This window comes from Nicotiana tabacum, chromosome 6 (genome assembly GCF_000715075.1).
Source record: "Nicotiana tabacum cultivar K326 chromosome 6, ASM71507v2, whole genome shotgun sequence".
Classification (NCBI taxonomy): domain Eukaryota; kingdom Viridiplantae; phylum Streptophyta; class Magnoliopsida; order Solanales; family Solanaceae; genus Nicotiana; species Nicotiana tabacum.
Genome location: NC_134085.1, coordinates 149,701,647 through 149,773,735, shown reverse-complemented (window position 1 = coordinate 149,773,735; position 72,089 = coordinate 149,701,647). Strand labels below are relative to the sequence as shown.

Genomic DNA, 72,089 nt, shown 5'->3' with positions numbered 1-72,089 from the left:
GAAACGTGCATCACTCAGTTTTCTGCAACAAATCTACAAAATAATTTATAAATGCTCAATTATTTTCCTTATGCATGCAGCAAAAAAGATGTTCTTTTGTTTTACTGGACCTTAGCTTGAATCCGATTCAACAATTCTTCCTTCAGTTCTTTGAACATAAAAAAACTAAACCTGATTACTTGTTTTTTACCCTATCAATATATAGTTTAACCTGCTATAATAAGTTGATTACCAATTAATGTTTATCATAAAATTTATATGGTCATCTTATAGGACTTGAATTCTTACAAAATAAGCAAAGACAAGATTAATGCACCTCAAGTGATTAGATAGTGAGAAGAATTTGAACCAACTGAAAATTTAAGGCAGTGCGCAAAGACTTATCGTCAAGGTGTTCATCTAATTAATGAGAAGTTTATCTATATTGATTTTGATTTTTCAAGGATATTAGTCATGCATTTAATTTCAAGTGGAACCTTAGCCCAAATTAAACCTCTATTCAAATAACCATTTTTTTTTAATCCAAATAACTATCTTAGCGTAAGCGATGACTTAGAGAGGAGACTATATATTCTCTGTACTTTTGCGCCTATGGGACCGCATATTCTTGTCTAGTTTCGTAATAAATTAAAAAAAATATCAAGTCAGTCACATTTTGCGTAGTATTTAAATGGGACAAGGCAAACTACATATAAATAAAGCTTGGTTATTTTATTCAATCGAATAATTGCTAGAAAGATGAGGTATGTTGGTGTCTAACCAAACACAAGGAAAGAATATTTCAATGTAAAGTGTGAAGAATGTGAACATTAAAGAAAAAAATAATATGGGAACAACCGGAATAGCTCAAAATGTTAAACAGTAAACTTTTTAAAAATTTATGCGTAAACGACGTGAGACATGTGGTCTAACATAAGGGAGTTGTTTAACCAATAAATAGAATTTCAGTCAAAACTAGAATTTAGAAGAACACGGATTACTGATAATCAAAAGAATATGCAAAATAAAGTAATTTGGGGCAATTAGAGTGTAATCAGGAGAAAAAACAAGTAAATCAAAGTATATTCCGATAATGTCTCTTGTCCCTACAATTGATCAGATACCTCCCTTTTATAGGTATCTTGAAGATATGCGTTTTCCCCAAATCATAATGAGACTATTATGAATAATTAAAGACATTGAATGCTATGTTACATAATCATTATAATCAATACAAATTCTCTAACGTATCCAGTATTTATTGCCTGTCAAATTCTGTATTTGCGCTCTTTACTATGGTCAGATCCATTCCTTTTGATTCTTGGATATAAATGACTTAAACAGGTATGGTCACCCGTGCCTCTTCCTTTGTCCTTGCTCGTTTCTATTGCTGCTCGTGCCTCTTGACTAATTGTAATTCTTTGACTATTTGACCAGTCCACGTGTCTCGACACGTCATCTTTATATAAATGTAATTTTTCTCAATACAGATAGTCCCCCCACTTTCCATTTATTCATTAGTTGAATATTTGGGAAGTGGATTTCATTAAAACAAAAAAATTTCTCACCATTAATGCTATGACAAAATTGACGCTTCAATTGTCACTTCCATTTAATACTCCGTACGCGTATTAATTTTTCATTGGTTCTGCAGTTTTGCAGCCTCTTTCAAGGTTTTTACGATTCCACTATTTACGAATTGCTAGTTATTATAATTGTGATCCTTCCTTCACTGCACTTTTACCTTTGGCGGTCGATTATCAATACAAATATAACTTCTTCCTTTGTCTTTTACCTCATAAAGTTTTATTGAACACTTAATTTCTCAATTCTCTATTTACTTCTTCTTTACATCATTCCTCTTCGCTATATCTTCACCAAACCCTCACTCTCGAGAAGTCTCCATTATTGATTCTTTCCCCAATGCTCCTGTTAGGCATAGAAGGGGAAGTAAGCTTCGTAGCTTAGGATCTACTCGAGGTGGTTCGTCTATGCCTTCTTCTAGTTCTGGTCCTTCTTCCAGAACCAGAGGTTCCCTTTCTCACAAATCTTCTTCTAGGAGTAAAGAACCTTCTGAACCATTACGCGAGCTTTTAGTAGAAGAGATAGTCCCTACAGAATTATCTTTTTACCACGATAGGGAATCTCTTAGAAACCAGATTGTCGCTTTAGATCGTGTCGATACTTACCCCACTCAAATTACAGAAGCTTTGACCCATGTGGTTCGTAAGGACTGTCATTGGAGTAACGATTTTCCCATTATTATCCCTAATCCGAATCAGAGAATAACTTCTTATTTAACTGGGTTTTCTTTTGTTTACACATACCCTTTTACTTTAGGGTTCAGACCAGCGATTGACCCAGTCATTCTCGAATTTTGTCATTTCTTCAACGTCTGTTTGGGCCAAATTGGTCCGATCATATGGAGGGCTGTTGCCTGTTTAAGGCATTTAGCCACTAAAGCCGAAGTTCATTTTACTTTCCCCCACTTGATTCATCTTTACTCACCTAAGCTTTTTCGCAATGGTTTTTTTACACTAGTAGCCAGGAGTAAGAGGGTTTTGGTGAGTCCCGAAGATGACAAAGACCGCGGCTGGTATGCCCGATTTGTTGTTGCCCCCACCGTTGGTTTAGTGGGTGAGGATAATGTTCCCTTCCCTGAGAAGTGGAATTTTGCACGTAAGTCTTTTAACCTTCTCGTACCTTTTTTTCCTTCAAGTTTGCCAACTTCTCTAATTTTGCTTTTGTTGTTTTTTTTAGCTACCATGGGAGTTGTGGGGGATGTTCCCAACTTCCGTGGTTGGGTAGATAAATTGCTGAAGATCGCACCGATGGACGGTAGGTCTTGGAAATACTTTCTAACCGTTTTGGTTGGAGGGTAAAGACTCATGGTAAGAATTTATATTTTGTGTCTTTCGTGTCTATATTCTCTTTTATTGCTCTAATTTCTATCCTTCTGTTTGTCACGATTTGCTATTCGATGAGTTACTACTGAAGCAGTTGCGGCTTCTCGTGTTTCCTCGGGAACCCGTACTCCTTCAGGAACCCGTATCTCTGTAGAAAGAGCCCGAAAAATAGTTTTAGGTTCTTCTTCTGCAAAAAGGAAAGCTGCAGAAGAGGAAGACTCTGAAGAAGAGGGAGATGAGGGCTCCCTGGTGACAAGGCCTCGAGTTAGGAGATGCATCGTCTCTGATGACGAAGTTGAAGTGTCGGTTTCTCTTACCGAACCTGTTGAAACTCTAATAACAATTCCTGACGATGACGTCACTCCCCACGATACTCGTGTGTCTATTGACCATCTTTTCATCAGTGGATTTGGCCGTGAAGATGTAGGACCTGTTTTAGACGAAGTACCCCTATCTTCTTTCCCAACTCCTGTGCTGTTGGTTCCTTCCTTACCGGCCCCAACTATTTCTATTCCTTTTTCTACTACTTTCACCTCTTCTCCGGCTCCTCCTTTGACTATTCCCCCTCCTATCGTTCATCATACAGAAGCGGGCTCTTCAAGTAGAAGTGCCGCTATGAGGCGGATAACTATTGAAGTTCCTGCTGAGAGCAGCCTTTTGAGAAAGTCAGGTCAGGCAGATGCATGGTTGGAGCCTTTAATCGGCCCAATTGAAAAAGCCAAGTTGGAGAGTCATAGTTCCCTGACTTTAATGAATGATATCGTACATGCTACTTTGAAGGTACTTCCCTTCTCTTCCTTTTTTGCTTTATAATTCGACTATCTTTGAGGATTCTTACTTCCTTTTCCCCTTTTCAGGCCGACCTTATTGGCACAGAAATGATGAAAAGAATCGCCCCCTTGGAGAAGATAGCACGTGACTCTCAGTCGGAAGAAATCAATTGGAAGGAGCAATTTGAGAGTGCACAGATTAATATAGAAGACTTACAAGAGAGCAAGAGTACCTTAGAGCAGCGAGTGCGGGCTTTAACTTCAGAATTGGTGGTTGCAAAAGCTTCTTCAAGCCAAGCAGAAAAAGATAAAGAACGTCTCGAGTCCTCCTTCTCAGAGCAACTATCTAAAGCTAGTGAAGATATCAGAGAGTTAAAAGCTCTTTTGGACCAAAAGGAATTTTACGTTGGGGAGCTCGTGCAAAACTTGACTCAAGCACAAGAGGACCTCAGAATCTCTGCTAATAAGGTGCATGCTTTAGAATGCTCCCATGCCTCTCTTCAAGCTTCCCACAACTCCGCCTTGGCTGAAAATAAAGAGCTAAAGAATGAGATCGCTGCTTGGGAAAAGGATTATGAGATCCTTGAAGAAAAATCTGTTGTCGAGACAAGTTGGGCATTTTTGAATTCTCGTCGTGATACCCTACTTGAAGCTGGTCAAGAAAACTTCAACCTGGAGTTGGAGTTAGCTAAGATCAACGAAACCATTGAAAAAGCTCAGCAAACTCAGGACTTCCTTTCTCCTGTGGCTGAAGCTCTCGTGAATGTTGAAGCTGATATGGGTATCCCAATTCTTTCAAGCCCAATCGAATATGTTGCTACCAACCAAATTGAAACCGCATCTATTGATATAGCTACCCAAATTGAACCCACTGTTGCCGATGCTCCTGCTTCGGTTCCTCAAACTTCTCACTGGCCGGTTTTGAACATTCTAGTGATTTTGCTTTTGTTTTGAAAAACTATAATCAGACCCTTAACTTTATTTGAGGGTTGATTTTTGAAGTCGTAAGTCCCCAAGTCTTTTATGGGGCAATCTATATAAACAATCTCGTAGTTTTATGACTAAGTTTGTCCTTAGTCTTAGATTTTTACATATTAAGAAGTTCTTCGTGTTATTATTATAAATTTCCGTTTTCTTTATTCTTGCCTTAATTTTTAAGGACTTACAGAATAATTTGCATTTTTATTCTTCAAAAATGCTTCTGTTATCCTCATGACTAATTAATTTGAATATGAGTTTTATAAAAGAGGGCCCTTTTATATTTCGACACTTAATGAAGTAGACGTCTCAACTTCATAATGGTGTTAACATACGATAAAAGAAATAGGAACACACATGTTTCTTTAAAATAACTTTGACAAGTTGTTATTGAAACTTATAATACTTTACATGTATTTGAAGTACATCTATAACTTTCTCGTAACTATTTTTCTTGTAACAGATTTTTACAAAAGAGGAGTAATAGGTACGGGGTTTTTCCTTATAACCCGTTTTAGTATATGGCCTTTTTCTCTTTAGCCTCAGCTCGTGGCTCCATCTCGTAACTTTTACTCTGCACTTGACTCTTTTAGACTTGATTTTCCCTCAATCCTCTTTGCCTTCTTTATACACATGTCTATGTATATTATGTAGTCCCCCAAGTGTTTGAGTGTTGAAGTATGAAGCCTCGAGCACTTGATAGTTCCTCTCATTTGGCCATTTTCCTGAAAAGGAAAAACATAAGGGACTCGGAGGTGCGATTATAGATGAAGACTGCATAACCCGTTTTCGTTTCTATCAGAATAATTGTAACCCTAGGCCAGGAATTTTAGGTTACTCTGTGTGCCTTACAGGTCGTGACTCATCATTTAGTACGGTCTAGCTTTTGGCCTATCATCTAAAATCGTTAGTAAAATTTTAACAATTCAAAAATGAAATATAAAATGGTTATACCTGACAGTGGGTTTCCCTTAGAAATAGTATCTCTTCAAATGAACAGCATTCCAAGGTGAAGGTAGTACCCTGCAATCCATCGTTTCCAGTTCATACGCTCTTTTTCCTGCAACATCACGAACTCTGTTAGGTCATTCCCATGTTGGACTTAATTTTCATGCGTTAGCTGCTTTTGTAGATTGAAAAACATTTTTAAGCACGAAGGCCCAAATTTTGAAGAACCTGAGGCGTGCTTTTCTATTGTAGTATCGTTCTATGACCTGCTTTTGTGCTGCCATTCTTATTAGTGCAGCTTCTCTCCTTGCTTCGAGTAAATCTAGATTGACCCGCATCTCCTCGTCATTAGATTCTTATGTCGCCTGCGTGAATGGGGTACTTGGTTCTCCTATCTCGACTGGAATTAAAGCTTCAGTTCCATAAACCAATGAAAACGATGTTTCTCCCGTACTAGTTTTTGCCGTTGTACGATATGCCCATAAAACACCAGGTAGCACTTCTGGGCAATTCCCGTTTGACTCTTCTAATCGTTTCTTTAAATTATTGATAATGACTTTATTTGTTGATTCTGCTTGCCCATTACCCACCAGATGATAAGGCATAGACGTTATCATTTTAATTTGCCAACTTTGAAGGAATTTCGTGATCTGAGCTCCTATAAATTGAGGGTCGTTATCACATACGATCTCCTTTGGTACGCCGAATCGACATATGATATTCCGCCAAATAAAATCTCTGACTTCCTTTTCTCACATCTGTTTGAATGCACCCGCCTCTACCTATTTAGTAAAATAATCAGTGAGAACAAGCAAAAACTTTACATGTCCTTTTGCTTGTGGTAATAGACCACAATATCCATTCCCCATTTCATAAATGGCCATGGCGCAATGACCGAACGTAATAATTCCGCAGGTCTATGCATATTGTTACCGTACCTTTGGCATTTATCACATTTGGCCACGAAACGTTCTGCCTCTTCTTCCATTTTAGGCCAGTAATAACCTACCCTAATTAAGTTTTTTACCAATGATCTTCCACCTGTGTGATTCCCGCAATGTCCCTCGTGTATTTCTCTCATTACATACTCTATTTGCGAAGGTCCAAGGCATCTTGCTAAGGGACAACCGAACATTTTACGATATAGATTGCCTTGTTTTAAGCAGTACCGAGCAGCCTTTCTTCGAAACGCATAAGCCTTTTTCTTGTCATCAGGGATGGTTCCATACTGCAAAAAGCAATAATTTCGTTCCTCCAATCCTATGTTAAGTTATTAAAATTTACCTCATTCACATCAGAATCAAGAACTAAATGAAATAAATGTATCATTGAGGCATTTGCATCATTTGCCACGTCGGCGGCAGATGCGAGATTAGCTAGGGAGTCTGCTTCAAGATTTTCGTCCCTGGGTATTTATCTAACTTTTCAATTTTGAAATTGTTTTATCAATTCCCGTACCTTTTCCAAGTACTGTTGCATCCTTGCTTCCCTGACTGTATAAGTCCCTAGCATCTGATTAACTACGAGTTATGAATCACTCTTGATTATAATCTGATTTATGCCAAGTTCTCGTGCCAGTTCTAAACCTGCAATCATAGCCTCATATTCTGCCTCATTGTTAGTTATGGAATGACATTTGATAGCTTGCTGAATGGTTTCACCCATAGGTGGTACCAATACGACTCCTAAACCTACGAGCCATCAGTGAATAAAGTCCAAGTTCCTGGGTTAGCTCCATTGAACACCTGCAATTCTTTTTCTGCTTCTAACTGCATTCCCTGGCTAAAATCAGCCATGAAATCAGCTAATACTTGCGATTTTATAGCAGTTATAGGTTGGTATGCAAATTTCGTATTCACTTAACTCTATTGCCCACTTAGCTAACCTACCTGATAACTCATGCTTATGTAATATGTTACGTAAAGGGAAGACAGTTACTACAACGATAGGATGACATTGAAAGTAAGGTCTTAGCTTTCTAGATGCCAGCATTAACGCAAGTGCAAGATTTTCTAACTGAGGATACCTTGTCTCCGCATCTAACAAAGATTACTTATGTAATAGATAGGGGATTGTTTACCTTGTTCTTCTTGGATCAAAACAGCGCTTACCGCCACTTCCAAAACAACAAGATGAGTAGTTTTTCCCCAGCCTTTGGTTTTGCCAGCAAAGGTGGATTTGATAAGTACGTTTTCAAATTCCTAAGTGTCTGTTGACATTCCTCATTCCATTTAAAATGATCTTACTTCTTAAGGGCTGAGAAGAATTTAAAACACTTCTCTGATGATCTAGAAATTAATCTTCCCAAGGCTGTAATTCTTCCTGTTAATCTTTGAACTTCTTTCTTGTTTGAAAGTATGTCAAGAATTTCCTCAATGGCTTTAATCTGTGTAGGATTCACTTCAATACCACGGTTAGAAACAAGAAAACCCAAAAACGTACCTGAAGCAACGCCAAATGCATATTTTTCGGGATTTAGTTTCATATTAAATTTGCGCAAAATCGAAAATGTGTCAGATAAATGTGATATGTGATCTTTTGAATACTGAGTTTTAACAAGCATATCATCTATATATACCTTCATGGTCTTTCCTAAATGCTCTTGATACATTTTGGTAACTAACCTCTGATACGTTGCACCTGCATTCTTTAGACCATAAGGCATTACTTTATAACAGTAAGTCCCCCTGTCTGTTATGAATGAAGTTTTTTCTTCATCTCCCGGATCCATTTTAATCTGATTATAACTTGAATATGCATCTAAAAAACTTAACAGCTCGTGACATGCAGTTGCATCAATCAATTGATCTATATGTGGTAGTGGAAAAGAATCTTTAGGGCAGACTTTGTTAAGATCTGTGTAATCTACATAAACCCGCCACTTACCGTTCTTCTTTGGAACCACAACAGTGTTAGCTAACCAGTTAGGATACTTTACCTCTCGAATGGAACCAATTTTTAGCAATTTTTGGACTTCTTCTTGAATCACCTGATTCTTGAAAGCTCCTTGCTTTCTTTTCTTTTGCTTCACAGGGGGGTATGATGGATCTTCATTTAGTTTATGAATCATCACCTCTGGTGGTATTCCTGTCATGTCAGAGTGGGACCAAGCAAAGCAGTCCATGTTAGTTTTCAAAAATTCAATTAACTTACCTTTCATTCCTTGGTCAAGATTGGCTCCTACATAGACTTTTTTATCAGGCCATTGAGCAAATAACACAACAGGCTCTAATTCCTCTATCGTTGTTTTGATATTTTCATTCTCTTCTGGTTCTTGAAGGGTATCAGGCCTTGAGTCTACATCTGTTTTCCCTTGTTCAGTCGAGGTTTGTGTTGTGAAGTCTTCAACTGCCTTCTGTGATTGCTATTTACCTTCACTTCTCATGCTTGTGTTTGCAAAGGAGTTCATAGCCCTGGATATATGTTGATCTCTACGAATTTGACAGATTCCCCATGGCGATGGAAATTTAATAACTTGATGCAAGGTCGAAGGAACAACATCCATTTCGTGGATCCAGGGTCTCCCAAGAATCATGTTGTAAGCCATCTCCATGTCTACTACCTGGAACTTTGTATCTTTGACGACCCCTTCAGCAAATGTGGTAAGCATTACCTCTCCTTTCGTGATAACACTGGAATTATCAAATCCAGATAGAGTATGCGCCTTTGGTATTACTCTATCTTCAACTTGCATCTCACGTAATACTCTTAGCAAAATAATGTTGACGGAACTACCTGGATCAATCAAAACTCGTTTCACATTAGTATCATGTACAATTAAAGGTATTATCAGTGCATCGTTATGAGGGGTTAATACGCCATCTGCATCTGCATCATTGAATGTAATTCTGTCTTCCTCTAAACTATGTCGCACCCGTTTTCCTTGGGTAATTGTTACTCTGGAAATTTTGTTAGCTGCAGTATATGATATACCATTGACGTCTTCACCCCCACTTATAACGTTAACAGTTCTTTTGGGAGAAGGTGATTTTGGAGGCTCCTACCTGTTCTTCATGTAAGCCTGCTTGCCTTTCTCACTGAACAACTCAGTAAGATATCCTTGTTTTAATAAATGATCAACTTCACTTTGTAAGAATCTGCAATCTGTTGTTTTATGCCAGTGGTCATTATGAAACTCGCACCAATGGTCAGGGTTGCGCCTGTTTGGATTTGATCTCATTTCCTTTGGCCACCGAACCTTATCTCCCATGCTTCTCAAAACAGCCACGAGCTCAGAGGTGCTGACATTGAAGTTATAACCACTGAATCTTGCTTTTTAATTTCTATCATCATCTCGTGACTCTCTGTTGTTTCGCTCGTTCCTGAATTTTGATGAAGAACCTAATTCTCTGTTTCTTGATCTATGATCGTACCTTTGATTATCCTGCTTTGACCGTGAGTCTTTTCCTGAAGGTCCTATATAAGGCTCGTACCTATTTTTACCGGACCTTTTTTTGGTCTCTGCCCGTCTCGAACTTATCTTTTCTTCTTTTTGGAATTGCGGAACAGTATCTTCCTCAATCCTCAACTTCGTGCTATACCTGTTATAAACATCATTCCACGTTGTAGCTGGGAATTCTCGAAGGTTTTCCTTAAGTCTCCTCGTAGCTTCCGAACTCTTTTCATTCAAATTACTTGTGAAAGCTATCGCTGCCCAGTTGTCAGGTACGCGTGGCAATGTCATTCTTTCACGTTGAAATCTGTCCACGAATTCTCTAAGCAGTTCAGAGTCCCCTTGCTTGATTTTAAAAATATCCTCCATTTTTTTCTCTACTTTTTGAGCTCCCGAGTGTGCTTTGATGAAAGAATCTGCAAGCTCAGCAAAAGAATTTATAAAATTTTCGGGTAAAAGAGAATACCATGTTAGCGCTCCTTTGGTGAGTGTTTCACCAAATTTTTTGACTAAAACTGATTCAATCTCCTGCTTAGTCAAATCATTGCCTTTTACACCCATTGTGAACGCAGTCACGTGATCTCGTGGGTCTGTTGTTCCATCATACTTTGAAATATCAGGCATTTTGAACTTTTTTGGTATTGGGAGTGGAGCAGCACTTGGCTTTCAGGGTTGTTGCGAATATCTATCCATATCTACCCTTTTGATTATGGGCGGCACCCCGGGTATCTGCTCTATGCGCTCACTTTGCTCATTGAGCTGTTTCTGCAAGGTTACTACTAAATTTTATAAATCAGAATTAATTACATTACCTGGTTCTTTCTCCTGTGATTTACTGGGAGTTCCACCGCTACCTGAATTAACAAGCCTAGAACGAGGGTTTTCCACAGTGTTATTATTTGGAGTAGGTGTGGGTGTTGCAACAGGTAACTGGTTAACAAGTGCCTCAACAGCTTTGTTGACCTGAGCAGCAATTAATTTCTGCAACGCTTCATCAATGGCTTCAACATTTTCAAATTGAGCATACTCGTTTATTTGAGACCTATTAGGAGAACCCTCACGAGATTGTCGTGGAGAGTCTTGCGGAGTAGGAACTTGAATGTTAATATTCTATGGACCTCCCTGACTTTGTTGGTTCTCTTGGTTTCCTTGGGTGTTGTCATTGTTATTCGACATAATTGATGCAACAAGGAAGGTTAAATGAAAAGAAAATAGATTATCAAATTCCCGGTAACGGAACCATTTGTTTAACCAAAAAATAGAATTTCAGTCAAAGCTAGAATTTAGAAGAACACGGGTTACTGATAATCAAAAGAATATGCAAAAGAAAGTAATTTGGGGCAATTAGAGTGTAATCAGGAGAAAAAATAAGTAAATTAAAGTATATTCCGATAATGTCTTTTGTCCCTACAATTGATCAGATACCTCCCTTTTATAGGTATCTTGAAGATATGCGTTTTCCCCAAATCATAATGAGGCTATTATGAATAATTAAAGACATTGAATGCTACGTTACATAATCATTATAATCAATACAAATTCTCTAACGTATCCAGTATTTAATGTCTGTCAAATTCTGTATCTGCGCTCTTTACTATGGTTAGATCTATTCCTTTTGATTCTTGGATATAAATGGCTTAAACAGGTATGGCCACCCGTGCCTCTTCCTTTGTCCTTGCCCGTTTCTATTACTGCTCGTGCCTCTTGACTAATTGTAATTCTTTGACTATTTGACCAGTCCACGTGTCTCGACACGTCATCTTTATATAAATATAATTTTTCTCAATACAGTGGCCTCCCTGTAATTTTGCCAACTGGGAACCAAGCAAGCCCTGCTATAAAAAGTTCTGGAGTTCGACTGAAGTAGCCTCAGCTTTTGGGAATTTAGATATTGAATACAACTAGAATTATAATGTAGATCTATCACTATGAAATACACTAACACTATATAGTATAGTAAACAGTCATGATTATTACACGATAATATTGAAATTCTTCAGTTTGTCTTAACATTTAGTAGAAGTAAATCTAGTAAATTAATTTTAGACATATATGGTTTAATTATTTTCTCTACCATTAGACAAGGGTAAAATCAATGTCATTAATTTGTCACCTCTGATAATTGCCAATTTACATTTGCAGTAATGTGACGATATTATATAAAAATTAACTTCTAATGCATTTCTGTTATGCATTTGACGTTGCCACACTTTTTTAAAGAAGAATTATATAAAGTATGACTAAACGTCTTAAACTCACTAAGTCTTAAACTCACTAAGTGTACATATCCATCAAACAGTAAACCACATCCATCAACTAAGACATAAAAACAAAATATCAACAATAAAATAATTTCAAATGAGCAAAACTTTCGGTACAAATGAAGCCTCAAGCGGAAACTGTGGTAAAGTTAATTGGTCGAATCAAATGTTATTACAACTTCGCGGTGGTAAAAGATTAACACAGTAGAATAAAGTAGTCAATAGTATGGTTATTCTTGCATGGAAAAAAAAAAAAAAGGTAATTGTCATTTTTGCGGAATATGTATTTTGTTTGTAAGCACATCTTCTCTCCCTCCCACTATATGTGTCGCTTTATCTTTTCAGGTTATCCTAAAATATTGACACTCTTCTTGTTCCATTGAACTAGTGTTAGAACCCGCGCGATGCGCGGATAATTTAACGGAATATTAATCTTAAAAAATTATAATCTAATATATCATATTATTTTAATGAATATTATTTACTATTTTATTATTTAATATAGTGTACATAAATATAATAAAATCTGTACAAAATCAAAGGATACAAAGCATTATAGTAATTGTATGGGTCAAAATCTGACCACACGTGTATTAGTGCCAAAAGGAATGGTAAGAGGTCGACTAAGTTGTGGTCATACCCACATGGTGTAATAACAACGGGCACCTCGGCCACTGCCGAGATCGAGCCGTCTCAAAGCTTGTATGGCAAATTAAATGTCGTGATACTTGAGGGAGGCGACATGAAGTACAATCAAGGGATGAAGGCGTTCTAATGAAGGACCGTTGGACAAAAGAAATATTGATAATATATATAAGAGGTAAGAAGACATGAGGGGGAAGGGGGGGGGCTTCTCTCCTAGAGAAGGAGGAGATAGAGAAAATCAAGACACTACTAGAAATTCGGCAAAAATCGACCAAGAAAAACTGACCAACTTTGGTCAGTCAAAACCGACCAAAGTTGGTCGGTTTTTTAAAATATTTTAATTTTTTAATTTTTTTTTTTTTACGAAACCGACCAACTTTGGTCGGTTTTCTTTGGCGCAAAAATGCGGAAAACTATTTTTGAGTCCCGCGAAATTTATTTTTCAAGAAATCGATCAACTTTGGTCGGTTTTGCAATTAAAATAAATAAAAATTAATATTAAAAAAACCGACCAACTTTGGTCGGTAAATTCGACCGGTCATTTTAAAAAACCGACCAACTTTGGTCAGTAATTTTATTTTTTAATAACCCGACCAACTTTGGTCGGTTATTTTCGTGCGAAAATACAATTAAAGAGTATAAATAAAAAATAAGAAAATCTTAAAACAAAATGAACCAATGGTTTAGTGGTAGAATAGTATCCTGCCACAGTACACAACCCGATTCGATTCCCAGATAGTGAATCTTTTGATTACATAATTAAAATACTGACTAACTTTGGTTGGTTTTTTTTTGCGACCAACTTTGGTCCTTTTACCTTTGCAACCAACCTTGGTCGGTAATTAGCGACCAACCTTGGTCGATATACTAAAACGACCACCAAAATAGCGACCAAGCACGTTTGGACGCGTTTTGATCGATAATTTGCTAAAATCGACCAACATTGATCGATTTTTGTGATCGCTAATTACCGAATTTCTAGTAGAGAGAAAAGGCTTAGATAGCAAATATAAATATCTGTAATCGTGATTATTGAATCAAGGAAGATGGATCTCATTATTGCTAATGACATTCCGTTTTTTCCGCCTTTGTCACCGCATTACGGGATAGTATGTCAAAAATGTAAGCTTTTCGTCTGTATATGATATCTTATATGATACCATCAAATTTATAAACTTGATTATTTCTTATTCTCTTATATGACGTGCTTAGATCCAGAGTTAATTATCTTTGGCTAAGATTTATCCTATATTTTCTTCATTAATTGGTTTAACTAAAAGTGTAATACTTTTTGGTCAAACAATTTGGCATCGTCTGTGGGGATTTCTTAGCCAAATTTTTAGTTTCCTCTAGATCTAGAACCAGTTACGTATCACTTCCAAGCATTTACAGCCTCACCATCTTGGTATAAATACCAATTCGAAAAAATAGTAGATAAGATTTTGAGAATACCGGACCAATCTAGGTCAGATCTCTACATAAAATAGAAATTGTGTCCGATGTCTATGCAAAACCCACGCCTCATATGTAGCGATGGGTTTGGCACGTCATATGTGCGTCTAAAGTAGGATCACGGTTACTATACACTTAGCATGACCGCAATCCTATCTGACGTATCCACCTTATGTACCGGCCTGTACTTCCACCTCTTAGGAATGGACGATAACCCACTGTGTGATTCTTTGAAATAACGGGCATATCCTGCCTTATTTTCATACCCACACACACTGCGTGATTTATGAACAAAGTATGACATGTTTCCCTTACTGGTTGCGCATATCGGAGGGGATCAGGCTAAGACTCGGTCTCAATATCCCAACGGACAAGGTAAGTCCAACCCCCGAGAAGCCTAGACACGAATAACGACGAAGCCGAACATGGCTGCCAAATCTGAAATCGTCATTCAAGCACAAGGTGAAGCGAGCGACCCTACAACGTCGTTCTCCCTTTCACCGATTTACCAGGCCAAGGTAACAGGCAATTTTATTTGGGCTTACTTATCACGCTCTCTTGTTGGTTCAGAACAGGAATACAAGCATTCTCACAAGTACGCGGACAAGGAACGAACGCCAACAAAACACACCAGGAAAATATTTTGTACCACACCATCTTGCAAGCAATGACAGAGCGAAGCCTTCTAAGGCGCGTCGTACTACAAATAACGAAAACGGCTCATAACGAGCGGACAATTTTAAGAAATAATCTTCGGAACCAGGGACTCAGAAATGGGCCTATGAAACGTACAGTATTCTCCAAGGAAAGCAAAATTAAGCAAACCGGGACTCACCCCAACGCACGGTGTTCTCCAATGAAAGCAAAAATAAGCAAATTGGGACTCGCCCATGAAACGCACAGTATTCTCCAATAAAAGCAATACAACGGGTTGCAATTTTGACCTCGCTCGAATTAACACCCTATTGCTATCGGCCATCGCCAAACAAAAGGAAAGTTCGACCTCACTCGAATTTACAACGGGTTACACTTTCGACCTCGCTCGAATTAACACTTTATGGCCATCGGCCATCGCCAAATGAGAGGAGAGTTCGACCTCGCTCGAATATACAACGGGTTACAATTTCGACCTCACTCAAATTAACACCCTAAAGTTATCGGTCATTGCCAAATGAAAGGAAAGTTCTACCTCGCTCGAATTTACAACAGGTTAAATTTCGACCTCGCTCGAATTAACACCCTACGATTATCAGCCATCGCCAAATGAGAGGAGAGTTCGAACTCGCTCGAATTTATATCGGGTTACAATTTCAACCTTGCTCGAATTAACACCCTACAGACATTGGCCATTGCCAAACGAAAGGAAAGTTCGACCTTGCTTGAATTTACAATGAGTTACAATTTCGACCTCGCTCGAATTAACACCTTACGTCCATCGACAAATGAAAAGAAAGTTCAACCCTGTTTGAACACATAAGTCAAGATTGACTTCGCTCAAGTTGGTAAGTCAATTCGACCTCATTCGAATATACAAATAAAGGTTGATTCCGCCCAAGTTGGCGAATCAGAAGACAATCTCATCTGAACTTGCAGTTCGGAAGTGACTTCATTCGAACTCACATAACGAAAATTCAACTTTGCTCAGATCAAACAAACTAGATCCGTCCTCATTCGAATTCTCAATTAAAGGATCATGGACTCGTTACGAAGAAATCCGAAGATCTTCTCCCCAATAAAAAACAAAGAAATGGGAGAGAAGGAAAAATAAAGTCAAAAGATACACTAGGGCGGAGCAACTATTTTATTCAAATGTACGTGCGCAACAACCGCACCTTACAAAAGGCCAAAACATGCCCTCAAGAAAAAGATGAAAATAAACAACAAAAGAAAAAAAAACTAAAACTAAGCACAAAAGCAGCAACAAAGTTTCACTCGGCGTCATCCTCACCGTTGTTCTCCCCAACGTCATCATCATTAGAAGGAAGCCCATCCTTAACATCAACGCCCTCACCAGCTTCCGGTGTCGCATGGTCGTAACCGCAGGCAATACGAGCTTTACGTGCCTTCGCCCGAGCATCTTTAAAGGCTGCCTCTGGAACACTTCCCGCTTCCCACAAACCCTTGTATATATCATGTTGGGCCTCAGCATGGACCCATAGCTCATACAGGCGGTGGGGAACAGTGGTCGAAGTAGACTCTTGAGGGGGAGCCTTCTCAGATTCAAGAGTCGCAACTCGATCTCCCAAGATCGAAGCATCTCGATCAAGTTCACCAATTCGCTCCTCGAGCTGTGCCTCCCTCAGCGTAGTCGTCGCCCTCTCAGACTCCTACTCGGACTTGAGGACGTGGATAGTATCTTCTAGTATCGTCGCCCTTGCTAAAGCCAACACTAGAGCACCCTCAGCTCTTTCCAACACGACCACTTTCTTTTCCAGCTCGGCCACCTTCTACGCCTATTCTGCACCAAGAGCGTCGACTCTAGCAGCATTTTGCTCAAGCTCAGATTTTAAAGACAGCACATTCGCCTGAAGGTCCTCGCACTCCGCGGCAACCCTTTTGCCCACCTCAAGTTCCTCGTCCTTGGCATGAAGTAGCTCCTTGAGCTCACTGCATCTGCGTATGGAACGCATCAGTTCCTCATCTCTTTTCTCCAACTTCTCCCTGGCAGACTGGGTACTAGCGCCCGCTCTAAGCTGCTCGTGCATCTCATGGAACCTGTTGTGACACCGCCGATACTTCTCGGCCATCTACAGGAAAATCTCGACTTGCGTCTCAGCCCTACGAGCACTCTCGATCTCCAACATGTAAGTCTTAAAAAAACAAAAAACAAAAAGAGGAAAGAAAGGAGTTAGTAAAGGCAAAGGTCACAACACAGAGAAAACAAAAGGGATCTCAACCTTAGGCCCATTGCGGCCACACCGCATGACAACTCGGAGTCGCTGACATCCTGAAGAGCTCCGCTTTCAGCAGCAGAGCATAGAAGATCGAATTGTGGCACCAAATCCATAGTACCTGCAGCAGGTTGAAATCTGGCGGAATTTCAAGTATGCGGGAAGGGCCTTCCGCTCTAACCTCAGTCCTGGTAAAGCCCTCCTCGAACATCCTTATGGCCTCAGGGTCAATGTCGGAGTCGGATTCATAATCCTCAGCCATGACGCCCTTCCCTATCTCATTGGCCGAAGAGGGGGCGTGGTTCTACCGAGATGTCGAAGGGCCGACCCAAACAACAACGACAACCTCGGAACTCCACCTCCCCGCCACATTAGCCCCTTGAACGCTCGCAACGGGTGTCGACTCCATGCCCGGGTTAGAACCACCGCCGATTTTGGGTACCGCCGAGGTAAGGTCGCCCCTCAAAGATGTTTCGGCTGGAGAAGCCTCTTCCAACACTACCCTTCGTCTCTTCGATGGGGCCTCTCTACTACCAATGCAGGAAGATTCGCCCATTGAACGGACTGCGGGAACCAGAGTCTCTGTTTGAGAAGTAACCTCCAAGAACACGACTTTGGCCACGGGTGCAGGTCGGGCAGTAGCTCTTGGTGCAGGCCGGGCAGCAGCCCTCGCCGTAGGCCAGGCAAAGGGCACCGGTTGACGGAATGCAAGCGGAGGAGCCCTCGTCCTTCTCACTCCTCTCCGACCTGTCAATAAGGAGGAATTCGATCATATAACGACAAAGTTGAAGAAACTACGAAACAAAGAACAAAGCAAAACCGCGACGAGCCAACTCACCAGTAAGAGGCTTGCGCCCAAACTTCTCATGGAAAGGCGCCCACTCATGAATCCCCATCGTGTGGGGAGAATTGCGCTCACCCATTCGCGAATATCGTCAACCAACGGGGGAGGTAGTCTTTCGACTGCAAAAAACAAAGGCAAATCCTCAGTGGTCGTGAATAGGAGACGACCGAGGACCATCTCAAGAAAAATTGCATAAACAGGAAAACTCATGAGTGAAGTTCGACGTCTAAAGAAACCCTGCTGGGTTCGACATAATATGCCCTGTTTGGACATAGAAATAGCTCTCCCAAAAGCGGCGGTTGGCCTTATCGTCCATGTTTACCACCAAATTCTTGGTCCCTCGATGACGCATATGGATCATCGTACCTTGAAGAAAATGTGGGGCGAAGAGGTGGAGTATGTGTCTTTGGGAGATTCCTCGGCCAGCCAACTCTGAGTACTTGATGAGCATGAGAAAGAGCTTGTATGCGTACGAAGAGAGTTGGGCAGGGCACACTTCATAGTAACGGCATAAATCCACTACCAAGTAAGTAAGGGGAAGCGTGTACCCAATAACAAAGGGATACGCGTAAAACGCATAGTAGCCTGGGCGGCTCAAATGCACTATATCCTTATCTGCCGGCACCATTTCAATATGATCAGGGATCCCCCATTTGGATTTAAATGCCTTGATCGCCTCAGCATCCATCGTGGAAGGAATGGGCTTCGGTTCATCTCTGGCGGGGCTGTTGAAATCAGTCCTCGTCTTCCTACTGGCAGGGGGGGAGGGAACCACCTCATCCACCGACGGAAATCCCTATCTTCCACCACTTCCACTCCCTCTTCTAGTAGGGATGTGTCATTCCTCGGCACCAGAGCACCCACAACTCTATCAAAATGGGAAGAAGAACTAGTCATTTGTTTTCTTTGATCAAAATAAATGAAGATGATGAAAGAAAAAGACAACGGTCACAGCAAATCCTAGCAGAAGCAGAAATATGAGAGATCAAAGAAAGAGGAAAAGACTTTTGAAGCTCTCTTAATCAATTGAAAGACGTAACATTCAAATGAGAGGCTCCCCTATTTATAAGAATAGAATGCCCTGAGCGGGAAAACCAAATGTCGCCAAGAAAATGGAAGGGCACGGAAAACGACACAATACCTAGGAAACGTGCACCATAATAACACATAGGGGATATTGATGACATCCTGAACTGACGTGACGGTCTAATTTTGAACTGACATAACAGTCCTACGCAATTCTCGAAGTGTCACGTCGCCACCTCGCCATGAGGTTCTCGGCCCCCGCATAAAGCATTCAGATTTCTCCCAACTTTTGAATCAACAGAGTGTGCCCATCGAGCTCGTCAAGAGGCGACCCCAATGGGCGGAGGGACTAATTGTATGGGTCAAAATCTGACCACATGTGTATTAGTGCCAAAAGGAATGGTAAGAGGTCGATTAAGCCATGGTCGTACCCACAGGGTGTAATAACAACAAGCACCTCGGCCACTGCCGAGATCGAGCCGTCTCAAAGCTTGTATGGCAAAGTAAATGTTGTGATACTTGAGAGAGGCGACGTGAAATACAATCAAGGGATGAAGGCATTCTGGTTAAGGACCGTTGGACAAAAGGGATACTGATAATATATATAGGAAGTAAGAAGACAGGAAGGGAGGGGGGCTTCTCTCCTAGAGAAGGGGGAGATAGAGAAAATCAAGAAAAGGCTTAGATAGCAAATATAAATTTCTGTAATCGTGATTATTGAATCAAGGAAGATGGATCTCATTATTGCTAATGGCATTCCGTCTTTTCCGCCTTTATCACCACATTACGGGATAGTATGCCAAAAATGTAAGCTTTTCGTCTGTATATGATATCTTATATGATACCATCAAATTTATAAATATGATTATTTCTTATTCTCTTATCTGACGTGCTTGGATCCAGAATTAATTATCCTTGGCTAAGATTTATCCTATATTTTCTTCATTAGTTGGTTTAACTAAAAGTTTAATACTTTTTGGTCAAACAGTAATCAAAGAAATTATTCATTCCTTGTTTATTCTTTACTAAATTATCAAGTACTTAGTACTATACATTTACTAATGTGATTTTTTATTAATTTGTCAATTGGCTTAATATTTTGATACTATTTCTCTTCTAGTAGAGCATATGTATTTTTTTTTATTCTGAAAATATATATTTTTACACTTATGTTATACTGTTTAAAATTCTTTAATTATCTAAATTTATCAATAATTTTTTTGAGTGTTATTTATTTATATTTTGTTTATTAATTAATTCAAAATATAAATATTATAAAATTATTTTTATCCACCTCTTTACATACATTCTTTTCTACTATAATATTTGATTAGTTTTCTCATTTTATATTTTACTGAAAATTTAAATAATATAATTTCTTTTACTAATTTATAATTTTGAATTCATCAAAAGTATAAAGAGATAAGCCTTTTATTATTTTTATAAAAAAACGTATTAATATTTTAATAATTAATAAAATGTGTTTTGAATATAATATATTATCTTATGTATAATATTCTAATAGTTTCTTTATATTTTTGTATTTTCATTATAAAATTATGAGTTCTATTTATTAACTAAATTCTCCTACATGAGAAATTTAATTAGTATTTTTATTTTTACGATATCATTTGATTTTTTTTTTTAGTATTCTTCATTTATGACTATTTGTTTATTGTGATTTTACTTATGTGTATATGTACAACTTTTCCCATAAATAATTCTCATTACTTTTATAATTCTTTTATAATAAAAACACATTATATATATATATATATATATATATATATATATATATATATATATATATATATATATATATATATATATATATATATATATTCCTTGGTTATCTAATTGTATTATCCAATACTTAATATTGTTAAATTGACATATGAATTATTAATAAATTATCAATTTAGTATAATAACTACTCTCATACACACACACACTCTCTACTACTACTACAACATTAGGAAGAAATTACTCTCCAATTTGAATTGTCAGTTTTTTATTTTTGTTATTTTTATTTTTTTTAGTGTAAAATAATTTTAAAACTCTAATTTGAATGAGTAGAATATTTTTTTGTATTTTTATTTTTTATTGATAATTATAAGATATTTATATTTATTAATTCAAGTAGTGTAACCAATTAATTTAAAATTTAAAATTCAAAAAAATAAAGTAGTTAAAAAAGTAATTTATTTTGTTTTAATAATGCCATTTGACTTTTTGTGGTTAAGACACTTGTGTTAATGTAGTGTTTTTGCTTCTCCTATTCTATATAGGAAGAATATAGATAGATTTACTATTTTATTAAATACTTATATAAAATTTAGAAGATAGGGTAAAACGTGTCAAGTTACATGAATTTTGGCATCTTCGCCGGGTGAAAGAAGAGAAGTTTAGGGCAACATGGTAATTTACAAAAATAAAACGAAATCAAAGAGAAGAGATAGAATACAGAAACGGAATAATCCAAAATTCCAGCACTGTTAGCTTTGGGAGGAGTAAAGAGCAAGACCGAGAGAAAAGACTCTCCGCTGCCTCTCTCACTCTCCTTCTGCCTCTTACTTTTACTGGGTATGTTCTCTTTTCTCTTTAATTAATCCTTGATTTTTCGATGTGTGAATAATTTTTTTCGTGTTTTTTGATATTGTTGTTTGTTTTTTAGAATTGTTAGACTAATTAAAGTTTTTTCTGGGTTTTGAATTTTGATCAGTGGATTGAAGTATTGTTTTTGAGATGATGGGTTTAGGGTCTTTGGGTAATGGAGGATCTTCATCCTCCTTCTCCAATTTATCACCTTTAGCCCCTCCTTTTACTGTTGATCGCTCCAATTCCAAGCCCACTTCAAACCCACTGTTGAATTCCTCATTTGGACAGTCTTGGCAATATGCTGCTGCTGATCCTTCACCATCTGGATACAATTTTTTCTCAAAGCATGAAATTGTAGCTCCTGATTCTGTGCCCACAACTTGCTTGCCTGAATTTTCCCCTTCTGATTCTGTTATTAACCCACCCAACAGTAACAACCTTTGGTCAACTTCAAACCCTACTGCTAATACTTCGACTGACCCGTATTCTTCGTTTGGCTGTGAGGGATATTATGCCCCTTATGTGCCTAATTCAGTAGTGACCAATGACACCCCCTCGGCGCCATTCAATGATCCTTCGTTCGATGTCTTGCCTAATTCTGGTGGTAATATTCCTGTTAATGTATCCTCTCAAGTTGATTATACCCAGAGCTTGTCTGGTTTGGAATACCCGGTACCCCATTGGAAATCTGTTTGGAGTCAAATGACTGATGGAAAGCAAGATGAGAGGAAAGTTAATGCTAGTGCTTCATTTGGTTACAGGAATTGCATTTCTCAAGGTAATTTCCTTTTGTTTCTTATCTGTACTCTCATTGTTCCACATTGCAATGTAATTCCTTATATGATTTAACAATGATGTGAATGTACAACCGAGGTGTATGAATTCGTCGTACATCTGTGTGAATTTGCTTTCTGAGTAGTTGGCTACTGTGATGATTGAACTTATGTGTATCCAACTTTTGTTTTATTTGCAATTAGGAAGTCAAAATTTACTTTTATGGGTTTAGCCCTATAACGTTTTATCCTTGTTGGCGATCAATAACTTCTTATTTGCTTTTCAGTACCGTAGTACTGTTGTACTTTTTCTTTTTGTAAAAGAAATCTAATGTTATTGATGAGTATTATGCTATTCCTGACTTGATAATTTTCCCTGATTATCAACTCCATTTCAACTCGTTATGTCAATGACAAAATATTCATATGGTGGAGTTAAACTCGTTATGTACTTCTACGTGTCTGATTTATGTGATTTACTAGTTCAAAATTGGAGCTTAAAAGAATCATCTATCATTTGTTCCATTGTCTGAACCCGTTGTGCTGATGCAATCAGATAGAAGCTTTTAATGTCTGTCATTTTGTAGGTAATTCATTTGAAGGTGTGAACATAGCTGGAGAAGATACTCGTGCTCTCTCTGGAAATTTTACTGATGGAATGTACATTGGGCCCCCAAGTATGGGACATATGGATGACAAATCATATCTTGCTCAAGAACCAGTCTACCCATCTTTTAACTCAAAAACAGCTTGTACGGGTTCAATTCCTTCTGCATCTTGCCAAGCGGGACTTTCTTTAGGATCATCTAACAACTACCTGAACTATGAAAACCCTTTTACTCCACATGAGAAATTCTTCCAACCCCTTGATTCTTTTCTCCGTGATACTACATCCACATCAAAATCTTCTCCAGTAGTGGTTATCAGACCAGCACCTTCTGCACCTTCTGGAAGCCGTTTCTTGGCACAGAAGACAGACTTGAACAGAACTGTTGATATTTGCAAAACTGGAGCTAGTAAGAGCGAGAAATCAGATGTCTATGACCTCTTAAAAGGTGAGGAAACTCGCCTACCAATAGGTTTTCCGGTCAAAGGGTTTTCCTCGGAAACAAGCCCGCTGAACTTTGGTAAGGATCTCAAGGATAGTATTGTTTTTGCATCGTCATCAATTAGCAATCTGCATCCTTGTGGTAGCAATACCGTAGAGATTACAGTTAAAGAAAGATCTGGATCTCAAGCTCCTTACGGTAGTGCACCACCTGTGACTTTTACTGAGAAATGTTCAGATGCTTTAGATCTTCATAACTCAAATGAAGATTCACCCTGCTGGAAAGGTGCTCCTGCTTTTCGTATTTCTCTCTGCGACTCTGTTGAAGCTCCAAGTCCATGCCACTTCAAAAGCAAACTAGAATGCTCTGATTTTGGTCAAAGCAATTCTTTGTTCCCTCCAGCGGAACATTCAGGGAGAACTGACGATCTACATAAACATAACGTATGTGCAGCAGGAATTGGTCTGTCAGTTCCTTCACAAGGCACTGGAACTAATAACTACATTACAGAAGAACACAGGAACAATGATGTCACAAAAGAAACATTTGAGCATATGAATCTGTCCAGCGGCAGTAGGGTACTTAAGTTTTCTGAAGACCTGAACAAGCCTAGCAAAGGATATGATCTACCTCAGTACTCTGAAAATGATTCTCAACTACAACCGCACCTTACTGTTGATGAACACAAATATGGACCCACAAATCATAGTTTGACGGAGGGTTTTATTTATTCTGGTCTGAACCTCAATGACGCATTAGAAGGTGGAGTAGTTGCACTTGATGCTGCAGAGAATGTTTTACGTTCACCAGCTTCTCAAGAAGATGCCAAGCAGGCCCAACCATATCAAATGGGGTCAAGTCCAAAATTGGATGTTCAAACACTTGTTCGTGCAATTCATAACCTTTCGGAGCTGCTTAAAACTCAATGTTTAACTAACGAATGTCTACTGGAGGAACAAGACCATGACGCCCTTAAGCATGCAATTACTAATCTTGGTGCATGTACCTCTAAGAAGATTGAAACAAAAGAAACAGTGTTTTCCCAGCATGACACTTTTGAAAAGTCTGGAGAATCTTGCCACTCTTATATGGTATGCCTTCTCAAACTAGCCAGTCTTGTTTTCTGGTGTGATCAATGTGTTCAAATTGTGGAAGCAGATGCAGTATTACCTTATTGGTTTGGAATTCAGACCTAAATTCTATTGTGGTCCTGGACCACCTCTTCTCTGCATTGTGGACAATTTGATATATAGTGGATTCCAAAGATCTAATGGTCCAGATATAATGGACCATAGAAGAGGAGCTAGCAGATGCTCTTTGTCTATGTGGCAATTATTGTATTAACAATGTTTACATAATTTGACTTATTTTGTTTGTTAATCAACCTACTTTACCATGTAAGTGTGCTTGAAATGGATATGCTTCCCTTGCTTGCTTTACTCTATAAGCCTAATAGAGGAAATAATCATAAAGTTGAGATGTGTAACAATGTTATTGTTGCTGTTATTTTAGTACTATTTTAATCTTTGTCGTCTCATTCTTCATATATACTTCAGAATGGATGTCTTATGTCCAAAAAATTTACAGTTGTTAAATAAGATAATATCAATCATTAATGTACCTTTTGGCCATTGACTGGGTCAGTCCAGTTTTTGTTTGACCTTTGAATATTTTTATTATCATGCATGTCTGTTTTGTGTGCAAGAATATGAAACTAAGTTTTAATATTCCTTTTTCTTATCGACTTAATAGGCTTGTTTTTGTCAGCTTGAGACTTTTGATTGTGTTCCTTTGGCCATTGACTGGGTCAGTCCTGTTTATCTTATGAACTTTGGGTATTTTCATGATTGTCATTCTGTTTTGTGTGTGAGCGTATGGATCTAAGTTTTAAGTTCTCCTTTTGCATATCAACTTGATAGGCCGTGTTTGTTAGCATAATTTTTGTAGATAACAGGAATTATCTCATTCAGGGCACTGGGACAGGCCATTCCCAGTTTATGGAAGAAGTTGCTTGGGATGCTTGTGGACTTGGTTATCCGCCTATGCATGAAGATAAGAGCAAGCATGATGGTAAGAAAGTTGTGAGTTCATCCCTTCTAACTCCTTCTGCGGATGAATTATGGGATTCAAAGGAAGAACAAGTAGCCCAGGTATGCTCTATGTGTACTTCGTGAAATTGCTATTTAAATTTTAGTCTTGAAACAAGTATTGAAAATGAATTTTTTAGGGAGTTGTATCCTTTTAGTGGCATGCTAATATGGCAGTCTTGCAGGCTATAAAGAAAGTCCTCAATGAGAACTTTCTCTGTGATGAAGCAATGCCGCCCCTAGCCCTTCTTTTCAAAAATCTATGGCTTGAAGCTGAAGCAAAATTATGTTCCCTAAGCTATAAATCTCGTTTTGACCGTATGAAGATTGAAATGGAGAAGCATAAAGTGAGCCAAGGAAAAGGTAAAAGTTGTTTGTTTTGATACCTGTGCTCCGACTCTGTTACAGTTGTGGTCTCTATTCTGTTTCAGTCATTTTAGTAGATGTGACTGCTGCGACTAAGATTTGTGCTTCAAATTTTCTTCAGACTTAAACCTCAATTCCTCAGTGGTACCTGAAGCTGGAAATGACTTAGCGCCAAAGACTTCCACCCAGAGTCCGTCTACTTCAAGCAAACGTGTCCATATTGACGATTCTGAGGATTCTGTAATGGAGAGATTCAATATCTTAAATAAAAGGGAAGAGGAATTGAGTTCATCATTCATGAAAGAGGAAAATGATTCTGCTGTGGTTGCTGGTGGTGCTGGGGATTCTGTTCCGATGAGACTAAATATCTTGAGGCAACAGGGAAACAACATCAGTTCATCTTTCTTGGAAGAGAATAAAGATCAGGATGTGGTTGCAAATGATGCTGAGGATTCTGTTATGGCGAGACTCAATATCCTAAGACAACGAGGAGACGACTTGAAATCATCTTTTGTGGAAGAGAAAAAAGATCAGGATGTGGTTGCCAATGATGATGAGGATTCTGTTTTGGCAAGACTCAATATTCTAAGACAGAGAGGAGACAACTTAAATTCATCTTTCATGGAAGAGAAAAAGTATCCAGATATGGTCGCCAATGATGCTGAAGATTCTGTTATGGCGAGGTTCAATGTATTAACACACCGGGGAGACAACCTGAATTTACCGTCTATGGAGGTTAAAAAAGATTCGGATATGGTTGCTGCTGGTTCTGCAGGTATGGAGAAGCTTGGGTTGTCAAAAGGAGAAGTATCAGAAGATCAGAGAGCAAATCTGGTCATAGAACCTTACTTTTACTATCACAATGTGAATGTGAGCGAAGGTAAATTTGGGTCTTATGTGGATGATTCTGGATATGACTCCATGAAACAATTTCTTCTCTCCGTTGCGGATGATCCAGTTGTCCATTCGAATTGGAAGGCCAGACCAGGAAATCCACACTCTTCTGCATTGTATGATAATTCTTCTTCGGATTGGGAGCATGTAGCGAAGGATGAGTTTGTGTGACAGAGCTGATGAAATGATGGTTCAAAGATACTTTGATGTTATGTTTAATTAACGCATGAAAACACTGTATATATTGTAAAGTGAACTTGGTGGAACTACTTATGCTTGTGTCTATTTTCTGATACTGCAATATGCGTGTTTGGTTGTGCACAAAGATCAATTTCTGGCTTAGTTATGTAGTCATTTGTCACGTCCTTAGTTGTTAACTAAGTATACGTACGACACTTGATAACTCGTTCACGATCTTGCACAACTTGCTCATGTTCTTGCTATGTCAAGTCAGCCTTACTACACTCAAGATCGCTAAGAGAATGGGAAGAAAGAACACAAGAGAATTGTTAAAGGAAGCTTTGTATTAGAGAGAACTTGAATTATTTGCTTGATGAATTATAAATGAATGACCCCCTTTATATACTAGTCTCCTAGGGGCTAGTGTGTAAATATTAATTATTACACAAGTCCTTGATATTTACAAAATAAGGGTTTTTTCTAGAATTCTCTACAAGCCTAGAAAATTCCAAGGACTTTCCTAGCAAATCCATAAGTATCTAGGTTCTTCCTAAGGAAATGTCCATATCTCTCTAGAATCTTTTCACAAATGCTAGCCTTCTTCTTATGTAAGCTTTCACATGGCATTAATATATGCCAAATGGCGCCTATCTGACATGATGACATGACGGGTCATCACATTCTCCCCCACCTAATATTGCGACGATCGCGGCGCAATGCTACTGCATAAACTCTCGGATCTTATCTTTGAATTGCCACAAATCTTCATACTGTTCCCACGTGGCCTCCTCAGGTGATTGCCCTTTCCAATGGACGAGGAACATAGCAGTGGCTTTTTGCCCTTGTTTTCGCCTGGCCTGGTAATCTATGATAGCCTCAATATCCCGATCATGTGAGGCGGTGATAGTCATTGGCGCCCGACTTGATTGGCCCCTACTCGGATCATCCTTATCTTCATGATATGGCTTAAGCATGCTAGCATGGAAGACAGGGTAGATCTTGAGATACGATGGCATGTCAAGCTTGTATGAGATCTTGCCTACCTTGGCGACGATCTTAAATGGACCCTCATACTTGCGAATCAGATTCTGATGCATGCCCCGTAGTGCATTGAACTGTCTTGGGTTAAACTTCACCATGATCATGTCCCCAACTCTATAGTATGTGGGACGCTGCTTACGGTCCGCAAACTTCTTCATCTTCTTAGTTGCCTAATCCAAGTAGGACTTAGCAGTATCGAGCTGCTCCTCCCATCCTTTGGCCATATGATAAGCCCCTAAACTCTTTCCCTCGAACGCGGCTGGTAAGGAATGTGGAGTTTGTGGTTGTTGGCCTGTGGCTAGTTCAAATGGTGTCTGTCCCGTGGACTCACTCCGCTGCAAGTTCTAAGAGAATTAGGCGATGTCTATGAGCCTTGCCCAATCTTTCTGATGCGCGCTTACATAATGCCTCAAGTAGCATTCTAGTAAGGCATTGACTCGTTCCGTTTGTCCATCCGTCTATGGGTGGAAACTAGTAGAAAAGTGTAGCTCCGTACCAAGTATGTCAAACAACTCTCTCCAAAAGTTTCCAGTAAAGCGGGGGTCTCGATCACTGATTATATGCCTTGGTAAGCCCCAATACTTCACCACGTTCTTAAATAACAGCTTGGCAGCTTCCTTGGCTGTGCAACCTGGTGAGACGGGCATGAAGGTGGCATATTTGAAAAATCTATCCACGACCACCATAATAGTACCATAACCGTCAGACTTCGGTAGACAAGTAATAAAGTTCATAGTTACGCTCTCCCATGGACGCTCTGCAACTGGTAGTGGCTCCAAAAGTCCTCCGAGTTGTTGTTGTTCAACCTTGTCCTGTTGACAGACAAGACAAGTCTCCACATAGCACTCTATGTCATCACGCATGTGTGGCCAATAGTAGACTGACTCAACCAGGGCCCTAGTGCGACGTTGACCTGGATGACCAGCCCATATTGTGTCATGACTCTCCCTTATGATCCGTCGTCTAGTGTCTCCAAATTTAGGCACGTAGACCGCCGACCTGTGGTAAGTAGTAGGCCGTCTTCTATCCAAAACCGTCTCGTCTTGCCTTTGTTGGCTAACTCGATAAGCTGTTTGGCTGCAAGATCATGCTGCATGCCTTCTTTTATAGCCTCCCTAATGTCCCATCTCGCTGAAGTAATTGCAGCAAGCTCGGCTTTCCAGCTCAAGGCATCGGCTACAACATTACCTTTTCCCGGCTTATACTCCAGCGCATAATCAAACTCGGCCAAGAAATCCTGCCACCTAGCCTGCTTTGGTGTGAGCTTCTTCTTTGTCTGAAAGTAGCTAGTAGCCACATTATCAGTCTTGACCACGAACCTCGACCCGAGCAGATAATGTCTCCATGTACGAAGGCAATGCACAATGGCAGTCATTTCCTTCTCTTGTACCGTGTAACGCCGCTCCGTCTCATTTAACTTGCGGCTCTCAAATGCTATGGGATGCTTATCCTGTATCAGACACCCCCAATGGCGAAGTCTGAGGCATCTGTGTGCACCTCAATTGTCTTGGCAAAGTCAGGTAATGCCAAGACTGGCTCCTCTGTTACAGCTGTCTTAAGGCATTCAAATGCCTTTTGACAAAGCTCTGTCCAAACCCATGGCTTGTTCTTCTTTAACAACTCAGTCAATGGTGCGGCCTTTGCTGAGTATCCACTGATGAACCGACGATAGTAGTTAATAAGGCCAAGGAAGGATCTCAACTCAGTTACATTTATAGGTGCCTCCCACTCCTGGATAGCACGTACCTTAGCCTCGTCCATGCGTAGCTCTCCATTGCTAATGATATGGCCCAAGAAGTGCACATTTGATTGTGCGAACTCACATTTCTCCCTCTTGATGTATAGCTCGTTCTCTCGCAAGACTTGGAAAACCTTCCTTAAGTGCTCCATGTGCTCCTCCAAGGTGTTGTTGTAGATAACTATGTCGTCTAGGTAAACTACCATGAACTGATCAAGGTAGGGATGGAAGATCTTGTTCATAAGGGTGCAAAATGTGGTCGGTGCATTGGTTAAGCCGAAAGGCATCACCAACCATTCAAAGGCTCCATATCTCGTCACACATGATGTCTTTGGCTCATCCCCTTCTGCAATGCAAACCTGGTAGTAGCCCTTTCGAAGATCCACCTTGGTAAAGTACTTGGCTTGCCCAAGTCTATCAAACAAGTCAGCAATGAGCGGGATCGGGTGCTTATTCTTCACAGTGACCTTATTAAGTGCTCAGTAGTCTATGCACAAACGCAACGATCCATCCTTCTTCTTCTAGAACAATACTGGTGCGCCAAAAGGTGCCTTTGATGGGTGAATGTGACCAGCATCTAGCAGCTCCTTCAATTGTTTCCTGAGCTCTTCTAGCTCGACAGGTGCCATAAGATATGGGGCAAATGCGGGTGGCTTAGCCCCTGGCTCCAACTCAATCTTGTGATCTACCTCTCGCCTGGGCGGCAAGTGCTTAGGCAACTCCTCGGGCACACAACTTCTCTATGCAAAGCGGCACTGTCTCTTGAAAATTTTTGTCTTCCTCTAGACTTGCAATGGTTGCCACGAACGTCGGCTCCCCCTTCTTGATCCCCTTGACAACCTGCATAGCTGAGAGTTGTGCTTGGATCTGTCTGTATGGCATAGTCATTGTAGGTACCATGCAAGCTCCTTCTCGCTCCATAACCAAGAGACGTTGGAGGTAGGGGTCGATTAAAGTATGACAATGTCTAAAGAACTCTTGCTCCAGTATGATGTCAAAGATATCCATAGCGGTTACGGTAAGGTTTGGCATACCTTTCCAAGTTCCCAATTTGACACCAACTCCATTAGCTACCCCACGAGCATTCTATATCTTGGCATTCACGGTCTTGACGCGAGAGTTGGTTGGAGCAAGCTTCAATTCCAGTCTCTTTGCGGCAGCCTCAGTCACGAAATTATGAGTTGCTCCAATATCCACCATTGCATGAGCGGGCTTGTTGTTGATGGTGAGATCCACGTACTGATTGCCATTCTCGGTAGGTTGGATAGCTTGCTTCGTGACAGCACCACATAATCCGATCATACCCAACTGTGCGGTTCCCGGACTCTCTCCTTGTGGCTGCTCCTTCCGCTCACGTACTATGGCACTGAGGCTCTTGAGGTCAGGACAATTCCTGAAGCCATGTGGCCCTCCGCATATATAGCATCCCTTCTTCTCGACCTGCGCCTTCTTCTCGGCGTAGCCCCGACGACCACTCGACTTTTTGAAATCTTGAGTCTTGGAGTATTGTTGTTGTATCTCTTTGACTTTGCCACGGTCTCCCCCACCTTTGACATTGTAACCTTTGACTCCTTGCCATTGCCTTTGTCGTGCTTGTCCTGCCTTAAATCCATCAATGATTCGGCCTCCACTATGGCTTGGTCTATATCAGTGACTTGTCGGCGTTGCAACTCCTGCTTAACCCAATTTTGCAACCCATCAATGAAGTGGAACAACAAGTCATCATTGGTCAGGTTGGGGATTTGAAGCATAAGGGAAGTGAACTCTTTGACATAGTTACGTATGCTTCCTATTTGCTTCAATTCCCTAAGCTTGCGCCTTGCCTCGTACAAGACATTGTTTAGAAAGAACTGTCGCTTGAACTCCGTTTTGAACTGATGCCTTGCCTTGTCACCACAACATTGCTGGTTGCCTCGGTCACGCCAGCATTGACATACTCCTCGAGTGACTCTATCTTTGCCTTTATAGCATCGATAGTACTCAAAGCCTCCATGAGTCTGCACTCTAAGGCAGTGATGGTTTGCTTTAGTTCCATCTCAGTCTGTGTACGTCCCTCCAAGTCATTTCGGATACTCTTAATCTCTTCAAGAGTGTGCCCCTCAAGAACGTTAAGGGTGCCTTCCACCTTCCCCAAGCGTTGGCCAAAGATCTCCACGGCATCCATCCCCGCGTTCATTTTCATCACCCACTCTTTACCGAGCGAGACATCCTCTGGAAGGACCTCCACTTCATCCTCGCTCGCCTCAGTGGCAGATGGTTCTTGGGATGTAAGCCCTTCGTTTGACACAACCTCAGGTGGCACCTCCTGGCTCTTGTTGGTGGCATTCCTCTTTTTGCTACAGCCGCTCTTGCCAGCAGCATCCTGGATGACGTTGTCTTGGGTGTTGGCAACGTTAATTTCTCCGTCGTTCGCCATTCCCTTAGTTGAAACCTTCGCTCTGATACCACGTTGTCACGTCCTTAGTTATTAACTAAGTACACGTGCGGCACTTGACAACTCGCTCACGATCTTGCACAACTTGCTCACGTTCTTGCTATGTCAAATCAGCCTTGCTACACTCAAGATCGCTAAGAGAATGGAAGAAAGAACACAAGAGAATTGTTAAAGGAAGCTTTGTATTAGAGAGAACTTGAATTGTTTGCTTGATGAATTACAAATGAATGACCCCTTTATATACTAGTCTCCTAGGGGCTAGTGTGTAAATATTAATTATTACACAAGTCCTTGATATTTACAAGATAAGGGCTTTTTCTAGAATTCTCTACAAGCCTAGAAGATTCCAAGGACTTTCCTAGCAAATCCATAAGGACCTAGGTTCTTCCTAAGGAAATGTCCATACCTCTATAGAATCTTCTCACAAATGCTAGCCTTCTTTTTATGTAAGCTTCCACATGGCATTAATATATGCTAAATGACATCTATGTGGCATGATGACATGGCAGGTCATCACACATTACTATATCTTGGTAAAGCATTAGTTGCAACTTTATTAGAACAACTTTGTTTGGTGAAAAAGGGACGACTTTGTTATCATGTACGGTCAAATAATCAATTACTATTATGCCTCTGATTATCAGAACAACTTTGATTTTTCGTGTGATACATTCAAGTTTCAAAAGAATTCACGGTTCGCTAAGTAGCCGACCTGACTCGACAGTTATCTATATTATTATATCTATATTAACTCTCAGTTTCTATTTTCTACACTATTAACAAACAAAAAAGAAAGTCAAAGAAATTAAAGCAAAGTCTAAAAAAAAAAAAAAAAAAAGGATTTTCAACACATAGATCACAAATTTGAAAAGAAAAACTGTAATAAACTCAGATTTCACCACCTCAAATGCTGCAAAATTCAAGTATTAGCAAAGCCAAACATTAGACTGAAATAAAACAGACATTGAGAATTTCTAAGGAGATAGAAACCTTTAACTGAAATTCTGTAATAGCTTTGCATGTGACAATTCTTTCCTTAGATCATCAATTAGGAAGTAAAGAAGGACGATGTAGTGAACTATTGTCATAAAAATAGAAGAGAAAAGAGATTGATCTACCATTACTACTGATCACTCAAAAAGAAGACAAATCGTATGGTTGAATAATGACTAGTACAATTTCCTTTTCTTTGTTTCCCACCCGATATTCCGGTACCTGCATTGGGGCTCGATTAAATTCATATTTGCGCCGGAAAATCCAACGTTGGGCTAAAGCAGACTAGTACAGTGATTTTCTTTTCATGATAGAAAATTAATAGTGCTTCTTTAAGAAATTTTTTTCTCAAACAATACTCTTTCCGTCGCAAGTTGATTTCAATATTGTATAATAAAGTTATATTTTTTCGAAGTTTTCTTTACTACGAACTATTACCAACCAATTGTCTTTGAATTGATTAATCATCTATTAAGCTATAAAAAACCTGTATTTTAAAGTGCAAAATGTGTACAAGTTTTCGTAGAGATGTTGAGTTGTACTCCTGTAGTATTTTACTCTTCAATTGAACTTAAAACTTTGAGACTTATTGTCTATTCTAGATATATTGGCACTGTACGTATTGTAATATTTATTGCAATATTCAGCTGGCATGGCCGTACGTATACACAGGGTCCTTTTCTTTGTTTCCCTTTTGCTGCACAACACTTACTCCTTATATTGGAGAATATTTTCTTGTAAAAGGAAATAAAAGAAAAACATTTCTTATTTTTTACAAACTTTAGCTTTCAGTTAATATGAGCATTTTTCAATATATACACGCCTTTTGAAATAAATTTTAATTTGTCTAAGCTTCACAGTTGGATATTGCCTCTTAGGGGCTGAGGGCTAGCTCTGTTACTGAGCTCATCGCCTTCCACAGATAACAAGATCAGATACATGAAATTTGAGTCAACTAATTTTATAGTTAAAGTGGGACCAGGGGCGGATCTATTAAGGCCCGAGGGGTGGTACGCCACCCGCAAGCTTCGGTAGAAATTATATGTATATATGTATTTATATGCCCGATTTCGGTTAAATAAAAGGGTTGCCACTCGGAGCAACAAAAGTCACTAAGGTGCCAGTGGTAGAAGATCACCATGCCATCCTTAAGGCGAGGGATCGAACTGGCCTTGTGACAATTTTGTGATGTTTTGGCTTTCTTGCTTCAGATAGACAACAATTTGACTACAATTACGAAAGTAACCTAAACTACACTTCACTGTTTCCTTTCTTTGTTTAATTTTAATTTGAGTTAATAAGGATTCCTTCATATTTATTAGTCGGAGTATCACGGTAGTTCATGATCGTTATTATCAATTTATATTATATTCTCTTAGAATTAATATAAATATTAGGAAAATTACCATAAAAGGTACTATAATTATGTTACATAGTTTAAATAAGAAAATTATTTATATAAGCTTATTGGAACTTAAAGTTTAGGACTTTCTACTCAAATAAAAAAAAAGATTTAATAACTATACTTTTAGATAATCTTAAAGTTCTAAATATTAAAAAAAAATTGATGATAATTTTATCAATATAAAATTTATTTTAAAGGATAAAAAATTCCATCAACATTTTATATATATATAATTCTTCTCCCGAGAATCTTCTCTCCATTAGAACGAAACCCCCTATTGCGTCAAGCTGTCCATTAGAACGAAACCCCTTATTGCGTCAAGCTGTCATAATTAGTACATTTTTTTTTGTTTAATTAATTTGTCCGTATAAATTGAAAGACAAATAATTCGAGCAGAAGCACATAACTAATCAAACAGACTAAATATTTACTCTATTTGGACCATATAAATATACTATATTTAGACTGTATAAATAAGAATATGTATATGTTCAAAGTAATTTGGCACCCGCAACATCTAAATCCTAGATCCGCCTCTGCACCCAATACAACCCTTCCCTGATGTAATTTAAAAAAAAAAAAAAAAAAAAAAAAAAAGACTTTGCCTTAGGGTAGCTCTTATGACCTATTCTTGTCTCTTGATTATTAAGTTCGGAAAGAATGACATGCTAATTGACAGATCAAAGAAGGGTATTTAGCTGTGTCGTGAAAAAATGGCAAAAACAATTCGGTTCGGTGATAAAATGATAACGAAATAATAGTAGGGAGGTTAACATACAAAGATTAAATAATATGCATATAATAATTTGTATGTAAATTTTCTCCCTAGTGTCCGATTGCTTGTACGTATTAGAAATATGCTATACAGCTTTTAAGATTGCTTTTACAAACAGTAACCCTTGATAAGGACACCTCACATTATGTGGAAGCTGTCCTAATTGAATTAATCATCTTGCATTGCATGTCATTTATACGATAGAAACCGCAGATAGTTATGCAGTTGTGATATTACTTTGTTTGAAATTTTATTTCAATAAACCATCAATGCCGCGCCAACCTAAACTTAGTCAATAGATCTTGCTAAAATCTACAAAAATCTCCCAAGTCACGGATCCAATAAGATCACAATTACACTTCGTAAAACCATTCCACTCGTTTTCTGTCTTCGGCAAGTCTTTGTTGTTTACGTAACTCAATGATTAAATAATATTTGATGAAAGAAAGAACTAAAAGAAAATACCCACTTGAAGAAATAATCCATCAATTAGCAACAATCTATAGCTAAATCAATGTCTAACCACTACTCTTTGTTTTTGCATGCAAAAAAGTCAACAAAAATGGACTAGATGAGTCAAGCTTGTTTTATTCATATATAAACCCTAAAGACATTGTAGTTAAAATATATATACGTGCAATCATAGTCAATCATCTAACCAAATCCAGTTGTCCTTATCCTTCCAAAACATGAGGCATCTTTGCTCACGAATACAAGGTTACAGCTTACTGCCTTCTCACCATGCACTAAAATATATAGTAGATTTTACCAGCGAGATTAATTATAGTGTATTAGTAAGATAAGTTAACATCAAGTCCAGTTGATATCAACGTGTTGTCCCTATATATTGACATCGTGGTTGAAGCTTCTCAAGCTCAGTAGGAAAAAAAAGTTTGTACTCTACAAGGTATTAATTAAGGAAAATGAGTGCAAGAATGTTAATGAACGGTGTGTGGGCAGCACTAATACTCTTGGTTCTATGTGAGTGCATGATGTTAGAAGCACAACTTCAAGTGGGATTTTATAGTAGTTCATGTAGTATGGCTGAGTTTATAGTGAAACAAGAAGTTGCAAAGGCGTTCATTAAAGATATAGGAGTGGCTGCTGGCCTTGTTCGTATGCATTTCCATGATTGTTTCGTTAGGGTAAGTCAGTTTTTCAGCAGCCTCTCCTGTATTAGAAGTGTGTGTGACCTCTCATTATGCTTTTAGTTTAGATAGTTATAATGTTCTTATGGTATCAAAGCACGCTTTTTTTTAATATATTATGTCCTCTACACACCTCTTTACATGCATGCCTGAATCTTTTATTCATAAACTAAACATGTAAAAATTCTATTTGATAATAATTGGCAAACCTCTACCTGCTCTCTGCAACCATACTAGTATGTGATCATCTCATCATGAAGTTTAAATTATAAAATGAGATTACTAATCACACAGTTCTTATCATAAATGCATTATGCAAGGGCGGTCTTTCCCTAAAGCAAGTAAAGCAACTGCTTTAGGTCTCGTATTTGTGGGGCCCCATTTTTTGTTACACCTAATAGGTTATATATAAGAAAAAAAAGTGTAAAGTAAAAATAAAACAATATGTGAGAAGTTGCATAAAAAAGGAAAACAATTTGACATAATGATTGAATGTTTAGAATTGAAAGTGTTAAAGGGAAATAGTACAAGTAGAAGATAATAGTTTAATCGATATACTCAATCTAATAAAAAGGCTTGATTCTTTTCAAATGCTTATATTGCTTATAGAATAATATTAACAATTTGTGTGTCTGTTGCTTCAGCGGAAAGACATTTTTCAAAATTAAAATTGATAAAATCTTACCATTGATCAATAATGCCGCAAGAGAAATTAAATGAATTAGCAATATTGTCAATTGAGAAAGACTTAGGTGGAGAAATTGATTATAAAATAATTATTAATAACTTTGCATCTAAAAAAACTAGAAAAATAAATTTCAAATAAAAAAATATTGAAAAAATAAATAAAATTAAGGCCCCTTATCAAAGTTTGGCGTAAGGTAAGACATTATACATCCAGCATATTGACTATTAACGCTGTACTTGGTTAACTTTTCGTTCTGGCATTATAATAGGGTTGTGATGGATCAGTGCTGATCGACTCAACTCTATCAAACACAGCAGAAAAGGACTCACCAGCAAATAATCCGAGCCTTCGAGGTTTTGAAGTCATTGACAGCGCAAAGGCGAGGTTGGAATCTGTGTGTCAAGGAGTTGTTTCTTGTGCTGATATAGTCGCTTTTGCAGCTAGGGATAGTGTAGAGATCGTAAGTACTAAAGCTAATCGCGCAAATTAGCTTTTATTAAACATACATTACCAAGGTGTATTTAATTACTTGCACACTTGAAATTCCTGCAGACTAGAGGATTTGGCTATGCCGTTCCAGCTGGTAGAAGAGATGGCAGAATCTCATTAGCTTCTGAGACAAGAAATTTACCGTCTCCTGCATTCAACGTTGACCAGCTCACCCAAAACTTCAAAAATATGGGACTCACCCAAGAAGAAATGGTAACCCTCTCTGGTAAGTAGCAGTGTAGTATAAAATATCTTTTATACTGTTAATGTATATAAACTCGGGCGGGGAGCTTTGGCGTAACTGGTAAAGCTACTGCCATGTGGCTAGAAAGTCACAGGTTCGAACTGTGAAAACAGCCTCTTACAAAAATGCGGCGTACAATAAGAATTTGAAATTTCTAATCCATAAGAAGAATCTTGGAATCTTTGATTTCTAGGAGCACACACGATTGGTCGGTCTCATTGTGGGTCCTTCAGCAGCAGGCTATACAGCTTCAACTCAACAACAAGCCAAGATCCTAGTCTAGATCCTGGCTATGCAGCCCAGTTGAAGCAGCAATGTCCACAAGGCAGCACGGATACAAGTTTGGGGGTGCCAATGAACCCTGCAAGCCCAGCTATCACTGACGTAGGTTACTACACCGATATTCTGGCTAACAGGGGCTTGTTTACCTCCGATCAAACTCTTCTCACAAATCCAGCTACAGTTATCCAAGTAATACAAAATGCTAGGAGTTCATTACTCTGGAAAAGTAAATTTGCTTTTGCAATGGTGAAGATGGGCCAAATTGGTATTTTGACGAGCACTGCTGGTGAGATCCGAGCTAATTGTAGAGTCATCAATAGCTGAACAAATGATAAAAATCTATGTATCATAAGCGGGGACTGCTCCTTTCAACTGGAGCTTTCACACCGCTGTATCTTCTTCAACATGTTCTATTCCCCTATTGGTTATTATAGTCCTGTGAGAAGCATTTTCCAGGAAATAGATCATGTTTTGCTTTGCTGCCCTATTACTTCACATTATCTTACTTCCAGCACCATTTCCCGGGGAGACTTAAACAGAATTGCATGCATTAAATTCTTATCAACCAAAAGAATGAAATTGCAAACTACCTATATCAATATTAACACATTTATTACCTTTTAATCTTAAGCCACAGAGCTGCTCAGGCAAAATGGAAATGCTAGATAATAACTTCGCACAACCAAAATAAAAAGAAAGCCCTTCATTTCTTGATATAGGCCAATGAGGTTCTACATCGGACTACCTCTCAATAGGTGATTCGCCAATTAACAAGGGCAACAAAAATAGAATGAGAGAGTGACTTTCAAAATTCATCATCAAGCACAAATTGAAAGGTGAATTTATAAGCATACTCAAGTGGTAAGCTCCATAATAGCACTGACTATGTCTCCATTGTGGCACTTCAGAGCCTTGACTGCCTTGCTCCTGGACACTCCTGCTTGTGTCATAACCAAATCAATGTCCCGAGGTTCAACACCAGTCTCATCGACCTCTTCTTCTTCCTCATCTGCCTCAGCAGCAGCAGTAGAGGGGGACACATCTGACTTGGCCATCACAGATCCCATGTCTGGCATCCTAAACTGCTGAGCTGCCTGTGTCTGCAACTGCGAGCTCAAATCCTCAATCTTAGCCTCTCCAAATATGACATAAGTCTCAGAATTTGGGCTTTTGAAGACGTCTGGTTTTGAGATGAAGAATAAAACCTGTAGTATTGTAATTGAACTAATAAGCATAAATCCACATTCTAAAAAGAATATCTAATTGAATACAGATGAAATGAAGAATGAAACAAGGTAATTTACATTTTTGGTCCTCTTGATAGTGACCCTGCTAACCCCTGTAACAGGTTTCATGCCAAGCTTCAACATGGCTTTCCGACTCTTCTTCTCACTCCTGCTCTGCTTAGAACTCTCACTACCTCCTGCATCAGTTTCCATTCAGATTCTTCCAGAAAATGTATTAACAAATATCATACTGTGTGGCCTGATTATCTCAAGCGCGATATAATAATGTAAGAACGTTAAACAGACCGTCTGCAATTTTATGGTAAAGCAAAAGAGAAGAAAATGATAAAATAAGCACAGGAAGATAAGTATCAAATTCAGAAACACCATACTGGTCAGGACTGCGCACCAGGAAACACATTGCATAAGGGATAACTAACACTTAATCTATTGATGTCAGTTCTAATAGGGGCGGAAAATCAGACAGAAATGCACAGCATAACTTCATACAATGATCAAAAGGCTGGCAACAAGAACAACAGCCAGTACAAATTACAAAATATGCAAAGCATAAATGAATCCTACGCCAACAACTAGAATAATTAGTAAGAGGTTTAACTATTCTAGCGTTAGAAATGCATGGTCGAATGGTCACTGGTCAGATAACTAATGTTGCATTCATTTCTCCTGCTAACAAACTTTCAAAAACAGCGGCATTAAGCAATTAAATAGTTGCAACTATCAAAACAAACACCAAAAAGTTTCTATCTAGTATTAAATTATCCATTAAGAGTTCAACTTGAACTGAATTAGTTAAGGTGCTGTAAAATAAGCTCATCCAAAAAATACTCTGAGCCTTAAACTATTAAATATGATATCTAGAAGGAATACAATCGCAGTATATATTTCACAAAATGTCAAAACCAGCATTCGTAGAGAAGCAGTATGAAACCATAAAAAGGATGAGGTAAGGCAAGGAATACCTAGGGCTCCATCTTCCTTGTCATCGTCATCGTCGTCGTCAGAATCATCGGCGCCATCGTCGTGGTCGTCTTCTTCCTTCACGTCCTCCACTATTGGCTCATCCTCCTTAAGCTTCTTCTCGGCTTCGATTTCTTCGATGACGGGACCAGGCATGGTTGCAGTCGTAGGATGGTTTTGTCGAAAGGAAGAGGTTCTCAGTGCTTTGAGGATAGGATTCGCAAGCAGAAAATGGTGGGGTTTTATCCTAGGGTTCCTCTCTATGGACTTTGCCTAACTAAAGCCCAATTCTATCAGCCCACTTATACCTTTATCTTTTGGCAAATTAGCACCTATATCCATTTATAGGTAGCTCATTACATCAATTAATAAAATACTACTAATATTAGCCAAATTAGTCAATTAGTTATTTGTAGCAAAAAAATATCAAATTTTTACTTTGTTTTGAGTGGGTGTTATTAGAATAGATTGGGCACAACTTACGGAGCTTGAATCTCAATTTTAGGATGATTTGATGAAGTTTTGAGGTGGTTTGAATTTAAAATTCGGTAAAAACTAAACATGAAAAAAATGATATATGTATCACACTATGTATCATTTGTGTATCACATATGTATCATATTTGTATCTATTGTGTATCACATGTATATCCATATATACCTGTGTGTGAGATACATGTGTCGCAGAAAACTTTTTTGAACTCGATTTAATTACAAATTTTGATACAAAACCAGTCCAAATCACCTCCAATCTTCCTCAAATTTTGTATATTGACTTATTTATATATTTTCAATGAATTTCAATTATATTCATTGAAAAAGATCCTTTTTTGTTTAGATTTTTGGAATATTGTATATATTTTTTGTATTTCATCACCTTATTTGCTATCTCATCCATAAAATTTTCTTTCCGTCTTGTATCTAGTGTTGCTAATCACGCTTAAAAATATGGAAGGTGATTTTTGCATGTGACTTTTTGAGAGAAGAACCCTATTATTTAGTTTTTCAATTTTTGTCGGCTAGTTTTGGTAAGTTTATGATTAATGGCTAGAGGTTAGTTAGTTGAGATTTATTTGGGACATTTGTGTAAGTTTCCCTTATCTTTTCTCTTTTAATCACACCGCATAAGAAAGAGGAAACTACACAAGATGCCTACGTCGGCCATTTATATTACCCGTTTCTACTCATTCCTAAAATAATTACATAAACTGCCTAAAACGATCAAAATAAATTACCCGCCTACTCACAACCCATCCCTTAAGTCACGAGACCCATTTACAGATATTTAATGGGTTATTTAATTCTCTTGTCCGCTTGTTTGTTATTAAATTTCAAGGATCCATAGTTAAATCCTTATATAACCACCAACTGCCACATAATTTTTCTTGACCCTTATCCCTTTTCGTTTGCTAGCTAACTTTTTAATTTATTTACATGTAGGTTAGGTCGTTCACTCATCAACTTGTAACTAAACATATCCCAAGGTTGTTTCATTTGTTACACTCATGTAATGCCATATATCTCAAATTTAGCTATATTATATTCTTAAATTAAAATTAGCCCAAAACAATTATAAAAATTTGTGGGGCAGACAAGTCAAATTTCAATGAAGTATCAAGACAAAAGTAACATTAGGGAGTATACTCTTACAATTAGGTCCTTTTAGAATTTTTTTAATTTTTTTATTGACAACGAAAATTATTTCAATTTAATAATTGAATTAGAAAAATCTTTTTTAAACTCTTTGCATACAATTGTATACCATGTTGGTATAGCTATATACTATACTGAAATCATATGTTAGTTGAAATATTTTTTGGATGTATTAGCTACATTTAATTGGTACATATTTGATTTTTTACTTAGTAATAGTAGAACAGTATATTATCTTGATTTTTTTTAAAATTTTTCTTTATGCATGTGTATTACTTAATCATTTTGGTTTTTCTTTATGTGTTTGTTTTATATAATATTATTATATATAGTACAATATCTTGAAATACATTTATATATTAATATGTGGTACATTATTATTTTTATTTTTCTCTTTATGCATATGTATTATGTAATAGTAGTATAGTCATACATAGTTGCCTGGAATTAACCAGTAGAACGGTATACCCTATTAGTATAGTTATATGCCATATCGGTATCATATGGTAGTTTGAATATTTTTTGGTTGTTTTAGTTGTATTTTTAAGTGAAGTCTATTCTGAAATTATTTATATGAACATGTTTTGTTGTGTTGGATTTCTTGTGCCGATGAATATAGATTATGTATTTTATGTAATAGGTTTTATATTTATATATTGTTGGAACGACACCGTACAACTATATACCCTATTAGTATAACTATATACTATAGTGGTGTCATATGCTAGTTGAATCATTTTTTGGCTGTGTTAGCTGCATTTAATTGGTACACTATTTGGTTTTCTTTTAATAATAGTAATATAGTACAATATCTTGAAATACTTTATTATAATGAAATGTGGTACACAATTTTTTATTTTTCTCTTTATGCATGTGTGTTATGTAATAGTAGTATAGTAATATAGTTGTCGAGAATTAACCAGTAAAACTGTATACCATGTTGGTATAGTTATATGCCATATTTGGATCATATGGTAGTTCGAACATTTTTTTGGTTGTTTTGGCTGCATTTTTAAGTGAATTCTATTCTGAAATTATTTATATCAACGTGATTTGCAGTACTGGAACTTTTTTGTGCTGGTGGATATAGATTATGTGTATTATGTAATAGTTTTTATAGTTATAGACAATTGTTGGAACGACCCATACAACTATATACCCTGTTAATATATGGAACGAGCAAGTTGCTTTGAGAATATTTAGCTTGCAATGCGAGCATGTAATTTTCTCATACTTTTATTGTATCCTTTAATGTTTTGGTATAGTAGTATAGTCATAGATAGTTGTAGCAATATTCTAGAGCAATCATATACTCTATTGGTATACATGTATACCATATTGGTATCATATGGTACTAGAAGTCTTTTTTGCTACTTATTTTTTATTGCATTTTTCAATATTTTATTATCATTTCTATTCTAACTAGTATATATGGAGATTTAGTGGCCGTAGATTATGTTTTCTTGCTCCATAATTGGTTGGTGTTACTGCTAATGGTAGAGTATGTACTGATATTTGTAGGGAAGGAGATCAAGGTTTGCATGACAATCACATGAAATTAGAAAAGGAACAAGAAATAAAGAAAAAAAAGGAGTCAAATTTGAGTGTGAAACAAGTTATGGTAAAAATAACTATAATATGATTTGGGCAAAAATAAATGAATAAAAAAGAAAAAAGAAAAAAATAGGAAGAAAATGAGAAAAAAGAAAAGGAGAAAAGAAAGAAAAAAAGGAAAAAAGAAAAGAAGCATAGAAATAAAAAAGAATTGGAGAATAAAGAAAAAATTCTCCACAAAAACTACTATGGATAGGAAATATAATTATTTTATGGGTAGACAAGAGTAAATAGTTTTATTTTTGTGGATAGCTGTGTCAAAATCCCCCTAAGAAAATGAGTAGTAATATGAAGTTATAGTCTCTCTTTTTATCTTTCGGGTAAAAGACATACTCAAGGTGAAAATGCTTCAAATGACTGTGAATAAAGACAAAGTTTTGCAACTAATTGGTGTTAAAATTGGGGGGGGGGGGGGGGAATCTCCTTTAGCTCGCTGAAAATCTCATTGAATATTACTAGGTTGCTGAAAATGTTACATATATATGTGACTAAACACTTTTGAGGATACGATCTCCTATAACCAATTATAATTCGAATAAAGGAAAATGACTCTATAAAGATCCTTGGGGTTTTATTGACCAGTCTCTGTATTTTGTTATTGATCTCTTGTGAAAGTTGTCATATAACTAAAAAGAACAATTTCAGTGGATAATTGTATAAGGTCAAAATCATATGCTCCCAATTTTGTAGGCTCGAAAGGTTGTATCCGGAACAAGTTTAATATAAATCCGGATCGTGACAAATAATGATTAAAGAAAAATAATGTATTTTTCATGAAAAAAGCATAAAGATGATCCCACATAATTTGCTCTATTCTTAAAGTGAATGTGGTAGCGCAACATAATAAGTTTAAATGAAGACAAGTGGTTGACAAACGAACGTGGGTGTGCCAAAGACCAAAATAATAATCATCATTATGGTAATTGTAAAAAGGAGAACAATAAGGGTCCTCAAAATAGTCTTCAAAATGTGAAGGCAATGTTTACCATCAAATTGGCAAGGAAAAATAATAAAGCACGTCGCGATAATTATGCTCCATTCATTGAAGAGAATGTGACTTGTGATAAGCATTGATAATGCAGACCATTCCTGAAGGTGAATGTGGTAATATGTGAAAAGTAATGAATAAAGACGTGCAATGCATGATCGAACGAATGCCACACAACTCACCTCTAAGAGAGGTTTTTGCATGAAATAAAGAGAATACATCTTATTGTGTGGCTACATGCATTGCATATAGCTGTGGTACCCCAAATAATATGTTATCGGTTGCGTAGTTGCGGTACCCCAAATAATATTTTTTCAGGCCTTATAAAAAGTTATTAAAAGCAAAATTAAAGTAAGAAATGATTTTGCTTATGATAATTTTGACCATAACAATTATGCAAAATACATAAGTTTCCACCTGAACTATGTACCAAATTCCTATTACACACTTTTTGCGAGCGAAAATCACTTTACACACTTATTCTTTTCAAAGTGTGTCAAAGACACACCACTTTTTTCTTTACTAATTTTTTCAGAATATGTGTAAAGCCACGCACCAATAAGGTCGTGACACATGTTATTAAATTTTTTTAAAAATAAAATACTTAAAATTTACAATTATACCCCTTAGAAATATTCTATCTCTTTCTCTTTTTCAAAGCATCCCCTCAAACAGAAAAAGAAAAAACTAGAGCACGCCACCTTCAGATTCAACAATTTAGGAGCCCAAAATAACTTTTTTAGATCAAGTAGCTCATTTTACAATAATCAAAGATATCGTTTCACTCCAAAACCATCAAATAACCCATTTATAATTCATTTGAAGACCCACTAAAATCTCACAAAGACTACTCGACAATAAAAATAGGAGAAAACTATGGAAAAAAAAATCAAGATAAAAAATTCACAAATTCATGAATTTCACATTACAATTCATCGTGAAAATTTGATTGGAGACTCGACATAACCTTTGATATGCGGTTGTTCATGGTGGCGTTGGATAAAGAGAAGATGGGTAGAGAATGAAAAATAAAATCCATATACTCTATTGGTGTGTGCCGAGAAGAAGGCAATGAGGCTCTGTAATTCAATTTCTGAAAGTTGGGAACAGAGACAATGTGGGAAAAAAGAAAAAAAATTGAATCTGAAAACAAACTAGAAAAAAGACTGAATGGGAAAAACCAGAAAGCTAAAAATGAAAATACTAGGGATCTATGAAAGAAATAATTCAATTGTTTTTAATGATTTGAACGAATTTCAAATTGTATGGGAATTGATAAATGGCCATAGTTTTTCAAGAGAAGAAAATGGTGTGAGATGAGGAAGAAAACCGGTTGGATTGGTTGGTTGGGGGGTTTCAAAGAGGAATAAAATAATGTTAAAAAGAAAGAAAACAAATTAAAATTTGACATTTGTCAGCTAACTAAGGATTGTAAACGCACTTATATTTTTTTTGTTAAGCACGCGCGTGCCACGTTGCAAAAGAAGTGTGTCTTAGACACATTTTAGAAATGTTGAGTGAGTAAAGTAATTTTCGTCCGTAAAAAACGTGTAACAGGTTGGTTCATAGTTCATGTGATAACTTATATATTTTGCCTAACAATTATTATGATATGATTTTCTCCGTAAATGAGATATTCACCATATGGATAGTGTGACAAAAGATCTTGTAGTACGGAATCAATTAAAAGCTCCGAAAGAGCTAATTTATTAATACCTGGATAAGTGAAATTGTTCATGACATTGATATTGTAGTAAGTCTCAAAAGAAACTTTCTGAATTCTAAATATATTAGTCAAAGTGATTGGCATTTTGAGATTATAAATGAAAGGAAGATAGATTATCTTCATATTACTATAATCATACCGAATAAACACGAAAGATTACTCGACTTTTCTTCTATTTGTACTACACAAGTATAAGCATGGTGATGGAATCACATGCCACAAGTAAACTAGAAGTTTACTGAAACAAATATTAGTTGACATGACCGGTTGACTATCTCGATTCAATTATGATGCGAAAATTAATTGATAATTCACATTGGCATATATTGAAGAAATGGAGATTCTTCAAGAATTTTCTTGTACTGCTTAATCTCATGATATACCAATTAAGGTTGGTTTAAATTCTGGAACGAATAAAAGGTGATATATATGGGCTCAATCACTTGCCATGTGTACCGTTTACTATTATATGATTTTAATAGATGAATCTATTGTATGGTCACATGTGCATTTGTTGTCAACTTGCAATTTGGCTTTTGCAAAGTTGCTTGCTCAAGTTATTAGAGCATAGTTCCAGAATGTAAATTATGATGATTTATCTTGATAATGTTAATTTAAATCCAAGTTGATTTAGCAAAAATTGTATGCCTCCAATTATAGCTAAATTATTGGTTATGAGAACAAAACTACCCAAAAATAATTTGGTATGAGATGTATTATTTAATATACAACAGCACTTGTACGCATCTAGCCAACAAGTTATGATAAATTCTCCCTATCACAATTGGTTCAGGGTGAGTAACCAAATAATTTTCATCTAAAAATATGGATGTGATATATAATTGTTCTACCACAATGTACAAAGATGGATACCCAAATAAGGCTAGAGATATGTGTTGGTGATCCCAATAATAGGGGCAGAAAATGGGTAGCTGAAAAAGTAATACATGAAATAAATTATTATAAGTACACCTAGATCCTCGTACAAGAAAATATGAACTTGAAGTTCAAGTAATAATTCATCTCTAATGCTCAAAATAGAATAAATCTTATGATGTATTGAGTCTATGGCACGCATAAAGCGTAATAAACCAACGGTTCCAAAGATAAAATTCCTTGAAGAAGGAGAGGAGCAAATGATAAAGATGGTCATAATAAGGAGACAAGTGCTTTAAAAGAGCACTACGACATAACACTTTATAAGACCTCATGGGAGAGGCTCAGGTACCTGAAAATAATGAGATAAATAGATATCATTAAGTTATGGCTTTATTGGGTAATGATGGAGCCGATATAAAATGATCGTCGACGATATTGTTAATATAATGTAGGGCTCAATATTATTAATATTGATGAGGATCTTGAGCTCAAATCTGTCCTGAAATTTGAATAGATACATGTTGACCAGATGAAAAAATGCGCAATGAAAATTGACTTCACCTGAAAAATGTGAAGTTGGACGGATAGTCCCAACACCTGAAAGTATAAAGCCAGTGACTGTATAAATGTGTTCTTGTGTGGAAAAAAGTCAAGTCGATAGACATAAAGACGACTTGTGTCACAAGAATATTTGAAAATATCCTGGCATTGATTATATAGAGACATGTTCCCCTATGGTAAATGTAGTCATTTCAGGTTTTAATCTGGCAATACATGAAAAACTTGATATACGCATAATGAAAATCATTGAAGGATTTAAATTGTTCTGAAAAATATTAAGATTTCCAAGAAATTTATTAATTAAAGCTTCAACAAATCCTTATGTAAATTAGAGCAATCATGACATACATGATTTATTTTTGTGTCTATTGCAATTGGTGCACTAATGTATCTTGCTAGGACCATGAGTATAACAATATGCTAGTGAGATATAATTTTATTCCTATAAGAAGATATTGGAATACTAGGAGTCATTGATATAAGTTTGTTTATTCTAACAAATATTGTCAAGGTTTTGTTGGTTATGCAAATGCAGGCATTTTCTGAAGTTCGTTCTTCAAATAATCTATTTGTTTGTGAGGGTACTACCGTATTATTATTTCACAAGGCAGTCAATTGTTGATACTTATTCAAGTCATGTCAATATACTAACAATTGATAAAGCAAGTCACACAATACACAACCGATGTGTGACTTTTCTTTGAAAAGAAGACTTCAATAATATTGAAGACAATGCTGCTTACTTATCTCAATTGGAAGAAGAATATATATTGAAGGCGACAAAATAAATCACAATTCACCAAAGTTGTTTTCAGACATGATCTTCGGCAGATTGGTGATGTAGATATTCAACAAATTTATTTAATTAATACTTTAGTGGATATGTTCAATGAATCATTACCAACCTCAACATTTGAGAAACTGGTATGCGGGATTGGAATACGTCCTTTCCGAAAAGTAAAGACATTTCCAAAAAATAAAGCGATGCTTTTATCATGGGGGAGGGGGGAAGGCAAATATGCTTTGTACTCTTTTTCTCTTAGCTACGATTTTATCTCACTGAGTTTTCCTAGCAAGGGTTTTTAATGAGGCATCAAGCAATGCGTATTACATGATATGTGTACTCTTTTTCCTTCACTAGGATTTTTTACCATAGGATTTTTTCCTAGTAAGGTTTTAACGAGGCACATTATCTATGGACATCCAAGGGGGAGTTACAAAAATTATGGTGGATGTCCATAACCACCAAATGAGTAATGATCACTACTCTTCTCCATTATCTCCATAACTCCAACTACTCTAATACTTATGGAATTATGATTGTAACTCCATAATCCCCCATGATCTTCCTCCATGATCTCAAATGCTTAATGATAAGTACAACGACATATTTATGGTATTCTTTGGTAACACTCTATGTAATAGAGTACTATAAATAGAGGAAGAGAAGTGATATTGTATATGCTTGAAAACACACTTAGAAAACACTTGATGAAATAAGAAAGTTCTCTCTTCCTCTCTACTTTTGTCTATTTTAGTGTTTCATATTGTTACTTTGAGCTTAGTTTCATAACATGTTAGTCTTTTTCTTTTCTTTTTTATGCAAAAGGATACTTTACATTACACTTTGAATTGGTAGAAAATAGGGCGTTTTCTGTAGCGCCCGGTACATAAACTAACTACAGTGCCCAATCACATACTAAAACTACAAGTCTAGATTTACAAATATACTGAGTTCCCCGTTTTGTTTGCCTCCAAAATCTTCAAAACATATAAGGGGGAGCTAAAAAAGGTTCACTAGTATTAGTAGTACTGTTAGCATCATGCATCCGAGCTCCAATTTTTTGTCAGGAACACCATATTTTGCTAGAAGAAGGGTTAGTCAATTAATTACAATCATCCACAAAAGTTTAATTCCCCCACCACTTACAATTGTGAATAGTCTCCTATGCACGCGAAATCGGGTTGGGTGAAGAGAACCCCTTCTAGGCAGATGCGTCTGGCATAGGTGTGTCTCCCGCCTCAGCTGGCGGGATAGAAACAGCAGCCGCAGTAATAACAGGCGCAAGAGAAGCAAGAGCTGGATAAACAGCCGAATTAGGGGTATCAGCAGTAGCAGCAGCATTAGGTGCAATAAAAACAGGAGGAACATCAACGGTAGAAACAGCAGGTGCGAGAGTAGGTGGAGAAAAGGTGGAGTCATCAGTATCTACAGTGGTGGCATCCAACACAGTCATCTGATCAGCAACAACATCCTCAACTACCTGAGCTGGGGCATCATTGGTGGGAGCGGGAGTCGGGCCAGGCTCATGGGATGCAGACAGACGTGCTCTAACCTCGGCTAGCTTGGCGAGAATCTCTGTACCATCAGTGCCCATAGCCTTGAATACAACTTCAGTTACTAGCAAGGTATGCCTCCACTTCATCTCAAAGTTAGTCAATCGCTCTTCTATGGATGACTCTACGAGTTAGAAATGCATGCTCGAGTGGTCAGTTAATTAAAGTAGCATTATTTTCTCCTTCTAACAAGCTTTTGAAAACAGCAACATTAACCATTTAAATTGTCACAACTGCCAAACACAAACACCAAATAATTTCTACGTATTACATTATCTACAAAGGGGTCTTGCAAGGTTTTAGCTGTGCAGCAGCAAAATAGCTCAACTAATAAAATACTCTAAGCCTTGACATAGCACATTATCCCTAAAAGGAATGCCATCGCAATAGATATTTCACAAAATGCCAAGTTCACTAAGACCATATCTAAACCAGCAATATTAAACAATGCAAAAAATTATTTAAGGAAAAAAAAAAAGATAAACTTAAAAAGGGTTAGGGAAGGCAAAGATTACCTTGAGTGGGAGTCGGGCCAGGCTCATGGAACGCGGACAAACCACCTGGAAACTGAGCTAGAATCTCTGTAATATTTATGCCCTTATCCTTGGCTTTTGTTTCAATTACTAGCCATATCTGTTTATGCATCCTCTCAATATTAGCCAATCGCTCCTCTGGGAGTTAAAAATGCATGCTCGAGTGGTCAGTTAACTGAAGTAGCAGTGGCATTAAGCATTTAAACTGTTAAAACTACCAAAACAAACACCAAAATAGTTTCTATAATTTGCTTTGTCCACAAAGGGTTGAACTTGCAAGTTGGGTAAGTAGCAGCAAAATAGCTCATCCAATCAAAAACTCTGACCCTTGAAATACCACATGTGATCTTTAAAAAAAAAAAAAAGCAGTCACAATCGATATTTCACAAAATGTCAGGTTCACTAGCACACCGTATTTAAATTAGCATTCTTAGACAATGTACGAAATACAAAAATTGAATAGCAAGAAACAGAACGAAATACCTAGGGCGCAAGCGTTTTTGTCATCGTCGTCGGTGTCACCGTCGTCGGCGTCATCAGAATCGTCATCATCGGCGTCAGAATCATAGTCGTCTTCAGACATTGACTCATCCTCCTGAAGCTTCTTCACGATGAGACCGGGCATGGCTGTTTTTGTACGGGGGATTTGTAGAATATAGTAGTAGGGGTTCTCAGTGCGTTGAGAAGAAATTTACTTTACCAAATGGTGGGCCTTTTTACCTTCGGGTTCCTCTCTATGGACCTGCCTAACTAGAGCCCAATTCCATCAGCCCACTTATTCCTTGTCTTTTTTTAATGAGAAATTTTCATAAAGCACTATCTTTTCGTGGTAAGTAGTTATCTATAGATACCATTTGCTATATTACGGATTGTAGATACGTTTTCTATTATTATAAGATGTATTAGATGTATTTAAGCAATTGTATTCATGAATACAATAGCAAAAATAGGCATAAATCAGGGAAGTCCAACTAATCAGTTGTTGTATTCGACTGTATTCATGGCGTGAAACATGAGATTACAGCTGGACAGATTATTGTATTCGGTTGTATTCACGACATGAAAACAGGGGATTATACTGTTTTTAAACGGAAAGTGAATCAGTTAACATAATAGACTCCTAATATAATCAACAAACTCAATTATAACACACAAATTTTGTATTTCCAGTTATAGAAAAGATTCTCAACCGAAGAATACCCCAAAAATATAGCAATCTTCAGAGAAATTATATAATACATCTGAATACATAAATTATATTAATTAAAAAAAACATATGAATACATTCATGACATATATCGAGACAGTGAATACAATGAAATATATAGAATACAATGGGATACATTGAAATACATGGAAAAAAAGACAGTGAATACAATGAAATACATGAAATACAACGAGATACATTGAATTACAATGAAAAAAAGACAATGAATACAATGAAATACATGAAAATACAGCGTGATACATTGAAAATACATTAAAATTTATCAACAGAAAATCAAGTTACTCAGCCCCAAACTCCGTCGTCTTTGTTCAAGAACAAACCCTAATTTCCGGCGAATCCATCGCCGAGCAAAAACCCTGAATCTCACTGTTTTCACGCATTACCATTGTAGCAGAATTTGCATATTTGTTTGTGGTTTAATTACCGGCAGTGTAATTAATAACCTCTAAACTCAAACTGGATGCAAAATTCGGTTCGAAAATCCTTTACCAAATTGCCATGAACGGGTTATAAACATCACTGGTGACTCAAATATAGATAAGAAAATAGGGATAAGCTATAATAACAGTGAAGAAGTTGAGGAGGTAGTGGAAGTTTCTAGAGCACAAGAAGGTTTGATTCAAGTTTACGAAAGGGTATTGCAGGTTGAAGGAAATGAAGGTGGGCCAGTTGAGTGCAGATTGCTCGCAATTAAAAGTCAAATTGAAAATCACCGTTTGTGACTAATGGTAGGTGATGTGGGTGAGAGAAATTTTGAGATTGAGCATCGTATTTTCAAAGAATGAGGGAAGAGAATGACATGTATCAAAATGGAGAGAGAAAGAAAATAGTGTAACTGAATAACGTATTTAGTGGCTTAGGGGTAGGAGGTAACCAAAATTAGATATTTTGCTATAAACATTTAAATGTATCTATAGAATATAATTTTTTAAAATGGTATTTATTTAAAATAAATAAGATGTTAACCTTTGCAATAGGAGGTAAAAATTCCATCTTTAATAGAAGATTAAATAAAAAAATAATATTGTCAATCTTATGTGCCTTTTATAATTTATAGTGTTGTACTGTTGTTATACGCCTATAATTAAATGTGACATTTAGATGTATTTGAATGTTATAGACAAAAAGTGCCCAAAAACTCAATTGTTTAAATTGGTTTGTTATAGAAGATATAATAAGATTATTTAATTTTAAATTCTCAAATGAGATTCATATTTCATTAATAAAATATTTCTAAAAGCTAAAACAATATTAGTAAGGTGGAATGTGAAAAAAATGACAGAAATCAAAAAGTCTCCAACGTTATCTGTTTATTTTTTATGTTCCAAGTTAACAAGAGTTTTTGATATTTGGAAATTACAATAAGTTAGTCTCTACTAAAATATAATTAATATATTACTTTTTCATTATGATGAAATAATAGATAAATATATAGATATCTAAGTGAGGTTGTTATAGATAGGTAATTTTATAAAGAATATCGTTGCAATAATAGATGTTAACCGCAAAATACTGTTATAGAAGAGTAAATATAACATATACTAATAATCAATTTCAACGAAAACTTACCTGTTACAGTAATATGCTTTTATGAAGAGTAGATGTTATAGAAAGATATTATATAATGAATGCCAAAGTTCTTTTTCATCTTTCCGGTATAAGACATGGAGCAGTCTTAGAAATGTTTTAAATGACACTCTGAATAAAGACAAACGTGTATAATTAAATGGTGTATGAAGTAAGATTTTCTTTACTTTTTCTCCTTTAGCTTACTAAAAGTCTTAAAGAATATTACTAGGTTGCTTGCTGTAAATCCTACACTAAAATATGTGATTGAAGTTTTCCATGGACTACCTTGCTAAATATAGTTATTGAAATGTAGTCTCTTTCTGTTTTGAGTATAAAATAGGGAGGAGTTATCTCACCTTATTAAAGGTTGCTTGTTAGGTGACTGTGACATGGATAATGCAACAGTAAAAAGATAACAAAAAGAATAACTATGTACCTTATTTGAGTATGAAGGAGAAAGAATAGGAGGAAGAGGCAAACAAGAGTTTTTGCCTGTAGTTAGTCCAAGATGGTGATCCTTCCTCTTATCTAGAATCCAACAAGCATTCAACTATAATGCTGGAACTTATGCGCCCTTATTTCCAAATTCCAACTATCAAAAAGAGACCCTCAACTAAAGGTTTGCTTCTTTCTTTTGAATTAAGTTTTTCAGTTTTCTTCTTTCCTTTTTCTGGTGGCAACTCATATAATGCATTCATCACTAAACAGTATAAAAAACCATATTTAAACTTTTTCTTCACATTTCTATATTCTATTGTTGTGGGGGGGAAGGAGGGGGTAGAAAGGAGGGTTAAATAAAACTAAATAAGAGGAAACGCAAGCTCACTAATCACCAGCCGAGATGGTAAAAACCAAATTGCTCGCCAGGTTAGTGGGTGATGCAATAATATTTTTGCACATCTTGTAAGGTTATGGTACATGGCAGCTATTACACAGATCAGTTACTCAAAACAACTTTGTTAGCCTGCTTACCTTTCTTCTAGTTTTATCAGAGAATAGTGCAATTTCTTTTATAATCAAGTGAATCATGCTGTTAAACTGGAAATGAGCCCCAAAATCTACTCTACCCAGAGAGTCGCGAGAGCAAAACTGACTACTAGAACAATGAAAATGCCATTCACAAGTTATGAATTCCAAAGTTCTCTCCTCCAGGAATATAAGGTCTCTCATCTCTGGGCATGTGATGTACCTCTGGGAATATTAACATCTCATAAGGCTTTCCGGCTGCATTAATAAGCCTAGTAGTGTGCCTAAAATGCACATCTTCATCAATCATGCCATGCACAAGTAACAGCTTCCCTTTAATCTTGTGTACATACATAATGCATTACAGCCATCATACCTGTCCCACGATGTGATGGACATGAGAAACAACACATTTGAATACCTCAGGAAACCTCAATGTTATAACTGAGAGATATCCACCACAGCTCCATCCATATAACCCAATGTGGCCTTGTTCTGAAACCCTTGCTTATTTAAAAAAACCAGCTCCAATACTTAAAAAAGTATTTTTCAGCATCCAATCAAGAAAGAATCACTTCGGACAATTAGATTAAGCTTCCCCTTGTCTCTCTGCTTTAGCTAATAATGAAGTAAATCGATGAAAGCATCTGTAGTCTTTTCTTCTCGGTGCAAAAGGATAATTTATACTAAACACTTACCATTGGTACAAAATGGAGGCATTACCTGAAGGGCCTAAATACATACCAATATTACAAGCCAAAGATTTTCTAATACCCCGTTTGATAGCGTCCAAAATCTTCAAAATATACAAGGAGGGGATAACAAAAGGTTTACTATAGTAGTAGTAGAAGTACTATTAGCATCATACATCCAAATACAATTTTTTGACAGCAAGTTAACAACACCATTTTGGTTAGAAGAAGGGTTAGTTTGTAACTAATTACAATCATTCACAAAAATTTAATCCCCCACCCCACCACTTAGACTTGTGTATTAGCCCCAATGTGCGCAAAAAAAAAGGTAGGGTCAAGAGAACTCCCGCTAGGCAGCTGCTTCTGGCATAGGTGTGTCTCCAACCTTAATTGGCGGGATCTCTGACGTTATGGTGGCTATCTCAGCTCGGGCATCATTGGTGGATGCGAGAGTCAGGCCAGGCTCAAGGGACACGGACAGACCCACTGGATGCCGGGCTTTTTCTGTAATATCAACACCACTAGCCTTGGCAATTGCTTCTAGCATTTGCATGATCTGCTGGATCTTATCATCCATCATCATTCTAAAATCAGCTACCTCCATCCTAAATTTAGCCAACTCCATCTTAATGTTAGCTAATTGCTCCACAATGGTGGCTACCTCAGCTGGTGCATCAGTGGTGGTTGAGAGAGTCGGGCCAGGCTCAAGGGACGCAAACGGACCCACTGTATGCTGGGTTATTTCTGTAATATCAATGCCGTTGGCCTTGGCAATAGCTTCTAGTATTTGCGTGATCTGCTGGATCTTATCAGTTATCATTATTCTAAAATTGGCTGACTCCATCCTAAGACTAGTCAACTCTGTCACACCTCCTTTTTGCGCGCCCGCCCCGAAGGGTTAAATGCGCGAGGGAGTTTTTCCAATTTAAGTGACAATATTCGAAATGGGATTATTTATTTAGTTCAGAGTCGCCACTTGGGAAAGGTTTGACTTTTGGTGTCCCAAGTCACCGGTTTATCTTGAATCCCAAATCGAGGAAATTTCGACCTTTCCAAATGAAGTCTGCGAACCAGAAATTCTAAGTAAGGAATTCTGTTGACCCGAGGGAAGGTGTTAGGCACCCTCGAATCCCGTGGTTCTAGCACGGTCGCTTAAATTGTTATAATGGCTAAATATCTGATTTAAATACATGTTGTGACTTGTGTGCTTTTATTAAGTTTAAACCGCTTTTATTATTATCATTTATTTTTATAGAATTGCAACGTCGTGAAAATGCATCTCGAACCACGTCACAATCAATGCACCCGTGGTCGTCGACACATTTTTGACTCCGTTGAGATTTGGATTTGGGTCACATCAATGTGCACCCGAATTTAAGAATATGATTTAATTAAGCCGTGCCTAAAGAGTCTAACGCGTTACTATTTTTTTTGAGAAGGCCATGAGATTCACTAAACGGCCTAGCCCGAATTCTAAATATTATGATTAGTTGTTGAGGGCCCCGCGATTTGCATTTTTTATTTGGCGAGGCTCGTCTTATTATTTACGAGAGATATCCTAAAGTGGCTACATTTTCTATTATGTTTGTCTCTAAAAAAAAAGAAAAAGGTACGTGCTAATTTACTTAACCAAATCCGGATTTCCTGTCAATCATTTGATTCATTTGGTGAATTGTTTGCAAGATGAAAAATGCAGTATTTCGTGGACCCTGTCTTTGATTTTAATGAAAATGACATACAGGCTGGTGAAACGCTACATACTCCGAACATTTCTTGAGTTGAATTTAGCTAAACTTACTTAGGCAAGATTAAAGGGATTAACTACTAGGCATTGTTACTAATGGGATTTGAATGTGATCTTATGTACTACCTAACGAGACACAACAAAAGGACTAAAATAAAACAAGGCAGCATAGCATAAGTTTGGAGTATCTATACCCCGTATTAACAAAACAACTACAAACTAAAACATGAAGGACTAAGCTCAGATGAGTGTTAGTTAACATACATTTTCGTACTGTTGAATTGTAAACTAACCACTACACAGGCCCATTAATATACCACAAATATTACACAAATAACTTTGAACTTCTTCAACCCTTTTTCATTTCATGCTTTCAAACTGTTTCGGTTACACCAATATGGGGACTTGAAATGTGTACCTGGAAATACTGAAAATGCAAAGGAGAAGGAGAGGAAGGTAGGGAAATCAGCAGCAGCAAGAAACAGAACTAGCAGTAGCAGCAGGACAGAAATGCAGCAGCAACAGTAAACAGAATAGCAGCAGCAATCAGAACAGCACAACAGAAAGGATTCTATTGCGAGGTGGAACTAGAGTTGAAGAAGAAACAGCCAAATGAAACAGCACACAGTGTGATGGCAACAATACTCCAGACAATCCAATTCCGGGATATACCAAATGCAACAAAACACTAACAATAATCTCGATTGAAACTTAGAAGAAGCAACACTGCCTAACGTATTGACAACAGATGAACTTCAGACAAACAAGACCAAGTTTCTGATTTCCTAATCTGTTTTATCTCTTTCTTGCTCTCTTTCTATTTCTGTCAACTCTCTCTTTTTCTTTTCTATCCTCACAGTGTATGTATTTCTCTTCTCTAAATCTTCAGGGTTCTCTAACCTCTCATCCTCAGACCTCCTTTATCTCTGTATGTCCTCCCTTTTATAAGCCCTCACATTACTCCTTTTAACAGCCTGTTTAGAATGTCACCATACCCCTCCCATGTGCCTTCCATTTTCAGATTCCAATTGGCTAATTAAGTAGAACAAAACCCATGATATTCCCTGGCAGACTCACTTTAAGTAATGTTTATTATTTTTGAGGTTAAAGTAGAGTATGGGCAGCAGAATGTATCTGACAGCATATGCTGTCAAATTATTTAAAACTTAACAAAACCTTTATGCAGGCCACAGGTTGTGCACAAAGCACATGAGGTGCACCAATGCACATGTTGTGCACAAGTGCACATGCCCTCCAATTCAGAACTTAAACCAAACATCCCTTTTACATTACTGATCCAAATCAACAGCTATAAGTAAACAAAACTGGTTCTTAATTGATTCAACAAATGCTTAGCAGAAGTAAGTCGATTTGTTATTGTTCGGACAGCTGAAACTAATTGACGACACATGTCGACTCAACTATATTAATCATAACACATACAATCGTAGCCAAAAATCAGACATTCAAAAGTATAGGACACATGACTCGACTTATACTGATTAAACAGAACTGTACTTCGAGGAATCAGTTAATCAGTACAAATTTGAAATTCAAACTAATTGTACAACAAATACATATGCCTTATCAGAATAGGAAGGGGGGATTCAGACAAATACAGAGGTTCAGGTAACGTGGACAAACAAAAGCTGATAAAATTAAAACAAATATGAACAGACTTTTAAAACAAATCACACGGACTAAAACAAATAAAGGAAAGAAAGCAAACTCACCTTAAAACTCGAAAAATCAAAAGTTTGAGCTCGGATTTGGACAGACCTTTCTTAAGGCTGAACGGACTTTAATCGAAGTGTTTCTCAGATGAGAAACACTTCGATTAAGGTCCATTAGACCTTAATCCTTCGGTTTGAACAAAACAACGGACCAGTGACGAGGAACCCTAAAGTTCGAAAACCAGATCCGGGATTCATGCTTCCCTGGTCAGATTCGGACCAAACCAAGTATGGTTTGGTCACGAGGGGGGTCTGGGGAGTGTCTGGTATGAATTTAAGGCAAATCGGTGTAGATTAGGTTCCGACTCGAATCTTCAAATGAAGATTCGAGAAGGTGGGATAGGATTCGAGGTGTGTGGTTGGTAGATTTGGGTTCAGGATGGCATGGGGGTTCTATGGTGTTAGGGGCAAGGTCACCGGCGTCCATGCCGCCGGTTTTCATGGTGAAGAGTACAGGGGCGGCTCTAGGGTTTGGGGGTTCTGGTGAAGACGACGAGGCTGGGGTTCGGATAGGGGGGGCAGGGTAAGATTATGGGCTTATATAGTTAGTGGGTAGGCGGATCTCAACCGTTAGATCAATCAAGATCTACGGTCTGGATCTGATGGCTTAAGTGGAACGGTGTCGTTTCGAGGGTAAAGGGTTTGGGTTGGTCCGGGTGGAAACGGGTCGGGTTCTGTTCGTGGGTATGAGAAATGTGATCTTGGTCGTTGATCAATCTGAGATCAACGGCCCAGATCAAACTGTATCAATACGACGTCGTTTGGACTCTCTGGGCATCAGCTGGACTGGACCGGGCAGGCCTGGTTTGGGTATTGTTTGTTTGGGCCAATTTTAATAAATTGGCCCAATCCGGAAGAAGAAGGGACCTTTTCTTATTTTTATTTCTTTTCCTTATTTATTTTAAAAACAAAACTAAGCAAAAATCAAATTAAAATTAAATACACACTCAATACAATTATTTGCACACACACTAAAATATTTCAAAACAGGTAAAATCAAACAAATCAAAATCACGGACGAAGATGCCTATTTATGATTTTCTATTTAACGACCGGATTACGGTTCGAATTATGCATGACACACACATTTTGTATTTTGTTTTAAATAAATAAATAAATAAGAAAAAATAAAAATGGGCAAAAGTCACAAATAAATCAACAAAGTGCCGCACAGAAATCCGAAAATTGTACAGCAGGGCCAATTATTATTATTTTTTATTTCTTTTGGAGCGATTGTCGTGCGAAACAAAAATCACGTGCTCACAAACTCCTTCCTACAATTAGCCAATAACTCCTCTATGGTTGAATCTGCGAGTTAAAAAATGCATGCTCGGGTGGTCAGTTAATTAAAGTAGCATCTGTTTCAACATCTAACAAGCTTTTCAAAACAGCAGTATTAAGCATTTAAATTGTTAAAACTACCAAAACAAACACGAAATATAGTTACTTTATCCATAAAGGATTAAACTACTTATATAGCCAGCAAAATAACTCATCCAATAAAAATTCTTGAGTTTTGAAATATATTTCACGAAATGTCAGGTTCACCAACAAACCATATTTAAACCAGCATTTTTAGAAAATGCATGAAAGATATAAATTGAATAATAAGAAACAGAATGAAACCCTAAATAGGACGAGTGAAGGCAAAGAATACCATGGGCGCCATCTTCCTTCCCGTCGTCATCGTCATCGTCGTCGTCAGAATCCTCGGTGTCATCATCGTCGTCATTTTGATCGTCGTCAGAGTCGTGGTCGTCATCAGAATCGTCGTCATCGTCAGAATCTTCGGCATCATCATCCACTACCGGCTCATCCTCCTGAAGCTTCTTCAGGATGAGACCGGGCATGGCTGCTTTAGTTGGTAAATTTGTCGAATGGAAGGGGTTTTCACTTCTCAGTATAAAGGAAATTTACTTTACCAAGTTGGGGTTTTACACTAGGTTTCCTCTCTATATGGACTACCCCTGCCGAAGCAGAGCCCATTTCATCAGCCCACTTACACGGTAAAAACGGGAGAAATTCAAAAATAGTCAGCTTTACAAATAGTCATTAAAAAATAGCCACAATTTCAAAAGTAATCGAAATTTAGCCACTTTCATGTAAAGATAAATCTAAACGAAAACACTGTTCAAAATCCGAAAAAAATACTCCAGTATAATATACTGAAACTCCAGTATACCAGTATAATATACTAGAGTTCCAGTATAATATACCGGTCCAGCATAATATACGGGAACTTTCCGCGTGTTGGAGTTCCAGCATAATATGTTGGAAATTCATACACAGGTGCACCGATCTCCAGTATATTATGCTGGAACTTTTCGTGTTGCAGCAAAATAGTGGCTATTTTTCAATGACTTTGCAAACGCTAACTATTTTTTAATGATCAGTGCGGAAACTGGCTAAACCATGCTATTTTTCCGGTAAAAACTTATTTGCACTGGGCAATTATGCCAAATAGGCATGTGTTTGTAAATAGACTCATCTCACTTAATTATGGTTAGTTAATATATGTCTTCACATATTAAAATCACTTTGCCATAATAAATTGGTAGAGTTTGGCGTAAACCCATGATGAATGTAATGAATAAAGTCCAAGTTCCTCTCTTTTGAGTAAAAAAGATACATATTCCAGACGAAAACGTTTCAAATGACACTGTAAATAAAGATTAAAGATAAACGTGTATAATTAAATGGTTGAAGTAAGGTTTTCTTTTATTTTTCTCCTATAGCTCACTGAAAATCTAAAAGAATATTACTAGAATTCATATGTGATTAGAGGTTTTCACGTGGCTACTTATAATCACTGAAATGTAGTAACAGAGAGAAGAGACTGTTTCATGGAGTCATATCTAGAACCATCCACATAAGACCAAAAGTTACCTTCGCTCACATTAACACTGTGACAATAAATGTAAGGTTCTATGACCACATTGGCTCTTTGATCTTCTGATATTTCTCCCTTTAACAATCCAAGTTTCACCATGCCTGCAAAACCAGCAGCAACCATATGTGGATCTTTTTCCACCTCCATAAAAGGTGAAGTCACAACTACAATGCTGGAACTTATCCACCCCATTTCCAGCTACCACAGAGACTTAAATGGAACATCTAAATCAAATTATCAACCATAGAAGAAATTATGCAAACAGAACTTCAGAGTTCAGAAGAAAATTCAGTGCATAAAGTTAAAGCAAGAGGGGTGCAAAAAAGGAAGTGGAAACTAAAAGGAAATGAAGCAAATGAAAATAACAACAACATCAATATAACAATGCCAGCACCAATCCCCATCCGGGACATCAGCTTTAAATGGTTCAAAGAAATTAATACAACATGAGACAGTTGAGTCTTATTGTACTCGCAAAGATTCAGGAGTTATCTGTAACATTGTAACACAGAAATATGAGGCCTTGGCTTCAAAACGTTTTCATATACTAATATACTACAGGTTCATCCCAGAAAATAACTACTTACATCAGCAAAATATCTACAAAAATCCAGCATAATTTTGAGAGACACTTGAATACAGATATCATATTCAACTGAACCTCAGATCATAACTAGGTAGTTAACTATACGACAGTTAAAGACACTCTTTTCCAACAAAGAAGAGCCTTGCCTTTGCACAAAAATTATAACTCTACTAAAGACATGGTAGAAAATGTAGAATGCTTTAATACATCAGCAACTTTCTAGTGGCCTTCCTCTGATTCTTCCAAGCCTCATTTTCCATGGCATGACAATGGGCTGAAACCCCAGTCCAGTATTTGCAAGGAGCAGCCACATCACAGACATAGCAATAGCACTGCATCAATACCCAAAGCCACAAAACATGATTAATCTACCACATAAAAATTTGGACACAATTTTTTTTTAAAAGAAACAAATATTACCAGTTCACAGTGATTCTCATGAGGTGTTTTGTCAAACGGATGTTTCACACAAACATGCCTTGAATGCGGGTAATCTCTACATGCCACCTATTCATCATCAAGATCAATTTCTTATTAAATTGCAGATTAGCCATTTAACAGTAAAAGGTTTATACAAGGACAAAAACTTTCTATAATGGTCGACCCGTTTTGCAAAATACTAGAAATTAACTATACCTGGCCTTTTTCAGCGACAATCGAGAGGTCAAAAGCATCAAGATTCTTAGAAACAGAGAGCTTTGAAATATCGACGGGGTCATAAGGATCAAAATCAAGGATAAAGCAATCCTCTTTCTCTTCTAATTCCTTCAATTGCTCTCTTTTTTTGAGGCAAGATACAGGTCTCAATGGCGTTCCCTGCTCAGAAGGGGGTGAAGTAGATAAATCAATTATCAATGGGGTAATACAATCCCAATTTCCGAGTTTTTTGACCATTTTTTCAGAATGTAAAGTAAATGCTGATAGAGGATAAAACTTTCTACCATCAAACCCTAGAACAACGAGAGCGTTTCTGTACACTGATGCGGAAGTGGTCGTTCAAATTTCGAATTATGGGGAAGAGGAGTAGCCGTTCTGTGACATTTCAATTCTCCCCACAGTGGGCTTTGTATAGGCTAAACGTTAAACAAGGGGCTACTGGGCCTGGTTCCAATCCTATACTAATATCCGGAGCTCGCCCTAGAAACTATTTATATTCAATAGTCGAAAAAGTGTATAAAATTTATATAATTTTTATGTATAACATATATAATTTATATATATACAAAAAATATATTTTTTGGCTATTATTTTGAGAGCGGCTATACAATATTATTTTCCCAAAAATAAAAAATAGCTAGATTTACAACTGGTAATTGAAAAATAGCCACAATTTCAAAAAAAAATCAAAAATTAGCCATTTTTTTTATGTAAAGATAAAATTTGAACAAAAACACTCTTAAAATTTTAAAAATATTCCAGCATAATATGATGCAGATCGAATTTTTTACATATGAGTTTCTAGCATAATGTACTGGAGTTCCAATATAATATGTGGGAAGTTTATATGCAGGAGCTCCATAATGGAACTTTTCATGTGCTGGAGTCCCAACATAATATGTTGGAAGTTTATACGCAGGAGCTCCATGATCCAGCATAATATGCTGGAAAAACAATGGCTATTTTTTAATGACTTTACAAATGCTGGCTATTCTTCGATTATCAGTCTGAAACTGGCTAGCACGTGTTATTTTCACCTGAATATCTTCTGACATGCATATGCTAAAACATTTTAATTTAAACATTGATTATTAATACTCTTTTTATCCCATGTAATTATTTTATGTCACAATTTAGGTAATATTTGGAGTTGTAAAGTGGGAATATGTTACACAACGTAATCCATTCAAAGGTTTATATAAGTTAACCCTTGAGAAGTTATTGTCTTGGTAGTATGATGAAATGAAAATATAGGGTGTGTTTGGTACGAAGTAAAATATTTTTCTGGAAAATATTTTCATAGAAAATGAGTAGTTTTATCACTTATTTTTCCTTGTTTGGTTGGTTAGTGAAAAATATTTTTCGAAAATATTTTTTACTGTTTGGTTAGAAATTAGAAAATACTTTCTTAGGAAAATATGTTTTTGTTCTATTCTCCTCATTCCCTCCCCCTCCCCCAAGTCTCTAAAAATTCACACAAATCCAAAGGAACTAATGTGTTGCTTTACTTTTTTATGCAAAAATAAAGTTGAAATTTGTGCTCCATAACTAAAAAGAAAATACTCATTTTTTGGTTGAAAAAGAAAATACTCTTTCTACAACATGAAAATAAAGTAATCATTTTATTGAAATAAAAAAAAAATTCTACATTATGAAAAGAAAATACTCATTGTTTGTTGAAATGAAAAAAAATACTTTTTTTACATCATGAAAAGAAAATATTTTTGTTAAAATGAAAAAAATACTTTTTCTACATGAAAAGAAAATATTTTTTTGGTTAAAATGAAAAAAATATTTTTTTATATCATGGAAAAAAATACTCATTTGTTGAAATTAAAAAAAATTACCTATAACATGAAAAGAAAGTATTATTAATAATATTTTTATTTAGGGTGGGGCAGGGTTAGGGTGGGGTGAGGTTGGGTGTGGGCAGGGGCGTACGCAGAAGTTTTTGTAAGCGGTGCCGAAATTTAGAGAGACGTACAAACGAAGAGATTACTTTAATGAAATCACACTTTAAAAAAACACAATTCAAATATAGTAGTATAGTTCTCCCCCACAAACTTTTATTTTTATAAAATGTACTCATAATAGACTCAGTACAAATATTACCCAAAAAAAACTATATAAGGCAGCAAAAATTTACTCAATAGCTCATTATCCATTCGAATCCATAGGACACTGCTTCTTTCAATAAATTTTCAGAAGAATACTAAAAAATATTACGAATAAAGTTGTTTTCACCGTGGGGAGTTGAACGCGTGACCACAAGCATAAACTGGATTACTTCGCCAACGGGCCAACGTAATTGTTAATATCAAGTTGTGCCATTTATTATTTTTAGACTATATTTCCTTTTGCAGATTATTTACATATATATTAATAAATAAAACTTTCCGGCCAAGCGGTGTCGGATGACACCACTTGGCTCAACATGCCTCCGCCCCTAGGTGTGGGGTGGGGTGAGGTTGGGTGGGTGGGTGTGGGTTGCGGGTGTGGGTTGGCGGGGATGGAAAATAAGGTGGGGAAGGTTGAGAAGGAGTTTTGAAAAATATTTTCCCTTTTCTTAATAGGGAAAATATTTTCCTCCGATTGGGGAAAAATGAGTTCATGAGGAAAATATTTTCCAAAACCTTTAGATTAATCAAACATGAAAAAATTAGAAAATATTTTCCGAAAAATATTTTCCTTCACACCAAACACACCCATAATTTCTTCACATTTTCTCACTACTCACGTTCCTATTCAGAAATTCTTAAAGTGATAATGTGGTGATGTTATCTATGTAATTTTGGTTAATTCCATAAATTTGGTGCTGATTTGGAAGCGTAAACTAGACCAAGTTTGATAAATTCTGACCGAGTTAGTGCGACAAAGCTGATTAACTTTGATTAGTTCTTTAATTTTATTTGCTTATTCGTTAGCGTAAAGAAAAAATCGTTTTGGCCACACCGTTTTTGGCCGGATTGACCCAAATAGGATCATTTAGGTATTTGTACCCCTAATTAGGATTTCAGGCATATTTCTATATCGATAATACCCTTTCAGTTAATTTTGAATATTCTCTCCCACCATTTAATATTTGTCTTCTCAATGCATGGAAGACCTCAAAGGTTCAAACCTATTTCGCATATTTTTTTTTTACGTATTTCCAGTTTTTTTGTAGTATATACCCATATAATTCGAAATAATTCATCTATATACATGTATTTGATTGTGCAATTTGTATATTTTTACTATTTGATTGTGTATTTCGTACATTTTTTTAGTATAATAAGGTCTTTAAAGCCCTACTATTTAAACAAACCTACACTACAACATTATGTATATATAGCTACAAATTCTTAGCTACATGTATGAAAATCATGGCTAATAACTAACAATAGACACAAAAAGTAAAATTCCTTGGCTATTTACAATTTCATAAAAATATTTAGCTACAAAATAAAATTGGCAAAGCTAATTTATTATTTTGCTATATTTGCTAACTATCGTGGCAATAATTACACAAATAGCTACAAATTTTTTGCTACAATAAAATTTCATAGCTAATCGTATTTTTTTTGCCACGCATCTGAAGTTACTGTAGTAATAGCAGTTATATAGCCACAAAAACTTACTTCTGACAAAGTGTTATAGTTAAATAGATATTTTTGCCTCAAGTAATAAAAGCATGTGGTAATAACTGGATTAATAGATATAAATTTATTGTTACAACGATATTTTGTAGCTAATTGTGAGTTTTTGCCACACGTCTGAAATTACTATAGCAATATTAATTTTTTAGCCACAAAATATTACTAGAGACAAAGTGTTGTAGTTGAATAGGTATTTTTGCTTCAATTATGAAAATTTATGGCAAAAACTAACTTAATAGCTACAAAGTTATTGTGATATAATAAAATGTTGTAGCTAAATATAAACTCTTATCACGTGGTTGAAGTTATTGCAACTATAACATGTAAGCCACAATAATGATTTGAAATAAATATTGAATATAAAAACTATTTTAAAAATCAAGTTATAAGAAATTGAGAACATCGTTGGCCTAATAGCTACAATTATTTGTTATGATAGATTGATATAACTGCGACAATCAAGATAGCCAATGAACTTCCGTAGTTAGATATAATTTTTGTCATGCGCTTGAAGTTACCATATCAATATTATTTACCACAATAAATTAATTAAAAAAAGTTCATAGCTAAAAAACATTTGCTTTGATTATAAAATTAATATAAGAGTTTGTCCAAAAATCAGAGAATTTTTATGAAAATAAATTTTAAATATAAAAAGATAGATTTTTCCTACAATGTAGAAAAGTTAGTAAGTGCATATAATTAAATTTTTTATTAATTCTCGAATAACAAAGATTAAATGAAAAAAATAGATTATGCGTACACTTACTTATGGCATCAATACGTAACTTCTTGACTTGTTAAGCTCATACTTTATTCAATGTATATTAGGTCCTTTATTATTTTAAATAAGAATTTAGCATAATTTATTATATTTAAGCACTTATTTTAAAATTAGTACTCACATAGAAGACTTTAATATGGTACTTAATTATTTCAAATAATACTTAAAGCAACTTCATATATCTAAGCATTTATTTTTGAAATAAGTACTAATATTCATTTTATAGTTTCAAAAACTAAGTTTTCCGATTATATAAACTTAATATTATAACATGATTAATATTTCAGTCCATAACAAAAATAACTATATTGCAATTCTTATAAAATAAATATTACTCATAGGTTTGAATTATACTTATAAAGAACGAATTGAATATATCTAATTTATGTGTAAGTGACTAATTATATAGAATTTATACAACTATAAGCTCGTATCCATTACATTGTATATAGAATCAAGATGACAAAAAAGGCATATAAATTTGGTCCTTTACTAATCTAATCATTTATTAATTATCATAAAACTCATTATCTATCGAAACAATTGAGAGTTTAATATGGTTCTCATACTATATCATGTTTCATCTCTTTTGTGACTATAAAGTTTTATTTTAAAAATAAAAATTTAATATGTTTGATATTAAAGTATATGACTCAATTAACTATTATATTATATTTTATATTAAGTAAATTATTACTTTTAAATTTTAATTTAACTTAACTAACTCTGTGATCTACTTAGTTAATTTTACGTATTTAATTATCTCACATTTAAACAAATATGTTCTTGTATGTAATTATATTGATAACTAATTATATTCAATATAAATAACCATAAAAGCTATTGATGTTGTAATCCATTACAATTTTAATGACTTAATATATATATATTAGATATTAAAAATTAACAATTTAATACAATTTAAATACGAGCATATGACAAAAATAACAATATCATAATGCAATATCAAAAAAGTATTACTACATGTGAGTTATAGTTATATTTTAAATAACTATGCAACTATAGTCATCACTAAACTAGTATATATAATAAGTAGATATTGATAGCGACCATAATTACGTTTACTATGGTTCCACTAGTCAATTGACACCAATCGTTATATTTTGGGATATAATTAGCAATTTAATTATGAAATATAAATAATAAGTAGATATTGATACTAGTTAATTACATTGTTGCGCTTTATATATAGTTACATTGAACGTCTATATATATATGTCACGACCCAAAAATCCATATTGTTAGCGACCATAAATTACGTTTACTATGGTTCCACTAGTCAATCGACACCAATCGTTATATTTTAGGATATAATTAGCAATTTAATTATGAAATATAAATAATAAGTAGATATTGATACTAGTTAATTACATTGTTGCGCTTTATATATAGTTACATTGAATGTCTATATATATGTGTATAGTAGCCAACATATAATTTCATTCATTAAGGTCATGCGTATATTGATAGCGACCATATAATTACGTTTACTATGGTTCCACTAGTCAATTGACACCAATCATTATATTTTGGATATAATTAGCAATTTAACTATGAAATATAAATAATAAGTAGATATTGATGCTAGTTAATTACATTGTTGCACTTTATATATAGTTACATTGAACGTCTATATATATAATAAGTAGATATTGATAGCAACCATAAATTACGTTTACTGTGGTTCCACTAGTCAATTGACACCAATCGCTATATTTTAGGATTTAATTAGCAATTTAATTATGAAATATAAATAATAAGTAGATATTGACACTAGTTAATTACATTGTTGCACTTTATATATAGTTACATTGAACGTTTATATATATGTGTATAGTAGCCAACATATAATTTCATTCATTAAGGTCATGCGTATATTGATAGTGACCATATAATTACGTTTACTATGGTTCCACTAGTCAATTGGCGCCAATCGTTATATTTTGGGATATAATTAGCAATTTAATTATGAAATATAAACAATAAATAAATATGGATTCATATTTTCTTGCACCACCGAATTTTCTTGGTTTGAATCCATTTTTAGATACGGTAAAGTGTCCGCTTGACTTGGTTTGATATGAAGGAAGTATAATAGATCGTATACCGTATTTATTTTTAAGAAAGGAAGAAAATACAATAATTTATATACACACTAAATAGTATAATTTGTATAAACATAAAATACACATAAATACAAATATAATACACAAGACTCTTTAGCTCCCAACATTTAATTTTCGCATATTTCAAGCCTTGGAATTTAATTTTTTATTTTAGAGGGAAAAATATAGGCTAATTAGTTAGGGGGTCTTGGATGTCTTTTCACTGGTGTGACCAAAGTTGGGTCACACCAGTTGGACCGTTTAGCATCACCCTAGCGTAAATTTAACCAAGTTTGCCAATTTTCTAAACTAGTTGTCATACCTGTTTTTTAGGCTTAAGGCATACATTAAGAGCTTGCTTATAAATATTTGCTGTAAATGCTTCTTCTTTTCCCCCATCATTACTGATATAAAATCAGTCTAGTTTGAGTTGTCTCATTTTCAAAATTTTGGACAATGAGTTATTTAATTTCCTGAAATTTTAAAAGCTTCCGCACTTCCCCTCGCCTTTATAAACTAGGAATATTGATATCCCCGAGGAAATCAGCCTCAACACGAAGATTCCTTCAGTGATACCCGCAACGAGGGGGATGAGGCCATGCCGGCTCATGGTGGGAAATATCCACGATATATTCGAGAGAAAACTCTTGATGATGCTGAAGACGAGCACGTTGTTGAAACAGTAAGGATCCCGAGGGAGTAGCAAAAGGCCATTATGGGCCACCTCTCACGACATGATCAGGTTATGACGGAGTTGAGGTACGCGTTGTCGGATGCTTCTAACAACGCGAATGGGTGATGTCCCGCTCCTCCCGGTGCTCCCGCAAATCAAACAACATAGAGGGTCGATAACAACACCCCGAGGGGTGAAGTCATCTTTGATCGGGCAGGGGGACACAATAGCAGATTCGGTAACAACAATGAGAATGATCCCTTTAAAACCGAACTCATGTACGAGGGAAATAAATGCCCGACTGGATTAGATTCCGGGCGCACTACCAGTATTGAAAGGACCTGACTCAAAAAAGTACACCCAATTGTCATTCAAACCAAGAGCGACACCAGAGTTGATCCCGAAGCGGTTCAAAATGCTAGACACGCCGAAGTATGATGGGACTTCAGATCCTCAGGAGCATATTACCACCTATACAATGACGGTGAAGGGAAATGATTTGGCTTCGCATGAGATTGAATTAGTCTTACTGAAGAAATTTGGGGAGAGCCCCACAAAGAGGGCCCTGACATGGTATTCGCTTCTGCCCGATTACTCCATAGATTCCTTCGAGATGCTCGCAGATTCTTTCATCAAGGCCCATGTCAGGGCCAGCAAGGTGCAGGCCCAAAAGGCCAACAACTTCAAGATTGCTTAAGAAAAGTTTGAATTGCTGCAGGAGTTTGTGACCGGATTCCAGAAAGAAAGAATGTCGCACCCTGCCATACCATACGAGTGAGTAGCTGAAACATTTGCTAAAGGTTGAATCCGAGATGTTCTGATGCTTCTCGAATATTGAAAGAAAGTTTGCTCGAATTCTAGGCAACAACATGGGCGGATATTCACAACTGTTACGAGTCAAAGATAAAAATTGAAGATGATCAGCTCGATTTTTTGACATTAACCAAGGGCTAGGAAAAGAATAAGGAGAAATCAAAGGATGATTTCGACACATATTGATGGTCTTCAAGGGGTCGGTTTTTGCCCTATGAAAGGACCGAAGGACGCGACAGATGTTTTCGGTCGGCGGATAGATTCGCTACCGATAGGAGGGCTGATCATGGTCGTAATAATAGATCGTTGCAAGACAAGAAGATATCGGGCTCCCGAGACTCCTCCTACCCCAGGCTATCTGAGGGAGTGCCGATATTTGCCTGAGGAGGTGGCGACATTGTTGAAAAACGACCATCTTAAAGAATTCTTAAGCAATTGGGCTAAAAATAACTACGACCGCAATTGTGATAACGCGAAACCTTCAAAAGTAGGAGAAAATCCTCCACGTTTGAAGGTTAACATGATTTTTTGGGTAGACGAGATAAATGGTGTGACTTTTTCGGCGGCAAAGAAGACGAAGGTATCAATAACCCCAAAGTAAGAGAATAAGGGAAGTCGCTGAGGATGAAATTACTTTCACGGAGAAAGACGCAGATGGAATATTGCTGCTGCACAACGATGCCTTGGTAATCTCTTTAAATGTCTTAGATTTTAAAATTAAACGTGTTTTGGTGAACCTAGGAAGTTCGACCAATATTATCTAGTGGAGAGTGTTAGAACAAGCCAAGCTGGCTGGAAGTATCATTTCGGCCACAAAACTCCTCACTGGGTTTAATCTAGCAAGCATGACAACCCGAGGAGATATCCTGCGACCCATGAATGCTGAGGGGGTAATGAAGACGACCCTTTTCGATGTAGTAGACAGTTTTATGGGCTACAATATTATCCTGGGGAGAACATGGTTGCATGAGATGAAGGCCGTACCTTCAACATATCATCAATTGTTGAAGTTCCCAACTCACAAGGGAATTACACAAATAAGAGGAGATCAACCGGTGGCAAGGGGGATAAATGCAATATCGGTTTTCGGTAGCAAAAGGAAGGAGCATGCATCATATCAATTACAGGAATCGATGACTGCTCCCGAGCCAAGAGAAGTCAACCAGTGGGAGGAGTCATCAGAATCCTATCAGGTGCCAAGATATTTCTAGGTACC

At 36.6% G+C, this 72,089-nt stretch overlaps 5 protein-coding genes across 6 annotated transcripts; 2 read left to right on the top strand and 3 right to left on the bottom strand.

Annotated features, from left to right (window-relative positions):
- Positions 1-21,498: 21,498 nt before the first annotated feature.
- LOC107811485 (uncharacterized) lies at positions 21,499-27,161 on the top strand. Its single transcript, XM_016636425.2, has 6 exons — positions 21,499-21,676; positions 21,816-22,469; positions 23,052-24,604; positions 25,484-25,663; positions 25,786-25,963; positions 26,088-27,161. The coding sequence occupies exons 2-6, from the start codon at positions 21,839-21,841 to the stop codon at positions 27,029-27,031; spliced, it is 3,486 nt and encodes a 1,161-aa protein (XP_016491911.2). The 5' UTR covers positions 21,499-21,676; positions 21,816-21,838; the 3' UTR covers positions 27,032-27,161.
- Positions 27,162-36,214: 9,053 nt separating this feature from the next.
- LOC107778928 (peroxidase 5-like) lies at positions 36,215-38,764 on the top strand. The gene is made up of 4 exons (XM_016599254.2): positions 36,215-36,571; positions 37,531-37,722; positions 37,815-37,977; positions 38,189-38,764. The coding sequence occupies exons 1-4, from the start codon at positions 36,350-36,352 to the stop codon at positions 38,599-38,601; spliced, it is 990 nt and encodes a 329-aa protein (XP_016454740.1). The 5' UTR covers positions 36,215-36,349; the 3' UTR covers positions 38,602-38,764.
- Positions 38,765-38,965: 201 nt separating this feature from the next.
- Positions 38,966-40,717, bottom strand: LOC107778929 (nascent polypeptide-associated complex subunit alpha-like protein 2). The gene is made up of 3 exons (XM_016599256.2): positions 40,487-40,717; positions 39,582-39,700; positions 38,966-39,482 (listed from the first exon to the last, which is right to left on the bottom strand). The coding sequence occupies exons 1-3, from the start codon at positions 40,638-40,640 to the stop codon at positions 39,132-39,134; spliced, it is 624 nt and encodes a 207-aa protein (XP_016454742.1). The 5' UTR covers positions 40,641-40,717; the 3' UTR covers positions 38,966-39,131.
- Positions 40,718-49,711: 8,994 nt separating this feature from the next.
- On the bottom strand, positions 49,712-51,465 carry LOC107778930 (uncharacterized). Its single transcript, XM_016599257.2, has 3 exons — positions 51,258-51,465; positions 50,757-50,912; positions 49,712-50,365 (listed from the first exon to the last, which is right to left on the bottom strand). Exons 1-3 carry the CDS (start codon positions 51,397-51,399, stop codon positions 49,890-49,892), a joined length of 774 nt encoding a protein of 257 aa, XP_016454743.2. The 5' UTR covers positions 51,400-51,465; the 3' UTR covers positions 49,712-49,889.
- A 10,489-nt stretch (positions 51,466-61,954) lies between these two features.
- On the bottom strand, positions 61,955-63,249 carry LOC107768204 (RPM1 interacting protein 13). 2 transcript variants are annotated; one of them, XM_016587407.2, is made up of 4 exons: positions 63,124-63,249; positions 62,819-62,998; positions 62,603-62,689; positions 61,955-62,514 (listed from the first exon to the last, which is right to left on the bottom strand). In XM_016587407.2, exons 1-4 carry the CDS (start codon positions 63,124-63,126, stop codon positions 62,383-62,385), a joined length of 402 nt encoding a protein of 133 aa, XP_016442893.1. In that variant the 5' UTR covers positions 63,127-63,249; the 3' UTR covers positions 61,955-62,382. The 2 variants fall into 2 exon arrangements, with proteins under 2 accessions (XP_016442893.1, XP_016442824.1); XM_016587338.2 differs by having other exon boundaries at positions 62,819-63,244.
- Between the last annotated feature and the right edge of the window lie 8,840 nt (positions 63,250-72,089).

Excerpts from the sequence above, each read along its gene's own strand:
- LOC107811485 (XM_016636425.2), top strand. The coding sequence starts at position 21,839 with ATGATGGGTTTAGGGTCTTTGGGTAATGGAGGATCTTCATCCTCCTTC. Across the intron at positions 24,605-25,483 it reads AATCTTGCCACTCTTATATG|GGCACTGGGACAGGCCATTC; the intron begins GTATGCCTTCTC and ends TATCTCATTCAG. Across the intron at positions 25,964-26,087 it reads TAAAGTGAGCCAAGGAAAAG|ACTTAAACCTCAATTCCTCA; the intron begins GTAAAAGTTGTT and ends AATTTTCTTCAG.
- LOC107778928 (XM_016599254.2), top strand. The coding sequence starts at position 36,350 with ATGAGTGCAAGAATGTTAATGAACGGTGTGTGGGCAGCACTAATACTC. Across the intron at positions 36,572-37,530 it reads TCCATGATTGTTTCGTTAGG|GGTTGTGATGGATCAGTGCT; the intron begins GTAAGTCAGTTT and ends GCATTATAATAG. Across the intron at positions 37,723-37,814 it reads CTAGGGATAGTGTAGAGATC|ACTAGAGGATTTGGCTATGC; the intron begins GTAAGTACTAAA and ends AAATTCCTGCAG.
- LOC107778929 (XM_016599256.2), bottom strand. The coding sequence starts at position 40,640 with ATGCCTGGTCCCGTCATCGAAGAAATCGAAGCCGAGAAGAAGCTTAAG. Across the intron at positions 39,701-40,486 it reads CAAGGAAGATGGAGCCCTAG|GAGGTAGTGAGAGTTCTAAG; the intron begins GTATTCCTTGCC and ends AAACTGATGCAG. Across the intron at positions 39,483-39,581 it reads CTATCAAGAGGACCAAAAAT|GTTTTATTCTTCATCTCAAA; the intron begins GTAAATTACCTT and ends ACAATACTACAG.
- LOC107778930 (XM_016599257.2), bottom strand. The coding sequence starts at position 51,399 with ATGCCCGGTCTCATCGTGAAGAAGCTTCAGGAGGATGAGTCAATGTCT. Across the intron at positions 50,913-51,257 it reads CAAAAACGCTTGCGCCCTAG|AGGAGCGATTGGCTAATATT; the intron begins GTATTTCGTTCT and ends TTTAACTCCCAG. Across the intron at positions 50,366-50,756 it reads TGGCCCGACTCCCACTCAAG|AGTCATCCATAGAAGAGCGA; the intron begins GTAATCTTTGCC and ends TCTAACTCGTAG.
- LOC107768204 (XM_016587338.2), bottom strand. The coding sequence starts at position 63,076 with ATGGTCAAAAAACTCGGAAATTGGGATTGTATTACCCCATTGATAATT. Across the intron at positions 62,690-62,818 it reads TTGTCGCTGAAAAAGGCCAG|GTGGCATGTAGAGATTACCC; the intron begins GTATAGTTAATT and ends GATGATGAATAG. Across the intron at positions 62,515-62,602 it reads ATGAGAATCACTGTGAACTG|TGCTATTGCTATGTCTGTGA; the intron begins GTAATATTTGTT and ends GTATTGATGCAG.